Source organism: Aethalodelphis obliquidens, unplaced genomic scaffold, assembly GCF_003676395.1.
Source record: "Aethalodelphis obliquidens isolate GAN/ISIS:26980383/991018 unplaced genomic scaffold, ASM367639v1 scaffold58, whole genome shotgun sequence".
NCBI classification, from domain to species: Eukaryota; Metazoa; Chordata; class Mammalia; order Artiodactyla; family Delphinidae; genus Aethalodelphis; species Aethalodelphis obliquidens.
In genome coordinates, this window is record NW_020838002.1 from 5911926 (window position 1) to 5984014 (window position 72089).

At 42.1% G+C, this 72089-nt stretch overlaps 2 protein-coding genes across 5 annotated transcripts in view; one reads left to right on the plus strand and one right to left on the minus strand.

Annotated features, from left to right (window-relative positions):
* The window catches only part of CUNH17orf67 (chromosome unknown C17orf67 homolog), a 24451-nt gene extending 3599 nt beyond the window's left edge, over positions 1 to 20852 (minus strand). Inside the window, exons 1-2 of the mRNA XM_027087126.1 lie at positions 20752 to 20852; positions 19695 to 19795 (exon numbers count right to left, since the gene is read on the minus strand). Of these exons, the coding sequence (XP_026942927.1) occupies positions 19695 to 19795; positions 20752 to 20806 (156 nt within the window). The 5' untranslated portion in view covers positions 20807 to 20852. The remainder of the gene's footprint in view (positions 1 to 19694; positions 19796 to 20751) is intronic.
* A 9094-nt stretch (positions 20853 to 29946) lies between these two features.
* On the plus strand, positions 29947 to 56041 carry DGKE (diacylglycerol kinase epsilon). Of its 4 annotated transcripts, none has more exons than XM_027087122.1 (13): positions 30405 to 31548; positions 31813 to 32289; positions 39726 to 39885; positions 41681 to 41800; positions 43887 to 44030; positions 44275 to 44432; positions 44810 to 44861; positions 45942 to 46055; positions 47098 to 47169; positions 49838 to 49965; positions 50181 to 50292; positions 50673 to 50848; positions 51533 to 56041. In XM_027087122.1, the coding sequence occupies exons 2-13, from the start codon at positions 31835 to 31837 to the stop codon at positions 51558 to 51560; spliced, it is 1719 nt and encodes a 572-aa protein (XP_026942923.1). In that variant the 5' UTR covers positions 30405 to 31548; positions 31813 to 31834; the 3' UTR covers positions 51561 to 56041. The 4 variants fall into 4 exon arrangements, with proteins under 4 accessions (XP_026942926.1, XP_026942923.1, XP_026942924.1 ...); XM_027087123.1 differs by having other exon boundaries at positions 30405 to 31270; XM_027087124.1 differs by having other exon boundaries at positions 30409 to 32289; positions 50673 to 56041.
* Positions 56042 to 72089: the final 16048 nt, after the last annotated feature.

Consider the following 72089-nt stretch of genomic DNA (forward strand, 5'->3'; position numbering starts at 1 on the left):
CAAAATAAAGTTACTAGGGATAAGGGGCATTTTGTAAAAACAGCCTGGCAGCTCCTTAAGATGCTAAACAGAGTCAACGTTTGACCCCACAATTGTGTATACAAGAGAAGTGAAAGCATATGTTCACACAGAAACATGTACACAGCTGTTCACAGCAGCACTATTCATCATAGCCAAAAAAGTGGAAACAACCCAAACGTCCATCAGCAGATGAATGGATGAAGAATGTAATGTGTCCCCATACAAGGGGAATACTACATGGCCATTGCGAGGAACGATGCATGCTACAACCCGGATGAACCTCGAAAACATTGCTACGTGAAAAAGGCCAGTCACAAAGGACCACGTGTTGTATGATTCCATGTCTATGAAATGTAACTGGCTCTAAGTGTTGGTGTGTCCACAACAGAGAGCAGCTGATTGTCCGGTGCTGCCCAGCTCCGTGACCAGCCTCTCCATCGACTCAGGAACCCGAGCCAGACGTGGACCATCGTGTCTCCCTCAACTCATCCTGAGACTGAGTGTGAGGACTCTGAGCCTGTCTCCAGAAGAGTTCTCAGATGACTCCCTCCATCTCTGCCACTTCTGCAGGTCGGGTCTCCACCATTGCCACCCAGGTTGTCCCAGCTTCCTCACCCCTCCATCCGTCACTCTACCTCCCGTTCCGCCCACACCACGTCCCACACCCCCCACCATTTCTGCTCCAACCCAACAGACTGATCTGCCCAAATGCAGCCCTAAAGGGCCACAGCTCTTCAGAGGCCTTCGCCAGCACTGCCTTCCTGCAAGGAGGGAAGAGGTGATGATCAACTACCCCTTGGGCTTGGTCTGTGGCTCTGGATAATGTCACTGTAACCAGCAAGTGAGGACACCTCCTCGTGGGATCTACCACCTCCTGCCACTCTTCACAACGGCAGAGAGGGCCCCCTCCTGCCCTGGTCCATGGTTGTCACTGACAACAAAGCGTTGTTGGTCTCTGAGCTTCTCTAGAACCACAATTTCTCCTTCAGATGGTTCCCCTAATGGAACTTTAATGAAGGAACCATTCACAGCCGTGTAAACAGGCTGTGTAAACCACCGAAGCGCATTCCAGTACCAGGGACTAGCGATAGAGAAAAACCCCATGGCCATGCCTAGACCTGCAGGGCCCAGGGCAAGGGCTCAGCCTCTGTAAAGCAGGGGAAGAGCAGGAGACAAATACCCCATCCTCTCTCTCCTCTTGCCCTCCATCTCCTGCCAAGCCCACGCAGAAGCCAGCCGGCCAGGGATCCAGGCGATGCAGTTTCTAGGGGTCCACTTCCGGAGCCGGACAGAGCCAGGTGGAGGATGGATGGGGGACAGGGTGGAGAAAACCAGCAGCTGTACCAGGATGATGGCGTATGAGGGGTGTGCTGTCGCCCTTAGAAGCAAGTAAAGAGCGTAAATGATAGCTGTTACTGATGTTTGCTGCAAAGGAGCCAGCTTCTTGGGCTGTGCATCCGTTGATCATCGACCACTGAACACACTGATCCGGCTGGAGGAGGGGCGATTGTTCCTTTGCATGCAGTTATCGTCTCTCCCCCTCCTCTTCCTCAGTTTGCTCTTGCTCTGCCCTCGATCAACAGGAGTGTCACTTCCAGGTTCAGGGTAAACCTTCTCTTCCCAAAGTGGCTTGATCTTCAACAAAGCCAGTTCAGGCTGTGAGTTTTCTGTGTGTTGTTTCTCATTGCATTATCCCATATAAATGATACACCAGAAAAATGATAAATCAATAGGATGCTTCTTAAATAAGAGTGAAGTGTTACTTCTCTTGTCTTAATCACTTACAAATTCTCTTCTTTCCCTCCATACCTTGCCTCTCCATCCCCTGCTGCAAACAGAGAAGTGGTCCATGGGCATCGCCCAGACCACCAGCAGTAGTTCTCCACGCGTCTGGCCGTGACCCCACATGGCTGGTAAAGCAGAGTTCCAGCCTGCTCCTGGGCTCCCACCTCTTCCCCACTCTCCACCCCCACCAGCCAAGCAACCCCTAAATCCCGTGGATGCTCTTGGATCCCATCTCCCCATCCCCACTGCCCCTGCCCAGTCTCAGTCCCCACCCTCCTGCTAGATCCCTGCCACTGCATCTGCAGGGTTCTCCCTGTCTCTCGTCTTACCTCCTTCCTCTACATTCCACCCCACAGCCAGGGTGGGTATTTTTTCCTTTTTTCTTTTTAATAGACTTTATTTTTCAGAGCACTTTTAGGTTCACAGCAAAATGGAGCAGAAAGTACAGCAATTTCCCGTATACCCCCTGTCCCCACAAACACACAATCTCCCCCATTATCAACATCTCGCCCCAGAGTGGTGCGTTTGTTACAAGAGATGAACCTATGTTGACACAGCGTCATCACCCAAAGTCTATAGTTTACATTGGGGTCGCTCTTGGTGTTGCATATTCTATGCGTTTGGACAAATGTATAACGTATCCATCATTATAGTATCATACAGAGTATTTTCACTGCCTTACAATCCTCTGTGCGCTGCGTATTCATCCCTTCCTCCCCTCTAACCCTCGCAATGACTGATCCTTTTACTGTCTCCAGAGGTTTGCCTTTTCCAGAATATCATATCATTGGAATTATACTGTATGTAGCCTTTTCAGATCAGTTTCTTTCACTTAGTAATATGCATTTAAGTTTCTTCCACGTCTTTTCATGGCTTGATAGCTCACTTCTTTTTAGTGCTAAATAATATTCCACTGTCTGGATGCACCACAGTTTATCCATCCATTTACCTACTGAAGGGCATCTTGGTTGCTTCCAAGTTTTGGTAATAATGAATAAAGCTGCTATAAACGTCTGTGTGCAGGTTGTTGTGTTGAACATAAGTTTTCAACTCATTTGGGTAAATACTAAGGAGCATGATTGCTGGGTCATATGGTAAGAGGACGCTTAGTTTTGTAAGAAATTGTCAGGCTCTCTTTGAAAGTGGCTGTACCATTTTGCATTCCCACCAGCAGTGAATGCGAGTTCCTGTTGCTCCACATCCTCGCCAGTATTTGATCATGTCAGTGTTCCGGATTTGGGCCATTCCAATAGGTGTGTAGTGGTATCTCATTGCTGATTTAAATTGCATTTCCCTGATGACATATGATATGGAGCAGCTTTTCATATGCTTGTTTGTGATCCGTGTTCTTCTTTGGTGAAGTATCTGTTCAGGTCTTTTGCCAGGGTAGGTTTTTTGTTTGTTTGTTTGTTTTGTTTGTTTGTTGCGGTACGCGGACCTCTCACTGTTGTGGCCTCTCCCGTTGCGGAGCACAGGCTCCGGACGCACAGGCTCAGCGGCCATGGCTCACGGGCCCAGCCGCTCCGCTGCATGTGGGATCTTCCTGGACCGGGGCATGAACCCGTGTCCCCTGCATGGGCAGGCGGACTCTCAACCACTGCGCCACCAGGGAAGCCCCAGGGTAGGTTTTTAAAACATGAAAAATGAAAATGGTTTTATTGGTTTTTTTATCACAACAGTGATACATATTACTGTTTTGAAACTATGTAACAATAAAAAGTTATAAAGAAGAGAGTGAAAAAGCCTTGTTGTTTGTTTTGTTTTGTTTATCTCTTTATCCTGTTGCAAAGTGACATTTTTTTAAATCTACCCATGTTGTTTCCTCACTTAAAATACCTGAATGGCTTCCACTGGGCTCAGGAGAAATTCCAGTGCCTCCAATGTTTTGTGGGGCTCCCGATGGCCCAGCCTCACCCATTTCCTCTTCTCCCACCATCAACCCTTTGCACTCCGTCTGTCCCTGGATTGGCTACACTCGCTCTGCTCTCTAATCTCATGCTATTTTCTCTGCCTGGCACACCCCTGTGCCTTCTCTTTTTCCTGTCTCACTCCTGACTTTTCAGCCCTCAGCTTAGATGCTTCTTCCTCCAGGCAGCCTTCTCAGGTTCCCGGTGACCCCATAGCTCTCTGGACTTCTCCTGGCATAGCCCTGGTTACTCTGTTTAGCAGTGACCACATTCTGACAGTAGGGACTTAATTGGGCCACATCAGATTTTTTAGTGGAGGTGTCATGTGTCTTGGCTCACATATTGGCATGTGAACTTTATGTTTCCCCCACAGAAGAGATAAAAAAAAAAAGACTTTTAATTTGTAGGATGTATGTTGTCGATATTGCCCTGAAATAAGCCTTGGTGCTGAGATTATGGGATGGGAATCATTGCAAAGTGTGCATGGAACAGTCCACATAAACACATACGGGTAACCCAAAGCTGCAGGCCATTAACCAGAGAAGTGGCATTTCACCTTGGGCGAGAGTAGTCATATGTGGTAATATAAGATTATTTTGGCATGTATAGATATAAAAATCCTAAATCATGAAAACCCTCCTATGGCATTAATGAAGCTTTAACAGACGGTCCAGTCTAGAACTTTGAGTTCTTAAGTTTCAAGAAAAACCCCTAGGAAGTCTACATCCTATTTTAAATATAACTTTTTTTTTCAATTTAATGACTGTGCAAAGGAATGAATTAGGAGGTGTCCAATTTTCCTGAAATGTTTTTTCTTTCCCCCAGGACTCATGCAGTTTAAAATTGTTTTGATTATCGTTGTTTTCATTTAACTCTTCAAAATGCACCCTGTGTCCTGGGCGTGGAGTCTCCGGGGCAGCTGGGGAAGGGCTGGATGCTGGGAGGGCTGCTCATGGGATCCAACAAGGATTCCCCAGCAGCTTGCTGGACACGTTTGTGAGTCTGGGGCTGAACCCTGCCCTGTCTTCCCTGTCTGAGGAATCTTTGGCCAGAAGAATAGTCATCGGGAGGAACAGGAAGGCAGTGTGCAGGCTTGTCAATAAGGAACAAGGACTTCTCAGCATACAGCTTTGCTTATTCAACTGTTCCGTGTAAGCAGCTCACTGAAGGAAACCCACGTTGCCATCTTCTTGCCTGCCTGTTTGCCAGAGCGGTGTGGTGGAGAGGCTAAGAGGTTTGGGTCTGGGTCCGGATCAGGGTCTGGTTCCAAACAAAACCCTGCCAGTACTATTGCTTTACCTCTCCAGCCTCAGTTTGTTCATCTGCAATGTGGGGATGGCCCTCGCACTTATCTCACTGGGTTGCCAGGATTAAATGAAATGGTACAAATAAAGCTCTGTGCCAAATATGTAGTCTCCATTTTCACTTCTAAACCCATTCTCTCCCCTCCTTCACCTGGCCTTTTGCACTAAGAGACTGACCTAGATGAACTGCAACCACAGAGTCTTTTGTCCTGGGGTTTCCGGTTGGGTTTGGCGTATAGGAGGCGCCAGCAGCGGACTAGAGGTAGGAGGGGAGAGGTGAGGGTGTGTACTCCCCTGCAACCTCCCCGAGGAGTCTCGGCAGGTTGGCTGCATCCCTCCCCTGAAGACCCAGCTCCTAGAGGGCTGCCATTCCGGGTCTGGGAACCACACTCTTCCCTTCCGCCCTCATGCCTCAGGAGTCTTAGCCCTGCATCCTTTATCATTTCTTGGTAGTTCACCTTCATCTTGCCACACCTTTGTAAAAAGTCTCTTTATTAAGCCCTCCTCAGTTAACTTTGGTTACTATTAGATGTGGAAGATGTGAGCATGCCTTGAGGTTGTAGATGGAGCATCTCTCCCAGGAACTGGTCCACAGGAAACTTTCAATAAATGTTTGTTGAATGAAAAAATAGCTGTGGTCCTCAAAGCATGGTCTGTGCTCCCCTCGGGGGGTCCATGATGTCAAAACTATTTTTCGAGTAATACTAAGACATTTGCCTTCTCACTGTGTGCATTGGTGGGTAAAACTGACGCCTCGGCAGGAGTCGAGGCAGTAGCACCCAACTGTCCTAGTGGTCGACATATCCTTCATCACACGGTCGCAGTTAAAGTAAATACAAATAAAACATTCTCAAAATGCCAGTTTCACTGAAGCATGCCCTGGTGAAGCCGTAGAAAATGACCGCATGCACGCAGCACTTCTGCTGCACGACAAAGTACAATGATTTTCTCAAGGAAAAGCACCTGGGGGACTGCTGGCATCAAGAGTTGAAGTAGGTGTGTTTTATGCGTGTGTTTGGCAGACATATTCCCAAAAGTGAATGAAGTGAGCTTATCATTTCCAGGGAAACTGGAAATATCATTTTGTTACAAAATGATAAAATTTGAGCTTTCAAGGGGAAATTAGAACTCTGGAAAACTTATATTTGTGATCATGAACCTGACAGCTTCCCAATAGTTAAAGACTTTTCCAATGAGATTGGTGGTGATAAGAAAGAATGTCACCACTGTTATACAGCATTTATACACCACTTATAATTATATGCTCATTGGCATCCTTATTCATTTAATCCCTGTCCGTCTCAGCCAAATACCCAACTGGCTTTTTGACAAGAGTGTCCAAGGAATACCTAGTATACGGTTTAGTGCTTGGCACATAGTAGGGCCTCAATAAAACTCACAGGAGAAATGTACAAACAAGTGATGAATAAATGAAATGACTCTTCTTTCTCCATAATCTTACTAAATCCTCCTTGGGAGGCTCCTGGGCATCTGCGTCAATCTGCTCATTATAATGGCCCAGGCCAAATGTACATAAAAAGCATCAAAGAGTAACATGTATTTCACACCCCTCAATAGAGGCTGAAATCACTGTTGAAGAGAAACAACCAAAACAGATGCACACATAGAGAGAGAAAGAAACAAGCCCTGGTTTCCATGACATTTCACTATTTATTTAAAATGTTAGGGAAATGAATAAGCCACAAAGGCCTAAAAGCAATCATTAGTCAAAGATGAAAAGCCAAACTGCAAATCTGCTGAAAACCACAAATTCAACAATTGTGTTGGCTAAGTTAGAAATGACCCAGCATTAATGGTAATCTCAAATGTTCCTGGATCAAGAAAGAAGGGGTAGATGAAAAATAAGTTTTCATTTTTTTTTAGATTCCTTTTTTCAAGGGGAAAAAAATTAAAGCAAAACAAAAACTAATATCTGCATTTCGTGTCCAATGCCAACTGGAATGATTTAAGTAAATAATTTCTCAAGATTTAGAGCAGAAATTGGAGGGGGTCCTTTATGACGGCACAGGAGAGGTGTGATAATGAAATTAAATACCCACTGGAACCTGATCCAAGCTGAGAATCATAACGTAGACAGTTAATCGATGAAGGTGGGATCTTTTTCCAAGAAGGCAAAATCCTTCCCGTGACATTTGCATGAAATTAAAGGTCCATCGACATCTGGATGAATTATTTTGCTCATTAGTAAAAGCAAGATAGTCATATAGGCAGAAGGGTGGCTCAGAACTTAACTGCTCTGGGCCACTTAGAAGGCTTAGCCCTAAAAGAAGGCAAATCAGTGATGTGCACAATTTGTATCTCAGTCGCTCTGAACTGGTCTCGGAGATCACAGGGAACAAAAGGGTAACGGAGTTACTACATACATTTGTCAAGGGGCTAAAAATGAAAGCATATTTCACAAAGACTATTTACAATAAAGCTAATATGATTTATACTTGCCCCACAAGAACATTCCTTAAAGGAACACAGGCCAAAATGGAAAGCATATTCCCAGGGCACACAAGTGCTTACGAATACAATCACAAAGGACATAATTTTAGCTCGGATGTCATCTTTTTTAGAGAATTTCCATGGTTCACCCCAGCAGTTGGCAATAATTTTTTCCCTAAAATTTGGGACGACTAAGAGAAATTTAATGAATTTAAGCGAGGCAATAGAAGGTTTCTTTGAAATAACCTCCAGGTTCTATGGTAGAGTAATGTCCTACAAAATTTCTCCCCTGGAGAGAAGCAAAGAAAGGAATGGAAACAAGTATAATGAGCATTTAGTAAATGTCAAATTCTGTGCTTGGTGCTGGGGACCCAGAAGTGAAACAAACAGTCCATCTGCTCAAGCAGTTTAGAGCAGTCTAGTAGGAGAGAGAGATTTTTTTTTTAAGTCAGAAATAGCAATTTTGTGCTGTGAGTGCTAGGCCAGAGGGATGCTCTAATTCATGGTGGGAGGGTAGGGGCATCAGGAGGGCCTCTCAAAACAGGCATCATTTCAGGTGAATCTCTACAAATGAGTAAGAGTTAACCAGGTAGACAAGAGCAGAAGAAACAAGTACAAAGGCAGGTGCTGTCAGAGAAGAACTTCAAACACACCATCATTCCAGACAACCTGCTTCTTCTCCTAGGTTTCTAATGCCAATGAGTGGCACCAAGGTGTCCACACAGACACCCACACGTCCCTAATCCTCCCTTACTGCATCCACTCTGCCCCAGAAATGGCCAACTCTAATCCAATTTAAGATATTATATCATGCTCCCATTATCTTTACCTTAAAACCTCTACTGAAACATTCTCTTGGATGCCAAGACATAAATTATTTTTTAAAACTTTTAGAAAGCAATGTGGTAATATATACTAAAAGGTTCAAAAATACTGTATTCATATCCTTGGATCCAATAATTTATTTTCTGGGAACATATCCTTAGCAAATAATTCAAAATATTAAAAGCACTTTAAGAACAAAATTTTAGAGTGCTGTTTATAACAGAAAAAATAGTGGGAAAGGGAACCTTCCTACATCGTAAGTTGGAATGTAAATTGGTACCACCACTATGGAGAACAGTATGGAGGTTCCTTAAAAAACTAAAAATAGAGCTACCATATGACCCAGCAATCCCACTCCTGGGCATATTTCTGGTGAAAACCATAATTCGAAAAGATACATGCACCCCAATGTTCACTGCAGCTCTATTTACAATAGCCAAGACATGGACACAGCCTAAATGTCCATCGACAGAGGAGTGGATAAAGATGTGGTTCATATATAGAATGGAATATTACTCAGCCATAAAAACAGAATGAAATAATGTCATTTGCAGCAACATGGATGGACCTAGAGATTATCATACTAAGTGAAGTAAGTCAAAGACAAATATTATATGATATCACTTATATGTGGAAATCTCATAAGATGATACAAATGAATTTATTTACGAAACAGAAACAGACTCCCAGACTTTGAAAACAAACTTATGGCTACCAAAGGGGAAAGGTGGGGGGAAGGATAAATTAGGAGTTTGGAATTAACATATACACACTACTATATATAAAATAGATAACCGGGCTTCCATGGTGGCACAGTGGTTGAGGGTCCGCCTGCCGATGCAGGGGACACGGGTTCGTGCCCCGGTCCGGGAAGATCCCAGATGCCGCGGAGCGGCTGGGCCCGTGAGCCATGGCTGCTGGGCCTGTGTGTCCAGAGCCTGTGCTCCTCAATGGGAGAGGCCACGGCAGTGAGAGGCCCGCGTACCACAAAAAAAAAAAAAAAAGATAACCAACAAGGACCTACTGTATAGCACAGGGAACTCTACTCTTCTGTAATAACCTATATGGGAAAAGAATCTGAAAAAGAATGGATATATGTATAACTGAATCACTTTGCTATACACCTGAAACTAACACAACACTGTAAATCAAATATACCCCAACATAAAATAAAAATTAAATTTAAAAAAATAGTGGAAATGATCTAACTAACAAAAGAGGGTAATTCACTATTATGATGGTTATAAAGAGTTTCTAATAATATGAGGAAATGTGTATGTTATAATATTAAGAGAAAAACCAAGATACAAAATTGTAGAGTGTGATTATACTTTTTAAAAATACACAAAAAAAGACTAAAAAGAAATACATCAAAAATGGCAATGCTGTCTTTGGGGAGAGGGAGTAAGACTACAACAGATTCTTTTTTTCTTCTTTTGACCCTTTCTTGGTTTCCAACTTTTGTATAATAAATATGAATGGCTTAAATTTTTATTTGTAATTACACAAGTAACACATGAACATATTGTTACTGTTTAAAGTTTAAACATCAAACATAAAGTTCCCTAGATCGGTACCTGCAATCTTAACCTCCTGAATGAGATGACACAATTAAGAGTCAACTGATCATATTTCTAGACCCTTTTCTAGAAATTTACATACATATAGATGTACCTATATATAGTATTGTTTTGTGAGTGAGTACTAGGAGGGCAGGACCAACTCAGGGGAGATAGAAAAAGTGACATTGAGAATGAAGAAGAGGGTACCAGGCATAAATAATGGAGAATAGCTCTGCAGGCAAAGGGAATCATTTGTGAAAGGATGCTGAGACCAGGGAGAGGATGGTTTATTTTTAAAAACAATGAGAAGTTCCAGGTGGTTGGAGCATAAATGGCCTTGGACGAGTGGCAGGAAATGGGACACAATGGTGGCTTAGGGCTGGTCTGTCTCCCAGGCCAAGATACTTGGCCCTTATCTTATAAGCAGTGAGGAGCCAAAGAGGTTTTTGTTTTGTTATATTTTAAAAAGTATTTATTCAGCTGCTGCTTTGTAAAAAACAAGAAGAATGAGAGCCAATGTCATCACTCAGGCACTGTGCTTTGCATGCTTTCTCTCACAATAAGTCTCTGAGGTAGGTTTGATTATCATATCCCATTTTATAGATTAAAAAACTGAGACTTACAGAGTTTAAGCAACCTGGCCAGGATGTGATAGCCAGTAAGTGGTGAGCTGGGATTTAAACTCAACACTCTGCTGCCCCACTCTTAAACCCTCTCCTGTGTTGTTTTTGGTGAAAACTACACATACACTTATTAAAAATAAAAAACTGAATGTCCTGAATTGAATAATGTCCCCCAAAATTTCATGTCCACCTGAATCCTGTGAATGTGGTCTTATTGAAACAAGGTCATACTGGAGTAGGGTAGGCCCTAAATCCAAAGACGAGCATCCTTAGAAGAAGGAAATTTGGACACAGGGACACACAGGGAAGAAGGCCATGTAAAGACAGATGCAGAGATTGGAGTAATGTAGCTACAAGTGAAGAAATGCCAAAGATTGCCAGCAACCACCAGAAGCTAGGAGAGAAGCATGGGACAGATTCTCCCTCCAAGCTCCCAGAAGGAATCAACCTTGCCAGCTCCTTGATTTCAAACTTCTCGCCTCCCAAACTGAGAGAGAATAAATTTCTATTGTTGGACCTCCTTGGTGGTCCAGTAGTTAAGACTCTGCACTTCCACTGAAGCGGGTGCAGGTTCGATCCCTGGTGGGGAAACTAAGATCCCACACACTGCCCGGCACGACCATTAAAAATAAATTAATTAATAGACAGATAGACAGATCAATAAATAAATAGATTTCTATTGTTTCAAGCAATCCAGTTTGTGGTACTTTGCCATGGCAGCCTTAAGAAACTAATATACTAAGTAATAGCAAAAAGCATGAAAATAAAAAGTATAAATTTGTCCCAAATTTTATCATGGAGAAAACAATGTCATTATTGTTTGGCAACATGTCTCCATATACCTGTGCAGATAGAAGAGTAGATAGGATTTCTTTCCATTTTGAAAGTTGTACACACAAAACTTTCATGATATCAAGTGCTGACAAGAGTACAGGGATCCAGGTACTCTTATACACACTACTGGTGGGAGCTGGTAAGTCAGTTTGGCAAGCTGGCAGTACCCATTGCACCTGGAAGGACATAAACCCTCTGACTCAGAAATTTCATTTCTTATCGCTGAACTCAGCAAAACACACATGTGTACAAGGATCTTCATCATTGGAAATAAGTAAAATGGCCATTGTTCCAGGAAGGGCTAAATAAATAAGTTGTAATATGTCTCAGTCCATTCGGGCTGCTATAACCTGAAATACCACAAACTGGGCAGCTTATAAACAGCAGAAGTTTATTTCTCACAGCTCAGGAGGTGGAAGTCCAAGATCAGGGTACCAGTACGGGTGGGTGAGGGCTCTCCTTCAGGTCACAGACTTCTCATTATATCTTCACGTGGCTGGTGGGACTAGGGAGCTTTGGGGGGGTCTCTTCTATAAGGGTGCTAATCCCATTTACAATCCACGAGAGCAGAGCCCTCATGACCTAAGTACGTCCCAAAGGCCCCATTCCTTAATACCACCACTTGCGAGTTAAGATTTCAACATATGAATTTGGGGTCTGGGGGGACACAAACATTCAGATCATAGCATCATACATTTACCCTATGCTTCAATTTAAAATGAGCTAGAACAAGATGTATTATTGAGTGAATAAAAGCAAGTTACAGAATAAACGCAACACTGCTTTCCACATAGCCTGAACTACATCAATGAAGGGACAAGCAAGCCTGACACATTCAAGGCGCAATGAGGAGGCCAGCATGGCTGGAACGGCGGCAGGGGTGGGGGGCAGGGATGAGATGCAGGTAGAGGCCAAGGAGGGAGCAGAGGGAGTAGACAGACCTCTAGGGCCTAGTAGGCCACTATAGGACCATGGATTTGTTTGGAGTAAGGCAGGAGGTCATTGGAAGATTTTGAGCAGGAGAAAGATGGGATCCGGTTTACGTTTTTAAGAACTGACTATTGCTGCTCTGCTGAGAACAGATGCAGAGGGATCTAGAGAGGAAGAGGGAGGCAGGGTAAGAGAGTATTGCTCAGTCCACTCTAGGGACTCGGGTGGTGGCAGGGGAGGGTGAGAAGTGGGCAGATTCTGGATTTGGGGCCCATGCAACTAGGAGGAGGTGGCCCACCTTACCCCACCGTGGAAGGCAAGGGCAGGGCTGGTGTAAGGCAAAAATCTGGAATTCCTCTTGAGGCTGTTAAGTCCGAGATGCTGGTTAGATGTTCCAGTGCAAACAGCCAAGTGGACAGTTGCGTGAGGGAGCTCACAGACAGAGTCCAGGCTAGAGATAGGAGTGTGTGGTCATCAGCATAGAGGTGATATTTAAGCTCGGGGACTAGAAAAGGCAGAGAGCAGAGCCCTGGGATGCTCTGACATTTAAAGGACCGTCAAGGGCTAAGAACCCAGCAAAGGAAACTGAGCAGCAAAAACCACAAAGCAGGAGGAGAAACCAGGAGCCAGGGGTCCTGGAAAACAGGAATCCACAGAGCAGAGCGCCCAGAGGAAGGAAGAGGGATCCTTGTGTCAAAACAAAACAAGCGCAGGCTGGTTCCCAGTCCGCAGGATGCCGGGAGCAGAGGCTAAGAGCCATTTCTCTAGGACAGCACTTCTTAAACTTAAATGTGCACCTCGGTCACCCAGCCTTGTGGCCCAGATCCGCCTTCAGGTGTGGGGAGGAGCCTGAGGCTCTGGGCTCGCAAGTGAAGCCCAGCGGCCTGGCTGGGGACCACTTTTTGAGTTGCAAGAGTTCAGCCCTAATCCCTGAAAATCAACAGAAGCACAGTCATGACTGAGGACACATTCCAGGGAAAGCTCAGGATTCTTTTTTCTAGCTTCTTCCCTCTAACCACAAGTCCAGCCCTTCTTTTCACACAGCCCTGTCCTCATCAGATTCTCAGATTGTTTTTCCTCCATTAGGATCTTGAGGCTTTGTTACAAGCTCTTCTAACATGATGTCTTCACAAACTGAAGTCCTAAGTCCTAGAGTAGCAAATGAATTCAGCTGAAACCCAGATGTCTCCAGATGGGGTGTCCCCACGTGAATCCCAGGCTTCCTGGAGTGCCCATCCCACTCCTGTGACATCTAGAACCCAATTCCCCAAAATCTCTGAAGATCTGGGACTCGTGTTTCTCCACCACTGCAGCGTCCAGATCTGAGCGATTACCTCCCTCTTTCGTCAGCCCCCCTTCAGCACACACCTGCCATCTGTCATTCCCCCAAAGAACCACTAACACAAGGTTGCTGTGCACAGCAGACTTTTCCTACGGTTTGGAGGCTTCAGAGGGTAATCACCGCACAGAGCTGAGAACAAGTTCTAACCCAATGTCAAGGAGTTGCCATAAAATAGATGTGTTAGCTATTTCCTGCCACAGGGAATCTGTCAGGTCTGGGCCCTCTCAACCTCCCCACCTGCCCCCTCTCTCTGACCCGTGTTCACATCCCCCAGCTCGGGGCCTTTCATCCTCTTCCTCCCCAGCTGCCTCCATGCACTCAGAACCCCTCCTGCTTTCTTCCCCGGATCCGGGTCTCCTCTTCCTCTCTCCCCCCATCCTCACTGAGGCCCTACCTTTCTCCATCAAGGATGCCAGCAAGGTGTTCCCAATCCTCTGGGGTGGAAGCCAGCCCTCCCCACAATGCAGGGCACACCAGTGATCTTTTCAATGCATTATCCACCACACAGGCAAAAAAGAACGGTTGTTGCCATGAGGATACAAGCTGTCAAAAGGGTCCAGTCGTTTGCATGTGTGGGCATAGCTTGTCTGAACCTGTTTCCAAAACACCTATCATCCCACAGAAGCCAACATCTGCCAATATTAAAGCCAAGTGTCAAGAATATCACATTGTTTTATAGATACTCCCAAGGAGAGACTACTGCAAATCTTCGTATGTGCTTTCATTTTGAATTCTTAATACCTTCCCAAAGCATCATCCATTTACTCTCGTCAATGGCCTCTCCCCTCTCTGAAAGGCTTTTCTTCCGCTCAGTCCCTCAGAGGGGAGAAGCGAAATGAAATAACGCACCCGGTCATCTCTCGGTAATTCTGAGTTAGTGGTGAGCACACGAGTCTCAGAGTTCAGCTCCCGAGGGCACACACATTCCCAGAGATCACTACCTCTGCTCATCCGTCCCAGTCCACCTGTCTGTCTCCAGGCTGCCATGGGAAGGAGGTACAATAACACGTCCAACAATGTAATCTCCCATGTCCCACGTATAATGGTAACTGAAGGCCAGCGTCCAAGAGGCTGTGTCCTGAGCCTCTAAACGGCTCCAGCACGCCAGCCCTAATCCCATCATCCCCCACTTCAAATCCCTTGGTGGCTCCCACTGAGTACAGAATGAAAGTCCACTCCACTGTGACTCCAGGTCCTTCCAACCTGGCCCCGAGAGGACCTTCTGTGCCCATCACCCATCATGCCATAAATCCCAGACACTCAAGTGAAGGTCAAAAGACAGGAAACTGGAATCCAGAGCTTCTGAAAAAATTATCCTGCAAGGCCTGTTCCAAAACACACATGCACACACAGAATCATACACACACCCATACACAAACGCTCACATACACATGCACACACCCCCTCACACATGTACAGTCATACACACATACATATCCTCACACACACCCCCTCACATACATATATATCCTATACATGCACAGTCATACACAAACGTTCACACACACTCACACACAATCCACACATACACGCAGTATGTACCATCCTGCACACACAGGACGGTGTGTCCATCTCTAGCAAAGGGATATGCAAGCAGATGGTTTGCACAAAGAAAGAAGGAGAGTAGAAGGTGGTCTCGGCAAGAGGTAAAGCGCAGGGAAGGGTGGTTCCCTTGGCCAGAGGTCCGACCTCATGGCCTCCTGGTGACCTGCTGACAAACGTGGGGTCACTGCGTCCAACGCTTCATTCAGCAGTGATGCAGGCTGGGATGCCTGTGACATCTGTCAGCCGCTCAGATAAAAGGGGTGAATCGAAACAGGGTCCTACTGTACAGCACAGGGAACTACATTCAATATCTCATGATAAACTATAATGGAAAAGAATATGAAAGAGAATATATATATATATAAATGAGTTATATATATATAAATGCGTCACTTCGCTGTACAGCAGCAATTAACACAACATTGTAAATCAACTGTACTTCAATACAAAATACTGTAATTTTTTTAAAAGGGGGTGAATTGCTTCTTTTTTTTTTTTTTTTTTTTTTTTTTTTTTAAGAGGGGGTTGTTTTTTTTTTTTTTTTTTTTTTTGCTTCTTTTTATATAACAGGTGATTCGTATTATTCATCTTGCTCTCAGTAAATCCCTTAAAAGGAAAAGTCAACAACAAGCCACAAGGGGGAACCAGGTCAGACAGCAAGTGCAGGAGGCCGGGAGGCCCTGGTGTTTGAGAAAAATGCCTACGTGAGCCCCTCCAGGGCCTCCAGATAAACCCCTCTGGCCCTCACCAAGTCCACAGCCGGCTGCCAGGGCTCTTCCTACCAGTTGCTGACTGGCACCAAGCACCTGGTCGTCCTGAAGCTCTATCCAGACCCTCATATTCTATATGAGACCTGGGATGAAACTTCTAGTCAGACTCTGGGCCAACCTCTGCATTTTACAGAGAAAACTGGGTTTTCTCTGTAAGGAAAAAAAAGGAAAGGACTCATCCTCATTCTAAAGCCCAAAGTCCACAACGAGTTTGTGCAGAACACCGCATGGAATCACACTGAGGGGGAACTCTCTTCCCACCTCGCCCACCGCTGCACTGCCTGTAAACTCCGCATCCTTCCAGCCTCAGCTCCGTGGCGCCTCCTCCAAGAAGCCTGACCAGCCTCTCTCCTCCTTCCGGTTGGAGCTTGAAGGCCCTGTCCTCAGACCCCGTGTGCCAGATGACCTTGTTAGAGAGCTGGAAACAGGCCGGATGCTCTGGCTCATCCGTCCCCATGCAGTGCACACAGCATCTCAAATGAACGGAGAATGTCTAGTCTATGGACTCAGTGCCTGGTGCTCGGCCCGGCACGGTCGAGGTGAAGTATAATTAAGTGCCCATCTTGGTCAGCAAGGAGTGCTCTCTGATTGACCACCTGACCCTCTCACTCTGTCTCTCTGACCTGCATCTGAACGAGTATCCCATCTACTCTCCAGACCCTCATTTCAACACTCAGCTAAATGCATTCCCAACCGGACCACGGGAGCTGCTGTTACCCATGGCGGGTCTCCCCCAGAAGGCTTGGCCCACTGGTTCTCAGCTTCGGTTGCATACTGATGCCACCTAGGGGGCTCTCACCCCCCTCCCCAATGCCTAGGACACACCGCAGGGCACCCCTCTGTGCGGGGAACCCAGGCATCAGATTCTTAACCTCCCCATTTGGTTCCGGCATGTGGCCAAGGTTAAGAAACACGCTCCTAAGAAAAATGGGATTCCAGAAACTATGTGTTGGTTCAGCCAGTACTGCGTGTGGGTGGATGTATGACAGTGCGAGAGACACACAGAGTGACACACGCAGTAAAAGAGAAAGAGACTGTCCATCATCATAGCCAGTGTTCCTCACCCCCGACACGATTACATTTCAGGCCACATCATTTTTGTTGTGGGAGCTGCCCTGTGCATGCTAAGATGTTTAGCAGCATCCCTGGCCCTAACCCATTAGATGCCAATAGCAAACCCTCCTCCCACCAGTTGTGACAACCAAAAATGTCTCCAGACATTGCCAGATGTCCCTGAGGCGGAGGAGCAAAATCACCCCTGGATGAGAACTACAGGTATAGGCTAGCCGCCAAACAACTTACTGCATATTTACGTTCACATTTCAACTGCAGGCACACAGGCATTTTTCCAAACTTAACTAAGTGGCTGAGGATTCTGGACACAGGTCAGTGTCTTTGTGACAGACATACGGGACTGTACCATACACGGGATGGGTGGGAAATGGTGGGTGAGTCTAGAGAGAATCACAGAAACTAGATCAGGCAGGTTCAAGGCAGCCAAGATGAGTCAGTGGTGGTCAAGCCTATAAAAGATGACCAAAACCAACAAAACCCAAAAAGCCAGATATTCAGTAAAGTAGCAATGCCAGAGGCAAGCAGAGGGTTGTCACAGGTGAAGGCAGGTGATGACCAGGAGCCAGGAAGAGGGAAATGAGAGAGAAGGAGCTCATGGAAGTTCTGGGCAGGGAAGGACCACCCCAAGCAGCGTTTGGGGATAAAGTGTAGCACGGTGTGTAGCTGGCATGGGGGGAGGAAGGACGCTGAGGGCGGAGGCGGAGCCGTAACACCCACACCCACGTGCTGCCTGATGCCTAAACCACCCCCAGTCCCTGCCCAGGCCGCCCTTCCACAACCAGAGCTCAGGACGGCCAGGGCCAGATGCCAGCAGAGAAAACACCCAGCCAACGCTGGGGCTGAGCAGAGCCTGTCTACTGAGCACCTGGAGGGGGCCTGCTGCCTCAGAGCCCCTTGAACCAGCCTCCCACAGCCTCCAGGGCCCCCAGGGAAGAGCCTCTGGAACGGCCCCTCCAGACATCACCCCAAAAGAGCAAAGAGCCAGTTGGAGTTCCCCAGGACCCTCGGGCCAGGCATCCTGCTCCCCACTGGCTCCCTCACCATCCACCCCGCCCCTTCCCAACCCTCATCCCCCATGCTGGAGGCTTGGTTTCCCCCAATGTCCCCTCACGTTCCTTCTCATCCCCTCGGGATCCTCTGTCTCTGCCCACCTCTGAGCCCTGGTGTGCTCAGACTTCAATGCTGGGCCTCTTCTAAATGCATCTCAAGCCATCTGTCTAAAACCCGACTGTGCACTCGCCCATTCGAGACATGCTTTGATTGTCCTCTACTGAACCCAAGGTAAAGTCCAACGTACCCGAAGCCCTGCTGCTCTTGCGCTGGCCCACCTCCCAGACCCCTTCCACCTGTGTGTGGAGATTCCAGCCACCTCTGACTTCTCCTACCAAAGAGAACAAAGCCACGTCCACCCCTAACAGCCTGAATCGCTTGCTCGTTTCTAAGCCGTTCTGTGAAACAGTGATTTGCTGACTCTTCTGTGTCTGCCACCAACTCTGAGCAGAAACCCAGGTGACTGTCTGCAGCCTCGGCCCCACCCCGTCCCCGGTACTTAATACTCAAAGGAGCTGTTACCGCTTGCTGAGTACTATTTTAAGTGCCTTACTATGAATTACTTTATTTTATTCTCATAAAGTAGTTGTTTCATGCTCTTATAATAATAATATTATAGAAATATGAGTAATAATATTGTTTACCCCCTTTTCATAGTCGAGAGTACTGAGGTACAGAAATGTGAGGAGACTTCTTCAAAGTTACATAGTTTGAAAATGGGGAGATTCAAACCGGGACAGTCTGCCCACAGCCAGTACTCTTCACCGCTGTGCGACCCGGCATCATACTGAGAGACTTTTAAGTGAACTAATCCAACTACCCACACGATTCCGCAGGGAGCAAAGGCCAGTGCTGCTGCAGATCCTCTGGGCCTCAACACAGAGATGCAATGAACAGAGGGTGAGCATGCGGCCCGGCTGATGTGGGCACAGGTGGGAGACCAGCCTTGACCACAGACACGGCTTCACAGACACGCTGACTCTGCCTGGGTCCCTGCTACTTACATTCACCTGAGTGGGGTAAAAATACCAGGAATGTCGGCACTTCCGTCGTGGGAGGGAGAGAGAAGCCAGGCCCGAACTGGCCTGAGGCCAGGGTGGCAGGGCCTAGTAGCACCCACCACAAGTCACAGAGTGAAGGCAGCAGAGGGTACTCTGGTTCAGAAAGACTAGGTGGATGCCACAAACCTACAGGGCAGAGCTGAGGCCAAAGACCAAAATCAGAGGCACAAGGCGAGGGTGGAACCTGGTGGCAGCAGGGGCAGAGATTCTGCCTACCCAGACAGAGCATCACTAGCCGGGGATGCTGGTCCAGCTTGCCCGGCACCCAAGGGAAGAGGGAGAAGATGGGGTTGGCACCAGCCTCAGGGCACAGCTCCCTAGCATCCCATTCAGGGGAGCCACCCAGCCGCCCACGCGGGATTCTGGACTCCCACCATCGGCCCCACTGTTTCCACTTTAAATACTGTTCGAACAGTAGGGGAGCAGAGCTGGCACCTCCGGAGAAGAAAAGGCGTGAATAAGAAGGTGAGATCACCTTACACCTGGGACTCCACAGAACCTCCATCTAGCACCCATGCTGGGCTGGGACCAGCACCTCATTTGGGTTCATAATGAACAAGCATTCAAATGATCTCCCTCTCCCTTCCAAGAGCCAGAGCCCAGAACTCACCCTCATGGGCTCATCAGGGAACCCGGGTTTGCTCGGCCTGTCCTGGCGCCGGGATCTCAGGACCTGTTTGGCCTCCTTTTCCGTCAGAATCGGGGAGGCCCCTGAAAAAGTCAGGAAGGGACCTTAGGGACTCTCAGACACACGCATCCATGCTCCATCTCACCTTCCAAGGCGAAGCATTTGCAAGTCCAATTTGGGTCAATGCACAAAAGTTCTTTCAAAGGGACCTGCCCCAAAGGACGAGGCGTTCCAGAGGGGTCAGAGGGGAATTTTTAATTGTTTCTAACATGGTTAACTCAGAGTAAAAGCATATTTACCTGCTGCCGCCACGGCTCATTCCTCTAAAAGTGGCTGTTAATTTAATGAACATGTTTCTTTAAACATATTTTCTTCAGTTCACTGGTCAGTGTGTTTATTGTCCCTCAGGGTTGCTTTGGTGGGATTCTTTTAAATCCTCAATACACTAAATCAAGTTTAAGTTGTTATTAGAAAATTCCCCCATGACAATAAGATTATATTAAACTTGATAAGCACCCACGATCCCTCAAAGAAAATATTATAACTAAAGCAAGTCAAGTTTTGATAATCACACACAAATTCCAAAAGATACTATTATAATAAAAGTATATCAAGGGAATTCTCTGGCGGTCCAGTGATTAGGACTCCTGCTTTCACTGCAGTGGGCCTGAGTTCAATCCCTGGTCAGGGAACTAAAATCCCACAAGCCACGCAGCGTAGCCAAAAAAAAAAAAAAAAGGAAAAACGAAAGTATATCAAATTCTGATGATCTCAGATAAACTCGAAAAGACCGTATCCTTGAAGATTTATCAGCATTTTTGAGAATTAGTGTTCAATATGTTTAAAGATTAAAAATATAATTTATCCCTAATTATACCAATTCCGGGAGCCTGCTCTTAGGAAGAAAAAAAAAGAAGCACTGAATTATTATACATTACATATTACTTGAAATTTTGAAAAAATATTTTAAAAATATAAGATAGACTTATTTCAGTTTATCTTGTCAGCACAGAAATAGGTTTCGGGAGTTAATGCTCACCTGAGAAGAAAATCAGTAAGGTGAGAGACAGCAGGAGCACAAATAACCTCTTCATCCTGCCTTGATCCCTCTCTCCGCCTGTTGCAGAATGAATCCCCCCGGTCAAAGAGCCAGCCTACTTGAAGAGAGCCACATCCGGCCCAAAGGCTGTTTATGCTCTGACTAACAGCACTCACAGCATGACGCTAAACGCATCTGACGCTAAATTTTCAGTATGATCACGAAAATATTTTCCCCTGAATTCCTATAAATTTTCATCCTGAGGAAGGAAATTATCCTTCTGTCATCAAACTTTTGGAGCTTGAATTTGACAAAGCAACACATGACAACCATTTCATTTAAATAGATATGTCTATATATACATCATGGCGTAGTTTGTGTTTATCTGTAGCTTCAGTTCATGCTCCTACTGTTTCATTGAGAATTAATCACCTCTCACATTTACATATTTTATGACATTTTTCCAAAACCCATTCACCAATCCATTTTGACCTCCCCAGTAATTTCAGAAATTAGCAGGGAAATTAGCAAGGAGCCTAATGAGGGGAAAAATTTTTTTTCAGCTGACCTTGAAGCCAGATAGACCAGGGTTCATGCCCAGGCTTCCCCTCTTTCTAGCAACATAAACTTCGGTCAATCACTTATCCTTTCTGAACTTCAGTTTCCTCTCCTGTACAAAGGAAATAACAGTACCTACCACGTGGGTGATTAAGGATGAGGGATAAGGGATGAGATGCATGGCTCATCTTCATTTTACAAGTAAGGAATTGGGGTTCAGACAGGTGAAATGATGTCCAAGTTCATACATTTTACTGAAGTCGAGCCAAATTCTTCTGTTTTTAAAGCCTGGAGCTCTTCCCATTATACCCCAAAAGGGCCTTGTGCAATAAGTCAGTAATACTGTAAGCAGCCTTACTCCACACTTAAGTTTATTTTTATAAAGATAATAAAATCTCAGTAAGCTGAAGTCTTTTTAAATTCAAATCACCAATATATATTACATAAATTATTAAATATATTATAAAAATATGTGTGGAAGGTATGTGGCATTTATTGGGATAAAATTCTCAGTTCAGAGAAATGATCTGATGTTTCTGTAGTTACTTTGCCAGTTCAAAAGAAAACAACCCCCTATCGGTGGTTGCCCAAGTTTATGCTAATGTTGTGTAACTGATATTAAACTTAAATGTTCTGCCCATTCTGCTGGTATAAAAACAGTCTGAACAGACTGTTATCAAGGAAAAGAAATCATGCATTGTTAGCAAAGTTGCCTCATATGTTAATTTGCTCAAAATTAGATGTTTGGTTTTATGTACTCTGTTGCTATTAACATCCTTCTGTTCTCATACAGTTTTCAATAACTGCGAAATTTTAGGAGCACTATTTTAGCAATATACATTTGTCACACGAAGCATCTTGGTTTTTTATGTGCATTGTCAAGTTTTTTCTTCCTCTTGTTCTTTGTGGTTGGAACAAACACTAACTGCATTGTTTTGTTATATCAAATAAACATCTTCTACGGACCAGAAAAAAAATTTATACCTAGCTAGAAATTTCTAATGTATCCAATGTAAATTCAGTACAAAAGTATTTTTTAATTTGGTAACTGCTGTCTATATCAGCACTGTCCAATAAAATCATAATGTAAGTTATGGATGCAAGCCACATAAGTTAAATTTTTCTAGTAGCCACATTTTTTAATAGTTAAAAAAACAGGTAAAATTTTTTAAATTATATTTTATTTAACGAAATACGCAAAATATTGTTTCAACATGTAATCAAGATAAAGTACTAATCAGATATTTTACATTCTTTTTTTTTGTACCAAGTCTTTAAAACCTGGTGTGTATTTTATACTTGCACATTTCAAGTGCTCAGTAACCACATGTGGCTAGTGGCTACCACACTGAACAGTGTAGGTCCAGATTCTTCCATCTCTCATGCCACTACCAGAGTCTAGGCTACTGCTACTTCTCACCCAGCCTCCTGCACCAGGCTCCCAACTGGTCTCCCAGCTTCCCTCCCTGTTTGCTTCAATCCATTCTCCATGCAGCAGTAATGATGGTCTTCTAAAAACAGAAATACAAAATATAAATTGGACCTCATCACTTCCCTGCTTACGAGTCTTTCTTTATCTTCCCACTGGGTTCAGAACAGAATCAGAAACCCTACCATGCACTACAGGACACTGTGTTACCTGGGACTGTGGTTTTTTCCAACCCCACTCCAATCGCACCCCTCCAGCTCATGCCAATCCAGCTACACTTCGTTACTTTCAATTTAACAAGCTCTTTCCCGCCCAGGATCTTTGCACATGCTCTTCCTCCCTCTTTTAATGACTGGATTCTTCTCAGTCTTCAGGTTTCAATTTGCACTTTCTCTTGCTCAAGCAAGCCTGTCTTTACCAGCATACTTAATGAAGGTTCCCTGCCACCCCACAACCACCATGACTCTCTACCTCACAGCACTCCCCGTAATGGGTAAATGTTGTCTTTGTTTACTTTTTAAAATCTGTCTCCTCCACTGGACCGTAAGCTCTAGGTAAGCTTATGTTACTTTTTTTTTAATATTGTTTCTAATATTCTCCATTTATTTATTTGTTTGTTTGTTTTCGGCTGTGTTGGGTGTTTGTTGCTGCGCGCAGGCTTTCTCTAGTTGTGGCGAGCTGGGGCTACTCTTAGTTGCGGTGCGCGGGCTTCTCATTGTGGTGGCTTCTCTTGTTGTGGAGCACAGGCTCTAGCCGTGGGGGCTTCAGTAGTTGTGGCTCGCGGGCCCTTAGAGCGCAGGCTCAGTAGCTGTGGCACACGGGCTTAGTTGCTCCATGGCATGTAGGATCTTCCCAGACCAGGGATTGAATCTGTGTCCCCTGCATTGGCAGGCGGATTCTTAACCACTGCACCACCAAGGAAGTCCCATGTTACTTTTCTAATTTAAAAAAAAAGAGAGAGAGAGAGAGAGAAAGAAAAGGGAAACTTGGGTGGACAGGAGAAGTGAGACTGGAGAAAGCCTGTATCCCACCCTGGGATGCTGGTTCAAGGTCTCAGGTGGAGAGGGCCCCTCAGGTGTGATAGTCGCAGGGTCATTCAAATGCCTTTCAGGTGGGCTCTGAAGATATCATCTCAAAAGGGGGAACTATAGAAAAACTGAAAGAGCAAGGTAACCTGATTGTGAGTGTCACTCTGGTGGGGAGAATTCTCTTCTACCTGCCTATGCTCCTTTCTAGGCAAAGTGTCAGCCAGATCAATTAGGTGAGTCAACAGGGCTCACAGTAGAAGACACAATTCCCAAAAAATCCACAAGGTGGCAGAGTAGAGAGAAGAACCTGGGACAACAAAGGTCAGGGGAAAGACACTTCAGGCCACCAACATTCACCATTCCAGAAGTTGCCAAGAATACCAGGGAATCCACTGGAGGTGGAGAGGGGTGGCACTGCAGTACCTCAGACTATTTTCCTAGGATTTTAATTGATCTGAAGGTCCCCATCAGATACTGAGACATGGGAAAGCTACATTACCAATTTGACAACATTTAAGAATATATAAAGGAAGAGTGCTACCACCATATCACAGCACCCTGACATAACTGATATTTTCATTCATGTGGGTTTCCCACCTCTTTTAAAAAGAAATCCTTAAATGTTTAAAGATCAGTGATAAAGCCGACACCATCAAGTTCTCAACACCATCACACTGCATACTCTTTCAATAGGATAAGACAGTGATTTCAAATTCTGTGAGCTAAAGAAACTTCAAAAACAAGGGAACATCTTTTTTTTTTTTTCCCCTATAGAAAGCTGCTGAATCTGTCTCAAGAAAATTATAACGTGTCCACATTCTTTAGGCCCAGAGCCAATAAAATAAATTCTAACATTCCTTTTTGCAGTTGTTTTCCTTTTTATTATTAGTTTTTTTGGCTCCCTTTCCCACTAGACTATAAACTCTACATTTTTACCATGTACATATAATTGTTGTATACTATTCATAACAGTACCTCCATAAATCTCACGTGTACCTACCCACACATTAATTTATAGGCACACTGTGTGGGCAGATGTTAGGTTTGGGTTAGGCAGATTGAATTATTAGCACCAGTTCTTCACCACCACCAGTGCACATCTATGCTCTTCACCATATGACTTTGCAGTCCTGCCCCTTAACTTTGGGCCCAACCACGTGACTTGCTCTGGACAATGGGATGGTAGCAGACATGACACAAACAGAGGCAGGAAATGTGTTTGCAGAGTTAGGGGTACCCTCTTGCATTTTGCAGCCATTGCTACAAAAAGAGCTTCCCCCAGACAGCTGCCATCCTTCAAGCTAGGTCTCAGAATTAACTCCCATGAAAAGTGTCTGCACAGATGTACAGCCTCCAGCAGACCCACCCAGCCCAGTCCAGCCTCACTCAGCTGACCTCCAGCTACCACCACCTGTAGCAGAGCCTCCCATTAACCTGCAGACCCTTAAGAGTAAATGATTATTTCAAGCCACTGAGCTAGGAGCACTTTGTTACACAGCACTACTCTGACAACAGATAACTGATACAGGGGGTATAATGGGATGGTCAGCGTGTCCAAATCTGGGTGCTTTGGGGTCTAAGTTAATAATAGGGTCCTGCCAGATACTTCATTCAAAAGTGAATGAATATCTGCTGTGTGGGCTGAGTTATATAATGGTCCAGACTGTGGGCTGCAGAGTTATCAATAGAGCTGGGCTTGAATCCTGGCTCTGAAACTTATTATCTGTGCCACACTGAAGCTGTGTGACATTGGGCACATTTCTTTACTATCCAAGTCACTGTTTACTCACTATTAAAAAATAATAATTATTATAATAAAACTTACATCTTAAGGTGTTTTGAGACGTAAAAGAGAAAGTGTATGTAAAGTACTTGACAGATATAGTAACTAATACCTGGAAACTATTACTGTTTTATTATTCCTCCTTCTCTGTGAAATCACTCTTCTTTATATTTGCACACCCTCCCCATTCTCAGAGACATGATAGAAAGCCTGTAAAAAAATTTTTAATGACCAAATGATATCGAGATTAACCAAACACATCTTAAGATAATTTTATATACTGTTGAAATAAAAATACATCTTTATTAGAAAATAAAATATGGCCCCTTTTAAGTGTGAGTTGCTTTCCCCTGCTCTGTCTCTACACCCCACGCCCTGAGTTTCCTTTCACGTGTCCTCAGTCCTGCTACACAAACACACACCTTCCTCTCTGGAGCAGCAATACAATGGTAAGACGGTTTAGCCTTGGACAGGGCCCTTTCTGGCCTGCTGCATACTTCCCCGAGCAGGCTATAATTTCTGCTCTGGGCCAGGACGTTGGCCTCAACTTACATCTGCCCAGCAGGTAAGGATGGCCAAGGTCTCACCAGGTCCCTGACAGCTATTGCCAGGCTTCTCTCCAGCCTAAACAGGAATGACCACGGCACTGGCAAAGGTGTAGGAATGTAAGATGGTACAAATAAACACAAGAAGGATGGAGTATGGACTGAATAACTCGTGAAACCACCTCTAAGGCTACTGTTATATTTCATTGAGGAAAATGGCTAAGGCTGTAACTGGAAGAGAAAAGCTCCAATTCTTCTGGAGAAAAAAATACTGAAATATGTGTTGTTTTTCTCTGTGGGATTTCAGTTGGGATGACAAGCTTGAGGGATTAAGAGATACTCTAGCAGCGGTTCTCAAATCTTAAGGTGCCTAAGAGTCACCGGGAGGATCATCAGACATCTGAGAAAGCCTCTGACATGGAAGATGAAGACAAAAGAAACTACAGGAAAAAGCAACTTGAGGCAATCACAGATCAGGCAAGGAGAGGAAGGAAAAAAATATCTAACAGTATCCTCCGAGAGATGAGAGAAAAATTTTGCTCCCATGAAGCACGAATAGGATGCTGTAAAAAAAGTAAGACTCAGAAAACAAATCAACAAAAAAGTTCTTAGAAATTAAAAACTCAATAAAAAGATGCAAAAATAAAGCTATGAAAATCTTTTAGAATATTAGAGCAAAAATGAGAGATTAAAAAAAACTGAGAAAAAAATGTTTACACAGAGGACATTTATCCAAAGGATTTGTAAACTTATGTCCACACAAAAACCTGTACACAGATGTGTCTAGGAGCTTTACTCATAATTGCCAAAACTTGGAAGCTACCAAGATGTCCTTCAGAGGTAAATGGATAAATAAACTGTGGTCCATCTAGACAATGGAATATTATTCAGCACTAAGAAGAAATGAGCTATCAAACCATGAAAAGACATGGAGGAAACTTAAATGCACGTTCCTAAGTGAAAGAAGCCAATCTGAAAAGGCTACACACAGTATGAGTCCAATGATATGACATTCTAGAAAAGGTAAACCTATGGAGACAGTAAAAGTCAGTGGTTACCAGGGGTGAGGGTCTGGGGAGAAAGGAATAAGCAGAACCCAGATGATCTGTGGGCACTGTAATAACCTGTGTGACACTATAATAGTGGATACATGTCATTATACATTTGTCCAAACCCACAGAATGTACACCACCAAGAGTGAACTCTAACGCAAACTATGGACTTTGGGTGATGATGCTGTGTCAATGTAGGCTTATGGATTGTAGCAAACACGCCACTCTGGTTCAGGATGTGGATAATTTTTCTGTACTTTCTGCTCCATTTTGCTGTGAATCTAAAACTGCTCTAAAAAATAAAGTCTATTTTAAAAGGAGAGAGAAGAGGGAGGGGGTATGGGGATATATGTATGCATATAGCTGATTCACTTTGTTATACAGCAGAAACTAACACAATATTGTAAAGCAATTATACTCCAATAAAAATGTTAAACAAATAAATTAATTAAATAAAAATAAAAAGAGAGAGAACGGTCTAGGAGGTCCAACATCCAGATAACAGAAGTTTCAAAAAGAACACAGAAAATAGAGAGGAGGAAATCAACAAAGTAATTCCAGAACTGAAGGACATGAGCTTCTAGACTGAAAAGGTCCAGAAAACCTGGCAAAATACATGAAAACAGACTCACACCAAGGCACATCTTTGTGAAATTTCAGAACACTGGAGAAAAAGCGAAGATTCTACAAGTTTCAGGAAAGCAAAAACAACTTGCATTCTTGGGATCAGGAATAAGAGTAACGTCAGACATCTCTACAGCAACACTAAAAGCAAGCAGAAATGGAGAACTGTCTTTAATGGTGTGAAGGAAAATTATCTCCAACTTGGAATTCTACATGCAGATAAATAATCAGGTATGGAGGGTGGAACAGAGACATTTGTAGACACCATGCAAGGACTCAAAAATAAGCTCAAAATGGATTAAAGACCTAAATGTAAGGCCAGAAACTATCAAACTCTTAGAGGAAAACATAGGCAGAACACTACATGACATAAATCACAGCAAGATCCTTTCTGACCCACCTCCTAGAGAAATGGAAGTAAAAACAAAAATAAACAAATGGGACCTAATGAAAATTCAAAGCTTTTGCACAGCAAAGGAAACCATAAACAAGACCAAAAGACAACCCTCAGAACGGGAGAAAATATTTGCAAATGAAGCAACTGACAAAGGATTATTTTCCAAAATTTATAAGCAGCTCATGCAGCTCAATAACAAAAAAACAAACAACCCAATCCAAAAATGGGCAGAAGACCTTAATCGACATTTCTCCAAAGAAGATATACAGACTGCCAACAAACACATGAAAGAATGCTCAACATCATTAATCATTAGAGAAATGCAAATCAAAACTACAATGAGATATCATCTCACACCAGTCAGAATGGCCATCATCAAAAAATCTAGAAACAATAAATGCTGGAGAGGGTGTGGAGAAAAGGGAACACTCTTGCACTGCTGGTGGGAATGTGAATTGGTACAGCCACTATGGAGAACAGTATGGAGGTTCCTTAAAAAACTACAAATAGAACTACCAAATGACCCAGCAATCCCACTACTGGGCATATACCCTAAGAAAACCATAATTCAAAAAGAGTCATGTACCAAAATGTTCATTGCAGCTCTATTTACAATAGCCCGGAGATGGAAACAACCTAAGTGTCCATCATCGGATGAATGGATAAAGAAGATGTGGCACATATATACAATGGAATATTACTCAGCCATAAAAAGAAACGAAATTGAGCTATTTGTAATGAGGTGGATAGACCTAGAGTCTGTCATACAGAGTGAAGTAAGTCAGAAAGAGAAAGACAAATACCATATGCTAACACATATATATGGAATTTAAGGAAAAAACGTCATGAAGAACCTAGGGGTAAGACAGGAATATAGACACAGACCCACTAGAGAATGGACTTGATGATATGTGGAGGGGGAAGGGTGAGCTGTGACAAAGTGAGAGAGAGTCATGGACATATATACACTACCAAATGTAAGGTAGATAGCTAGTGGGAAGCAGCCGCATAGCACAGGGAGATCAGCTCGGTGCTTTGTGACCGCCTGGAGGGGTGGGATAGGGAGGGTGGGAGGGAGGGAGATGCAAGAGGGAAGAGATATGGGAACATATGTATAACTGATTCACTTTGTTATAAAGCAGAAACTAACACACCATTGTAAAGCAATTATACTCTAATAAAGATGTAAAAATATATATATATATGCTTCCCCTGTACCCTTGCTCTAAAAGCTACTGAAGAATGTGCTCCACAAAAACTAGAGAATTCACCAAGAAAGGGGAAATCACAGGACCTAGGAAACAGAAGGTGCAAACAGGAGCGCGGTGAAGGGGATCCCGGATGACCTCTGTGTTCTGACATCGGGGGCAGGCGGTCCAGTTGCTTCTAATATTTTAGAAACAACTTAAATAGCCAACAACGGAGTTAAGGTTACATAAACTGTGAACTGTATTCATAGAATGGAATATTATGCAACCATTAAATATAAATTTATAAAAACATGTAAAGGATATTTTGTCATGTTAAATGAAAAATGAGCTAGATAGAGAATATATCTACCATATGATCAAAATTATGTGTACAAAAAAGTTATCCATTTTTTCCATAGAAAATAATGGAAGAAAATAGGCCAAAATGTTCAAACATAGAGTGTCTTTGAGGTGAGAGATGGATGATTCTTTTTCTTCCTTTATATTTTTCTGTATTTCCCAAATGTTCTATAATGGGAATGGGGAGGGGGAATCCTCACTTTTTAAAAGTATATTCTTTTGTTACGTTTCCAAATCTAAACTAATTTAAGGGCTCTGCCTCAACTAGGAGTCATAAAAGACAACGATATTTCCATACACATGAAGGCTATCAGAGCGGAAGGGAAGCTTTAGAGATCTCATCCAACTGTCCCATGTGGCAGATGAGGAACGTGAGGCCCAGAGAGATGAACAGACAAGCACAGGAAGATACAATTAGATGTGTGAGGGCAGGAATCTGATCCCAGGCCTCATAATGCCATCTAACTGCTCTTCCCATTTCACCATATGCCCTCCCTCAATCTTCACAATCCAGGTTATTAAATGTTTCAGCATTGCCACTCCAAGTGTGGCCTGGGAACCATCAACATTAGACCAGTTATTAGAAATGAAGACTCTCAGTCCTCATCCCTGAAAAAGGAAATAAGAATCTGCTTTTTAACAAGACAGTCCAGGGCACAGTTTCTCAGAGAAGTAACAAAATAAGAGAAATTCTCTCTTTGATGGTTTAGATGGAAGCAACTTCGGTGACGAAGTTAAAACAAAGTGATCTCAGCCCCAACACTGGGTTTGTGACAACAATCATGTACCTCTGTTTTCCTCATCTGTAAAATGGGGATGATAAATTTAGCATGGCGCGTGGTAAGTGCAGAGATTGAAGCTGGGGTGCAGTAAGCCATTACAAACAGGGCTAATAAATCCTTCTTGTTAGGCATGTTTCAACAGTCCTGGCACTCTGGGAGAGCTGGGGCTCTTCGCACAGTGCTTGGCACATAGTAAGCCCTCAGCTTTCTGTTTAATAAGTAACTAGCGGGAGCGCACGTGACAGCTACCAATTTTTTACTTGGATTGTCCTGTTCTATCAGAACATAACACTCTCAAAACTGCCAGTTTTCTCCCTTACAACTTTCAAAACTGCGCCAGCTCCCACCTCCACCAGTGAGGCTGGAAGTCACAGAAAAGGTTAATTTATACTGTGTAAATCATTCATGCTAGAACTCTCGCTGATTACAGACTCAGAAGACTCAACCATCCATCCTCTCTAACGCCCCCACCTAATTGTTACTCCGCCCACTGTTCTCCCTAAGCCACGCCCACGGGGGCCGCCCTTCCCATCCTGCTCCTCCTCCCCCTCCCCAAGGCCCTGCCGCCGCAGGCCTCTCGGCCTTCCGGTCGCATATTACACTCAGTCCAGCCGCCGAGCTCTAGCCGCAGGCCCCGCCCTCGCCCGCGGCTCCAGTGGACCCGGGCAGCTCCAGTGGCGTCCGCACGACCCCGCAGGCCTCCTGGTGGCGCGAGGGTGCGAGGAAGGCCCGAAACCTGGCCCCGGGAGCCGCGCCACCGCCCCAGACTAGGTAGGGCCGGAGGGGCGGGTGGGGCCGGGGCCGTGGCCCCCGAGGCCTCGCGAGAGGGGCGGGGCCGCGCGGTGGGCGGGGGCGGGCCTGAGGGAGGCCGCGCGGGCCCAGGAGCTGCAGTACGCGTATGTTTGCTGGGTGTGGGCTAATGGTTACGCGAGCCAGCAGGCTCCGTGCGGCCCACGCGCGCTGTCGCGCCCAAAGAGTGGGCGCCGCACCGGCCTTCCCGTGGGGGCAGCCTGTACATTGTGATTGCGCCTTTCCCCGTGCCGGACGAGGTGAGGAGGCGGTGGCCGGGCCCAAGGAGGAGGGAGGGGACGGAGCGTGACAGCCCTGGGCGCCGCCCCCTCGGCGCCGCAGGTCCGCGGCGCGGCCACCCGGAGGCACTGGGGTCGCGCCGCGGGGAAGACGGCGCGCGTGCCCCTCCTTGGAGAGAGCGGAGCCACCTGGGCCGACGGCGCTTTTGGGATCCCCTGAAAGGCAGGAAGGAGGGCGGGACGGGGACAGCGAGCCCGAGGTGGACCCGCCCGTGTCTCTCCTAGTTAGAAATAGACCTTGGGGAAGATGGAAGGGGAGAAGCGGCCGGCGCCTTACGAGGGCCTGTTTGCGGACGGGCACCTGGTCCTGTGGACGCTGTGCTCGGTGCTGCTGCCCGTGTTCATCACCTTCTGGTGCAGCCTCCAGCGGTCGCGCCGGCAGCTGCACCGCAGGGACATCTTCCGCAAGAGCAAGCATGGGTGGCGCGACACGGACCTGTTCAGCCATCCCACCTACTGCTGCGTGTGCGCGCAGCACATCCTGCAGGGCGCCTTCTGCGACTGCTGCGGGCTGCGCGTGGACGAGGGCTGCCTCAAGAAGGCCGACAAGCGCTTTCACTGCAAGGAGATCATGCTCAAGAATGACAGCAAGGCCTTGGACGCCATGCACCACCACTGGATCCGGGGCAACGTGCCCCTGTGCAGTTACTGTGTGGTTTGCAAGCAGCAATGCGGCAGTCAACCCAAGCTCTGCGATTACAGGTACGGCCTTTGTGGGTACTGATTGTCCCACAATGCTTGGAGGGAGTCAGGATTTCAAAGAGTGGGCGTAGCAGCCTGCTTTGATCTCCACAAATGGCCTCAACTGCCCACTTAGAGGACACAAGCTAATAAATAGCGCTGGTATTATATACAGTGAGGCAGCTTTGCAATAGTCATTTGCCTCGTTGATTCATCTAGCCTACACTCCTTAGCCAACTTGCCCTTTTGGGTAATAAAACTTGGCTCTTAACTTTCATCCAGAGGTCTCTAAGTGCCACATACTTTATGGCCACTGTATGTTATATTTTAGCTTTTGTTTCTATTGTTTAGCTCCATTTTGCATGAGAAAAAATGAAGTATGAACAAATTAACTTTTCCCTAGAGTCTCAAAACTGATTCATCCTGGGTGTTGTGTTATGAATGTACAATGAAAACAAGTGTCATTCCAGAGGAGCACTTTAAGTATCTTTTCTAATCTATATTCGGTGCTATAGTGAAATACACTCCAAAAGAACACTCCTTTTGCCAGATGGTGTTTCAGGACCTGTAGCATCTTAGACAAGTGACTTTGATTAATCCAAGAATATTTTAATCGCTTTTATATACACACTGGACAACACATTTGTGTTCTTAAATGTTGTCTGAAAATAGGTGAAGATGTCCTTTCCTCATGTTAGAGGTTGGTAATAAAAGGGGATGCTGCTTTGCAGATTATCTGTTCTAACTCATTTGAGAGAATTTGATAGTTCAGAGAAATTTACTCAGTGGTAAAGTAGAACTGGCATTCTGGATTTCTAACCCCCAGTACAGGGTTAGGAATACTAACCCCTGGCCTCTTCTCTGCCTTAAGTCTGGACATCTTCATTGTGATGGGTTTTGTTTCTGACAAGTTGAAAAGTCCCTAAACATATTTAAGAACAGAAATAGAAAGCTGGCATGAGATAGCAAGTTACTTTTTTGATTATATTTTGTTTATTTTATTTAAAAATCCTTTTTTTAATTAGCATGAGCATTGTTATATCAACAATTATTTTTAAATCTTATTTTAAATAATTTTGTACTTAAGATTTAGACTTTAAAAGTTACCAAAATATATACTTTAAACAACTACAGAGATTTATAACCATTTTTACTTGATATCTTTCAAATTTAGATGTCTTTTTGGCATCAGTGAGAGCTAGGTTACCAGTGTCTTTTAAAAAATTTCATAATTGTCTCCCTAGTTAAGCTTCAGTCTTGGAGAATTGGGATTAGTTGGAAAGAAGGCATGAATTGAATATTGTTTTATTTCCTTCCCTTCTTTGTGTCTCTGCAGAATTAGATTAAAATGGCTTCTATAAATATCTTAACTGCATTTCATATACTCCTTAACAAATAATCATAATGCTCTGATTCTCCAACCAAAAGATCTTTCTAGAAATGCATATCTGATTGGGGTTTCTGCTCTGTTTAAAACGCTTCAATTACCCCCATCACTTAAAGTGATGGTCTTTCAGTGTTAACTCCAAGTGCTTAACGTGGTATACAAGGTCCTCGTGCTCTCTGGACCCTGCCTGCCTGTCTAGTCTTATCTACCACCATCTGCATTAAACTTTATGCACCAGCAACATCAGGCTGGTTGTGGTTTCCTTTAAATACCCTTTTCATACTACCCTTTTTTTTCTCAAGGCTTAAGTATCCTCCTCCTGGCTAGCTTCTAGGCATCCTTCAAAGATTTTTTTTTTTTAATTTATTTGGCTGCGCTGTGTCTTAGTTGCAGCATGCGGGAACTTTTAGTTGCGGCATGCAGGATCTAGTTCCCTGACCAGGGGTCGAACCCTGGCCCCCTGCATTGAGAGTGCAGAGTCTTAACCACTGGACCACCAGGGAAGTCCCTCTAGGCATCCTAATGACTCATCTTGTGCCCTTTACTCCAGGAACACTTCCCTAATCTACTCACCCCTGCCCCCAATTTTTCCTTCTTAATGATGACATCATATCCTATATCTCAGTAGTTCTCAAAGTAAGGTCCCCAGACCAGCAGCATCAGTATCACTTGGAAACTTGTTACAAATGCAAATTCTAACACAGATTTAGATTTACACACTAAATAAAATATTTGTATTTAATACAAAATAAAATGTTTACAATATTTGAGACATACTTAGACCAAAAATTGTTTGTTGTTTATCTGTAATTCACATTTAACTGAGCATCTTCTATTTTTCCTGGCAGTGTTAGCCCCAGTCCAGACACACTGAATCAGAAACTTGGGCTGTCAACCAACAATCTTTGCCTAACAGGCCCTGCAGATAATTCTAAAGTTTAAGAACCACTGCTATATTTATGTACTTCTTAAACATGAGCCTCTGTCCTTAATTTTGTGTTCCCTCCTTTGAGCACAGTGAACATGGCAGTGATAGGTCTCCTTTTCTGCCTTAGCTTGTTCTTACTGGTTACTGAGCAGTCTGTTCCCAGCATGCTGGAACTCCTCACCCATGGTAAAAATGGTTCCTGTATAATTTAGGAAGTGTTTATCATTCCCAGGAGAAGAGAGCACAGTGTCCTGAAGTAGTATGTATTTTATAATATTCTGATTTATTTTAGCAGATAATTTTATGCAGGATTACAGTCTGCTGTGACCTTCTGTAGGAATGAGATATTTTGGAAAAAGGAACAGAATAAATATTTACAACCTTTAAACACAGACCAGACTGTCCCTCTCTGGATTTTATCCAGCCCTGGGGAGGGCTCCTTCTGTGTCTGCGTCACATTCTTGAGAAGTCTAAGATTTCAAGTGAACTGTGAAGACTGTTCAACAAGGTCGCATTTTGAAGGGCCATATGACAGGTGGTAACTGATTTTAAAGGCTACAGAATAAGTGACAAAGGACTTTTAATTTATACTCACTGTCGTTATTTAGTTTTCACATATTAAGCATATATTTTGTGCCAGGCACTGTGCTGGATCCTATTTTCCCTGTAGGCTTCTTTCTTTTCTGTGTTTTCCTGCCTCTGCCCCAACCACGGCAGAGTATGTCTGCACCTAGTATCATCTTATCACTGCTCCCCACACTTCTTTTGTTTCTTCTAACCTCTATTCTGACTAAAATAGGAAATCAGGTTCTATTTTTAAGTATTCATTATGTTTATTGAGTAAACCTTTGTTCCTTATAGTGTTCTGTCTCTCATTAAGAAAAGTTTTTGGTTTATATTGTATTTTTATTTATAAAAACCTTTATAAAACGCTTTTTTATTTATTAAAAAACCTTTTATTTATAAGGCCTTTTCTTCATTACACCCCCCTCCACACACACACACACACACACACACACACACAGTGATTAATAAAACAGGCTTCTGACTCTTGGAAGGTAATTACATTGGCAGCTTTACTCTAGGCTTTGATCTTAAACTTTATGATTCTGGATTCTAATGTTTATTCATTTCATTAATTATCCGAAACAATGAAAGGGTACCAAATTATCTTCTGGAGCAGAGGTGAGCATACTTTTTCTATAAAGAGCCAAACTAAGTATTTCAGGCTTTGCAGACCATATGGTCTGTTATAATTACTTCACTCTACCGTCCATCATAGTACAAAACTAGCAACAGACAGCACATAAATGAATGGCGTAGCTATATTCCAATAAAACTTATTCACAGAATTAGGAGGCAGATGTATTTGTAGTTTGCCAACCCCATTCTAGTGTGAATTTCATAGATGACCATCTCAGCTTCACATATAATTCTGTTGCCTCTTCTAGCATACTAAAGAAGAGAGCTATTGTGAACAGGTAACTTTAGAGAAGACTTTTTTTTTTTTTAATAAAACAGTCATACCCCTGCACAAGAATGGCACATAGGGTAATGTTCTGTGTCTTCATAAGGATAAGTTACATAATTATGTTTACTTGTCAGAACTCAGCAGATGTACATATTTGTACATTTCATCATATATAAATTTTACATTGAAAGAAAAAAACCTGTAAACAAATACTGAACTCAAGGTAATGATATGCCTGCTTGCTGAGGTGTTTAAGAGATATTCTAATGTCTGCGATTTATGTTTAATGCACCAAAAATAAGATAGATTAATGGATAGATAGAAATGAAACAAAGCAGTTACAGTTAATATATTAATGTTGGAATATAGGTGGTGGGCTTACCTGTGTTCCTGTAAAAAAAATTTTTTTAATGCAAAAACACTTAAAAAAGCAAGGAACTAATAAGAACCTACTGTATAGCACAGGGAACTCCACTCAGTACTACTCTGTAATGGCCTATATGGGAAAAGAATCTAAAAAAGAGTGGATATATGTATAACTGATTCACTTTGCTGTACACCTGAAACTAACACAACATTGGAAATCAACTATACTCCAATAAAAATTAAATTGTGTGTGTGTGTGTGTGTGTGTGTGTGTGTGTGTGTGTGTGTATAAAAGCAAGGAGACTATCATTGTGTTTTGGAAATACTTGCTGAAGTATTGAAAGGTCAAATCTCATAATGTCCATAATTTACTTTCAAATGATTTAGCAAAATATGAGTTTATTTTGAAAGAGAGAAAGAAAATGTGGGAGAAAATGTTACTTAAGAATCAGAGTTAAGGGTTGGTTTAAGGGTATTCATTTTGCTATTCTTTTGACTTCTGTGTAGGTTTAAAATTTTTCAAAATAAAAAGTTGGGGAAAGAATAAAGATCATAAACAATCACTCAAAGACATGACTGCTAAAACTAACTAAGTATCAAGACATTATTAGTAATGTCTTATTTTCCCATCAGGTTTGAAATCTAGGTCAAATAAAATACCAATTACAAAATTTATATCGAGAACAGGTCTCGATTTTGATTGTGGTATTTCTCAGGAAAAATATAGAGCTGAATAAGGAGTAAGTATTTTGGCTTTACCTTTACAGAGCAAAGGCTGATAATAGCCATCACCTTGGTTAAGAGTCTCTTCTGAAATTTATGAGAACTTATTAAATGATAAAGGTGTCACAAATCAGTGGGATAGAAAAGATTACTTTATAAATCATGCTAGGACATGTGCTCTTTGAGGAAATAAAAGTTGACTCTTCATATCACACTCTATACCAAAATAAACTCCAGATGGATTGAAGCAGGAGTTCTTAGTTCATAGATAGATAAGGTTCCAGGAAGCCTGACACTTTCATGAGATTCTCAGTGGAATCTGTAGCCCCAGAAGGTTAAGAAGCACTGAATTAAAGGCATAAATATGAAAACAAGTGTGAGGGGGGAATAGCTATAGGCAAATATCTAATTTGGAAAGGTAAAGGACTTCAGAGCATGAAAGCATTTAAATAAACCACAAAGGGAAGTACAGATCTGTCTAGCAAAAAATAAACTAAAGTACATTAAAAGGTAAATTTAAGAGAAAACTGAAATGTTTGCAATAACTATGACAGAAAAGAAGTTGATATCCTATATAAATTAAAAGTACATGCAGTTATTAAAACCTAGTAAAAGATGAATATAGACCATGAATCAATTCACAAAAAATTATGATATATCCATGTGATATGATATTAATATTCTTAACAAACCATGTTTTTTAAAAAATACTTAATGGCATAGGACAGAACTCATGATACAATTTCCAAAGAAAAGTACGGTCCAGATATATATATAAAAATACATCATATCCCTAACCTGAAAAATAAACATATAGGGACTGTAAAACTGAGAATAAATACATCAAAAAGTTAAGAGTAACTATCTCTGGATGACTTTTATGTCTTTCTGTATTTTCTAAATTCTAAAGCATAAGCCAATATCATCTAAAATACAGTTTTAAAAATTTATACAAGTAGTTCATGAATACATACTGGTGTTTAGAAACTCAAGCAATACCAAAGAACATAGAGTAAAAAGAGAATGTTCTTCTCATCCCTCGGTCCCATTTTTCTTCCCAGAGGAAACCATTGTGAAATAATTCAGTGGGTTTCCTTTCAGGTTATTTTCAGTAATAATATACTAGTTTAAAGTTAACGGTAGAGCGGTAGGTGGAGGTGGTATACTTCGGCTGCATTAGCAGTCTGTCGTTGTTTCTCAAGCTTAGGTTGAAAACAAGTGTTAACAGGGTTATCATGCAAGTTAATTTACAGTTTTCCCTTTAACACATCCTGCAGATAATTGTAATTTGGGCAGTAAATAGGATTCTTGGGTTAATAGCAGTAATTACTTGATAAAACTGAACATCCAGCTGAAAAAAAACTTTAAAATAGAAGTCCAAGAGAGTTGACCTTGGGGTGAAAGAGTTTTTATCCTCTTTTTATTTTTAATTTATTTATTTAATTATAACCATTGTTTTCTGTTGACCTGTTTTTGTCTGTACAGTCACAGCCTTATCTGTGAGTGGATTAAATACTTAGTAGATTAATAATAGAAACCCAGGACCTTTGCCAGTACTATTCTCTGCTTGTTTCATGCACGCATTCAAATGTAGAGGCAAATTAGAACATAAATATCTGTCTGTACTTCAGATGCAAACATATAGATTAGTTTCATATTAACTGCCAATAAGAAGTTGACTATTTTACTATATTTGCTAAAGTGTTCACAGATGGTTATAAGTCAGGCGGTTTTCACACTGGACCCTGAGGAACTCTTTTAAGGACCCAGGCCAATGGGGCATTTAAGCTAAAGGCCTTTAGGCCTCACGAACCTACTCCAGCCAAAGCACAAATCGATAGTACACAAAACCATTGTTCTAGACCAGCTTTGTTTATGTGGGTTATATCTACTAATATTTACCACGTTGTAAATTAAAACTGAGAAATTGTTTAAATATTCATTTTAAAAATAACAATAATGGTAACAAAATATTTTTGTGAAAATTTAGTGAGAAGATTGGCATCGTTTTACTTTTTTGGTACATTTCTTTGGTGTGGAAGTCAGCTAGCGCCTCCTATCTACTTCTGCATTCAGTCTGTTGGTTTAGCACATATCATATAGCTTCCGGAAAACTCCACCGTATATTTTGGATAGAATGAAGGTGAAATAACATATTATTATTCAAATGATTTTAACCTCAGAGACACCCTGAAAGGATCTTCCCCAGACCGCACTTTAAGAACCACTGTTAGATTAAACTGTCAAGTATGCTCAAAGTTTATTGTTCTAGGGACTTCCCTGGTGGTCCAGTGGTTATGACTCTGCACTTCTACTGCAGGGGGCACGGTTTTGATCCCTGGTCAGGGAACTAAGATCCCACATGCCGCATGGCCTCCCCCAAAAAAAAAGGGCATTAAAAAAAAAGTTCATTGCTCTATTTTCACTGTGCAGATACAATTATAAGTTTTTTATTTGCCAGATTTTTTCATTGGTGATGAAATTACTATTTCAGTTTTTTTTTTGACAAAAATGATTGGTTTGCAGATGAGTAAGATTGTGGTTTAAAGTTAATTATTGTCTTTGTTTTTTCCTTCCCTCAGGTGCATTTGGTGTCAGAAAACAGTACATGATGAGTGTATGAAAAATAGCTTAAAGAATGAACAGTGTGATTTTGGAGAATTCAAAAACCTCATCATTCCACCAAGTTATTTAACCTCCATTAATCAGATGCGTAAAGACAAAAAAACAGATTATGCAATGGTAATCAGAGTTTACTTTTCCTTATGTAACTGATTTCCAAAAAGTTATTTAAGTCAGTGTATGAAACACAGCTGTGTGTGTGAGAAGACTCATTATGGTAAGCCATAATGCCCTACCCACTTGCTAAAGATGTGCCGCAAATTTTGGCGCTCGAGTTCTTTCAGGTCTGAAGGGAAATTGGAATATGTTATATTAGTGGATCCTAAATCACTGAGTCCAAATCACTTGAGGAGCTTTTTAAAAATACAGACTTCTGAGCCCACCTCCATCACCATGTTTGATTTAGTAGATCTAGGGTAAGTCCCAGGAATCTGTATTTTGTTTAAGTCCTCAGATGATTCTGATGAACAGTCGGATTTGGGATTCATGATTATTGTCAGTGAAAACAGATTTTCCTCACACGTTGTTCTAAAAGAATTTTTTTGTTTGGAACCTCACGTAGGGGCCTGGAGATAAGTTTATGTTGCGCGTTAGATGCTCCCACAGATAATGGTGAGCATTAAAGCTGTTGACAATACTTGGCAGTATGTATGTGTATGAAAATTGGTACAAACATCTTTCAGTCTTCATGTAGTTCTGAAGGAAAAACTGTAAAATCTGCAATTATTTCCTGCTTGAATGTCCCAAAGTAGTTAAACTATTTCATTCTAAAACTAAATTGTGTTTTTTCCAAGTTCGGATTTTATATCTTAAATGTCATCTTTGTCAATATTCCTGCAAAAGAAAGAGGGATGTTAAAATTTAAAACATGTTTAATGTTGTTGTGATACTTTTTTTTAAATGGACAACACTTACGTATCTGAATTCAGTCTGAGATCATAGGGGATGAGAATCACTCAGTAAAACCGTGGAACATCTTCATTAATGTTATATCCACAAGGAGAAGGGGAGAGGAAAGAAGTGGTTAGATTAGAGAAACATTAATTTCATTTGACTTTGGGCTTTGTACAGTTCTGGATTCTTGAATCTATTTCTGAATATCCCATTAAAAAAAAAAAAAAAGCCTGAAAATTAGAATTCATCCAGAAAAGGACAGTCAGGGTTAAGAGAGCAGAGAAGATCAATGTCCATTCTATGAAGGGTTGAAACGTGTTGCCTGGGAGACAAGACTAATAAACAATATAATGCTTAAGGTGTTTGAACACAAGAGTTATATGGAAGAACAAATGAAATTATTCCTTGCCTCAGGAATCAAAAGTAGAACAATGGGGCTTCCCTGGTGGCGCAGTGGTTGAGAGTCCCCCTGCTGGTATGGGGGGACACGGGTTCGTGCCCCGGTCCAGGAGGATCCCACATGCCGCGGAGCAGCTGGGCCCGTGAGCCATGGCCGCTGAGCCTGCGCGTCCGGAGCCTGTGCTCCGCAACGGGAGAGGCCACAACAGTGAGAGGCCCACGTACCGCAAAAAAAAACAAAACAAATAAAAAAAAAAAAGTAGAACAATTAAAGTTATTGAAAGACAGATTTTTAACTCAATTTAAGTCAGAACTTTCTAATAATTTGATTTAGTAGTGGAATGGGCCGCCTTGTTAGTGAATTCCTTCTTACATGAGTATCCAAGTATATACTGGATGACTTATCTAGAATAATGTAGAAGAGAATTATATATTAAGCAGAAATTAGTTCATTTCTAAGGAACTTTTCCATTCTTAGAATTCTTTGATTTTTATATTGTATCGATTGGGATAGTTGTTCTCTCAGCAAATTTACAGCACTTTTGTTATTAAGAAATGAAAAAACTTATTGCTCACCATCTTTGAGATATTAAGGTCTTTTCACTCACATTAATTTTTTTAGCTAGCATCTAAGCTTGGAAAGCAGTGGACTCCATTAATAATCCTGGCCAACTCTCGTAGTGGAACTAATATGGGAGAAGGACTGTTGGGAGAATTCAGGATCCTCCTCAATCCCGTACAGGTAACCAAAGAGAAAACCTTCCTTTCTGTATTAAACTTTTCATTTTTAGTTTTACATTTTCCGTAAATTGTAATGGCTGTTAATGCTTGAAACCAGTAATCATCTGATTGTAGGGAAGAATAATAATTATGAAAGTATTGAGCCATTCACATATGTGGAGAAAGAGGGGTTCTCATGGTGGGGATGTAAAATGCTGCAGCAACTTTAGAAAACACTTGGACAATTTCTTAAAAAGTCAAACAGGGACTTCCCTGGTGGTCCAGTGGCTAAGGCTCCATGCTCCCAGTGTAGGTGGCCCAGGTTCGATCCCTGGTCAGGGAACTAGATCCCACATGCCACAGCTGAAAGATCCCACACACCGCAACTAAAGATCCAACAACGCCGCAATGAAGATCCTGCATGTGGCAGCGAAGATCCCGCGTGCCACAGCTAAGACCCAGCGCAGCCAAATAAATAAATAGATATTTTTTTAAAACAAGAAAGTCAAACATAAATTTACCGTACCCCCTAGAACTTCTAGGAATCTACCCAAGGGAAACAAAAACATATATCCCACAAACACTTTTATGCAAATGTTCATAGCACCATAATTCATAATAGCCAGAAAGTGAAAATACCCCACTGTCCATCAGTCGGTGGCTGGATAAAACAAAATGTGATATACCCATATGAATGGAATATTCAGTGATAAAAAGGAACTACTGATACATACATACATACTACAATAAATGACCCTCAAAAACATGCTGAGTGAAAGAAGCCCAATGCAGGGGACCCATATCGTATGATTCCATTTATATGACATGTTCAGAAAGGGTAAATCTATAGAAACAGAGAGTAAAACAGTGATTGCTGGCAACTGGGAGTAATTGCACACCAACATTTTTAAATGTGAGAATAAAAGACTCAGACCATTAAGATTGAGCTGACATGCTAGCGGCTTCTATTTTGAAAAACTAAACAACTCATTGTGCAACAATCATAAATGCAGTAACTTTTCTTTCTAATTTGTAATTTTCCCTTTCAACATTACACAACTTAAGGAAATATAAAAATAATTTTAAAAGGAAAGAGAAAGGGGAGTTCCCTGGCTGTCCATTGGTTAGGACTCGGCACTTTCACTGCCGTGGCCTGGGGTTCAGTCCCTGTTCAGGGAACTAAGATCCTGCAAGTCACGTGGCGCAGCCAAAATAAATAAATGAATAAAATTTTAAAGTAAAAGGAAAGAAAATCACCTGCATTATCTCCACACAAATACATCAGTTGTTTTCAGTTGTCCATGTTCTTTCCATGAATTGTCTGTGCATTTACATATTAGCATTTTGTAACAATAATCTAGGTAGAAGTTTACATTCTGTTTTCTTTACCTAAAAGTATATTTTTCCGTGTTGCAACATAGTCCTCATAATTATGTATGAAGTGACTAAGAAATAATCAAATGGATATATCTATATCCAGTCTCCTGCTGTTGGAGGTCAAGTTTCTCTCTAAGGTTGTGCCATTATAAATAATGCCACACTAAATATCTTTACACACGGGGCATTTTTGTCTTTTGAAATATTTTCCTAGATCATTTACAGAATTATAGGTATCAAGGATCCTTTCACCTTTATGTCATTTTATGCATATTGCAGAATTGTTTTCCAGAAATTGGTACTAACTTGCACTAGTAATGGAGTTTTTGAATCCAGTATAAAATATGAAGCACTAGTTAAAGGTGAACTTAGCACAGCCTGGTTTTATGTGAACAGCAAAGAGGAAGTATTGTATAATGGATAAACTACAGGATTGAATTTGTATGTTAGCACCTAATTATCAGAGGAAGCGTAGGCAAGTTATTTAACCTTCCTGTGCCTCCATTTCCTGGACAGTAGAATGAGGCTTACTCGTGCTTTGTAGGGTCAGCATTGGGATGATCCACAGTGAATGTAGTCTGGCATAGTGCCTGGCATATTGTTAAAGATAAACGCGTTGTAGCCAGTATTGTTATTTATGCATATCTATGTACTCATCTAGAAGGAAATTATCCTCACAGATGGATGACAGTGTTGGATAAAATAATTTTTTCCTTTTCTTTCACGTCTAGGTTTTTGATGTTACTAAAACTCCCCCTGTCAAAGCCCTGCAACTTTGTACCCTTCTTCCCTATTACTCAGCTCGAGTCCTTGTTTGTGGAGGGGATGGGACTGTGGGCTGGGTCCTGGATGCAGTTGATGAAATGAAGATTAAGGTATCCATCTTTAAGACCTACTTGCCTTTCACAGAAGCACTTCTAAGATAACTATACAGTATTTGTGCTTATATTTTTTATTATGCAGATGAATATTAGAAGACATTGCCAATTTTAAATATTGTGATTGAGCAGTTATTATTATATTTGTATCTTTATTGCTTTGGCTTTAAATTTTACCAAATACTGTTACCCTACAAATAGTCTGAAGAGAAAAATCAAAAATATATCTTCTATATTATAGGGACAAGAGAAATACATTCCACAAGTTGCAGTCTTGCCTCTGGGAACAGGCAACGATCTATCTAATACCTTGGGTTGGGGTACAGGCTATGCGGGAGAAATCCCAGTTGCACAAGTCTTAAGAAACGTGATGGAAGCAGATGGAGTTAAACTAGATAGGTAAGTTATACTTCCCCCCAAAAGTAGATTTCTTGAGCTTTGGGAATATTGTTTGGATTATAAATGAAAACTTGTATAGTTATAAAGTTAAATGTAATTTAAAGGTAAAAAACTACGTTAGTTGTACTTATACATGGATACTGGTGTTTTATTTTGTTGCTGTATATTTTGTTGTTATGTAAGGACTGAAGTCATAAATTAGGCTGAGTACTCATTTCAAAACTTACATACTTGCTTAAATGTGCTTATTTCTCCAAATGCTATTTTAATAGAACAACCTCGTCTACCAGGTGTCCAGAGTTGATTGGTAATAATTATAGTTAATTGGCAGTTAATTTGGTAATAATTACTGGTTCTTTTTTTAACTTCTGTTTTAGATGGAAAGTTCAAGTAACAAATAAAGGATACTACAACTTAAGAAAACTCAAGGTACGTTTTTAGGGCTGCAGTTTCGAGTGGTCTCAACAACCATGATGGAGTGCTTCCATTGTGGTGCTGTGGTGGGACACAGCGACAGGTCCTTATCTTTAGGGAGCTGGTTATGAAATAGGCTGGGGGTGTGCCTGGTTCCACCCTGGTAGATCAGGCTGGAAATATTTCAGGGGAAGTGACCTGGGAGTTGGTCCTTAAAATTTAAATACAATTTAGATCAACAGAGAAAGGAACAAAAGGCTTCCCAGGTAGAAGAAATAGAGACGAGAGGGTGCACATCATGGTAAATAGCAATACAGAGATAGCGGATCTGTATTTTTAAAAAGATACTCTGGAGATAGTGTGAAAATAGCTTAGAAACCTGCACTATGACCCAAAACAAGGGAATCTTCAGATGAGGACAATTCAGAGACGCTTTAGAGGCGGAATTGATCAAGACTCGGCGGCTGATTGGTGTCAGGGGAAGCGAGAAAAAACGTTACTGCCAGATTTCTAGTTTTTATGACAGGATGTATAGAAGTGACATTAACCAAGATAAGAAAAATAGAGTTTCAGGTTTGAATAGGAAGAAAATGCGTTAAGATTTTGGGCATGTCACCCTTGAGTCTGTGGCCCACTGAACAAGAAGTCAGAAATGCAAGCTTATTGCTCAGGAAGAAGATTAAGTGCAGCTAGGTTGAGGGGATCCAGGCTGGACTAGGAAGTAAGATAAGTTAAGCGGGGACCAATAGCCTGATTGAGACTGAAAAAGCTGAGAGCCTGAGAGCTGCAATGGAAGTAAAAAGCAAATGTAATGGGAACACAGGAGTGGAAAGCCTGGGTGCAAAGTAGAGCCATTTAGATGTAGCATATTAACCAGAAATGGAAAGTGAAATTTATATCTTATAGGATCAGCCTTTGAACTGAAGCTTTATCTCTGGAAACTTCACTGGATAGCATAAAATAACTACGCAAAAAGTGAATGCAGAAAGTACTTAATTTTCATAAAGAACACAAAGACTAAGATTTACATATTTATTATATAACACAGGCTTGGATGAAGCATAATCTGTTGCTTATTTTTACCCTTTTCCACAGGAATTCACAATGAACAACTATTTTTCTGTTGGACCTGATGCTCTTATGGCCCTCAATTTTCACGCTCATCGTGAGAAGGCACCATCTCTGTTTTCTAGCAGAATTCTTAATAAGGTGTGTTGGATAAAATAACCTTTCCTGCTTATCACCTAAGGTACAGTAAAAATCAATAGTTCAATTATATCTAGCACTCTTTCAACTAGATTGAGATAGAACTAACTTATGGAAACATTTACCTGTTCTGTTTTATGTAAGACTGTCAAATTAGATCCTTAAATATATTGAAGTATTTCATAACCACGACCAAATTTTTTAACTCAGAGTTGGGATGTTTTACAGCATATTTCACTTAGATGGCAACTAAATGGAATATATGAGAGTTTATCTTACTTAAATGGCAAGTAGAATTGGAAATAAATTTAGGCAGGATAAATTTTTGGTGAAGTCATTAATGGAAAACTAGATTCCATTGGCCTGAAAAGACTCTAAAAGGCAGATGAGGTAAGAAAAGGAGCCGTTTGTTTACCGCACTTTTAACTGGGATCATCTCTGGTTTCTAGTACAGTTGATTCCTTTGGTGGAAGTTTTGTCTTGGAATCTTTTTAATGACTTTTGGTGATTGAGCAATAGGATGCAAAAAATAGATACAAAACAGTTTTGTTCCTGGTTCTGTTTTACAAATATTTCAAATTTACAAATAGCTCTCTTTTATTAATATAGTTACTAAGGCAATAAGAATTGCTGTTTATACAGTTGCTAATTAACATCTCAGTGCTTCCATCAACCTTTCTGTATTCAAAAGTGATTATAAAATGTTTGCTAGACTTACCTGTGTTACTTTCATTAAGTAATCTGAAATACTAGGAAAAGGTGGAATTTTCTAATTTTAACACAGTATTTCTTTATAAGGTGTACCTTTTTGGATAATCTGGGAGAAAACAGCATTTAAGCACAAATCACCCATCCTACTTTCCCCTGAAAAAATGGGCTAATCAAACTCAGAAGTAATGGTGCCCCTTCTTCCATCTGTATCTAGTCCACTCTCTGGATACATGACTCAACCATCACATCAGGGAGCTTTGATTCAGTGTCTTTTTCTTGCTTACAGGGCTTCTTAGATTGCTTTAATATCATATTTTCTGTCCATTTCTCATAGGCTGTTTACTTATTTTATGGAACCAAAGATTGTTTAGTGCAAGAATGTAAAGATTTGAATAAAAAAGTTGAGGTAAGCTTTTTTTTTTTACATCTTTATTGGAGTATAATTGCTTTACAATGGTGTGTTAGTTTCAGCTTTATAACAAAGTGAATCAGTTATACATGTACATGTGTTCCCATATCTCCTCCCTCTTGCATCTCCCTCCCTCCCACCCTCCCTACCCCACCCCTCCAGGCGGTCACAAAGCACCGAGCCAATATCCCCGTGCCATGCGGCTGCTTCCCACTAGCTATGTACCTTATGTTTGGTGTGTATATATGTAAGCTTTTAAACTTTTAGGTGGTCTCTGGATTATGAACTTTTTTTTAGCGAAAACGCTGAACTTTCTATTAACATATTTTGCTAACACACAGGGAGTATTTACTGTGTACCAGACACTTTACTAAGTGCTTTGTACACATTTTCCCACTGAATTCTCACTACAACCTGTAAGGCAGGTGCTATTATATTCCCATCTCGCAGAAAACTATTTGAAATTAAATAACTTGCCCACATTCACAAAGTGCCCAAGGATATAGGTAACCAGGATTTGAAGCCGGGATTATGTAACTCCAGAGTCTGTTACATAGACAGACTCTGAACAGCGTCCATGTGAGTTCTCTGACACAGTGCCTAACTCATCATGTACTCAGAGGAAGTTTAAGCCCAAAGTTTAACTCCTATTATGGTTGTGATGTGTCTCTCTTACATACTAAAGCAAAATAGAAATGTATGAGCAATAAAGATAGGATATTCATGATTGCTTATTGCTACAGCACCCCTGACATCACGATATGGCAAAGTTTAATATGTATTTCTTGCTTGCTTCAGAAAAGAATCTGTAATCGTTAATAGCAATGGCAAAGACATTAATACAGAGAAACCTAGAACTACTAAAATAAGTAAAAAGGGGGACTTCCTCCACAGTCCAGTGGTTAAGACTCCACACTTCCACTGCAGTGGGCGTGGGTTTGATCCCTGGATGGGGAACCAAGATCTCACATACCATAGCTCAGCCAAAAAAAAAAAAGTAAGAAGGGAAGAGCCAAACAATAAACAACTTAGGGAAAGAGTGAAAAAAGAGCCAAGAGGGACGAGCCTGACTGTATACTCGCCAAGGAAAGCTGCTGCGGTGAGGTAGGCGCTGAGCTCACGGCACAGGAGGAATGGCGAGGGTTGCCATAAAAAATGTTGCCTTCTGCTTTATCATATTTCCTTTTTCCTGGGCTTTGATAGCAGGGGTAGAGTGAAGCATACAAGGTAGCACTTTTTTTTTTTTTTTGGTCTAATAGTTTATTTATACAAAAATTATTTGTGAAACCACCTACAAAATGCCAGGCACTGTTCTGGGTACTAGCTGTACAGTGATAAATCCCTCGGTCTCACTAAGTTTACAGTCTGGAGAGAAGAAAGACATTTAAATCATATTGCAATATGGCATGAGAAGTGATCTGATAAGGAAAATATGCAGTCTTAGAGGAATAGATAAGAGCAGTACATAACCCAGGGACTGGAAACTGTCGAGGGAAAGTGACTGACAAGGAAGTCTTTCTGGAAGAAGTGACAAGCTGCCGTCTGCAAATTAAATAAAACTTAGCTAAGTGAAGAGAGGTGAAAATTATTCTAGGCTTAGAACAGCATGTGTGGAGGCCCAGAGACAAGAGAGAATGTGACATATTTGAGTGTGTTCAAGCTGGACCATAGCTTGCGGGAGAGAAAGGGATAAGAGAGCTGAGGCTGGAGAGATGGACAGAGGCCAAGATCACAGAGGAACTTGTGACTTGTTAAGGAACTTGGATTTCATCATGAGCACTGAGTCAAGCCATTGAAGGGATGTAATAAGGGGATAAGTGTCAATCTCACCAATCTTTGAGAGATGAATAAGAGGACAGTAAAGCTAGAGGAACGATGGGCTGCTGGACTAGGGTACTGTCAGGAATGATGGAGAAGGATGGTTACTTAGAAGAAGCAGCATCAGTTGTTTTTAGTGATTAATTGGTATGGAGGGTAAAGGCACAGAAGTCAAAGATAATTCCCAGGTTTCTGGTTAGGCTGCGGCATTGGGGGCGGGGGAGTGCTACTCTTTCTTGGGAAAGTAGATTAGGTGCCACAGTCAGTTGGCAGTGTTTTGTGGGCAGTTAGATTTATAGATCTAGCCCAGTTCACTTTCCTGGACAAGCAAAATAGAGCCATCAGCACAGAGGTGGCAATTAGCAAGATAGAAGTGGCTCAGATTTCAATCCAGAGTGTGTAGAGAAGAGAAAGGAGCCCAGTACATAGCCTATGTGGAATGCCTTCAACGTGAGGTTGGGAGTAGTGACTGAGGAGGAACATCTAGAGAAGTAGTCTGGTTCCCAGAAAGCAAAGGAGGAGAATAATTCAGGAAAAGAGGAAGGGGTCAACAGTGTGAGGTGCTATTAAAACAGCAAGTTAGATAAAACCTGAAAATATAAGGGGATTCAACAAAAAAGGATTTCTTTGATGACCTTGGTTTTAGAAATTTTCATTTGTTATAATTCATTTATTACAGTAAACATTGAACAGGTGAGAAAGGCCAGGTTACCTGGAGTGAGGAGTAGGAAGCAGTCTTCCTACCAGCTGTCACATCTTATGTGTATGAAAATGGATGGGAATTCTAAGTGAGTATGTCTGGCAGTAGCATACCCTGAAGTAACTTACTCCTTGTATTTCTTTAAAGCTAGAGCTGGATGGTGAGCGAGTAGAACTGCCGAATTTGGAAGGTATTATCGTTCTGAACATTGGCTACTGGGGCGGTGGCTGCAGACTGTGGGAAGGGATGGGAGATGAGACTTACCCTCTAGCCAGGTATGTACATTTGCAAGTGATTTTTTATGTCGCTGGTTTCTGTCGTTCTTTGTAGACTTTTAACATTTTCCCCACAGATTTTCTTTATTATATACCTTGTTAATATCAATACTTCATAAGTTGTTGGTCCACCTGTGTTAAAAAGTAATTGTCCTACTGGGGCTGATTTTATTTTATTGCATCACATAATCCATATTTCCTTTGTCCAATTTTAGGCATGATGATGGTTTACTGGAAGTTGTTGGAGTATATGGGTCTTTCCACTGTGCTCAGATTCAAGTGAAACTGGCAAATCCTTTTCGAATAGGACAAGCACATACAGTGCGGGTAGGTGAAATATTGCTACAATGGACCAATTTGTCCATTTCTAAGCCATTGATGTGTAGAAGTAAGTATACGTGCTATACCTTGCCTTAAACCAGTATGTGGTTTACAGCCCATGCTGTTAGTCACCCTCCACCAGGGGTGAGTAGGATGGGGAGAAACAGGAAATATGACCCTCGATCCAGCTGAAGAAATGAAGTGTTCAGTGAAAAAAAATCCCTTAAACAATTGAAGAATAAAGATATATTCAGATTAATTTTCTAAGAGTGAAATGCTAATAAATGTCCCTGAGAAGGGTTAAGGGACTTGGGGTGTTATTAAGGAAGATTTTTCTGAGCTTTTTGGGGGCTGACGGTTTTCTCGTTATTTGTCCCTAATTCTAGCTGATCTTGAAGTGCTCGATGATGCCGATGCAGGTAGATGGGGAGCCATGGGCCCAGGGGCCCTGCACTGTCACCATAACCCACAAGACACACGCGCTGATGTTATATTTCTCTGGAGAACAAACAGATGACGACATCTCTAGTACTTCAGATCCAGAGGACACAAAGGAAGCTGAGTAGGTGGAGGAGGAAAAGAGAGCTTAGTGTAGAATCCTCACAAGCGAGTAGTTACACATTCATCCAAAATAGAACTCTGTCAGCTGGTTTAGTCTTCATTTCATCAGTAGTCTAATGGGTATACATTTATGTAAATAGCATTCCAAAATCAGCCAGAGCTCCGGTTGCTTCCAAATGCCTGGTCTTTTTTCAGCAAACTCTTTGATCATGTAGCACTAACTACAAGTCCCAGGACATTCCCTGAAGGCTCTGTGTTTGAGAGTTGGCTCGCTGAAGTGTGCACTCGTTCCTTATTCTTGAGCCACACAGTTGATGGACACGTACATGCGACAAGATGTGGGTGGGAAAATCATTTCCATCTTAATTTTTACTGTGGTGACACCATAACGTTTTAAAAATTACTTGCGTTTTTGAAAGGAGATAGTTGGTGTCAAACTGGCAAGGTTCGTGCTGGACATCCTCCCTGCAGCATGCCTCTTAAGATTTCCTACAGCCCAGCACCGGGTGGATCCATAAAGATCTGTTTCCAGGAACCCCAAAAGGAGACATGGAAAAGGAAGACAACACTCAGATTTTTTACTTTAAATTTTATTTTAGGAACATTTTCAGACCCCCTAATGTTGTTTGGTTAACTCTGTTAATGACCAAGTTGAGCTGAAATTCAGCATCTTGTTTTATCCCAGTGTAGCCAAAAGAGAACCACCTAGGTGAATTGCAAAATTAACATTCAGAGCACTTTGGATTGGAAGTTACAGGTTTTGGAACTTCCCTCGTGGTCCAGTGGTTAAGACTCCACGCTTCCATTGCAGGGGGAGTGGCCAAAAAAAGAAAAGAAAAGAAAAAGAAAGTTACAGGTTTAAAGCTGGATGGTTCACCGACTTCTCTTTTGATTAAAAGACAGTGTCAACAATTCAAAAAAATGTACTAAAGAAAATTTACCAGTCAGATTAACTGCCCAAAAATGTTCAGTGTTAATTGATAAGTTTTAAAAATTTAGTGGTCTGGTAGTATTTTGAAATATAGTAGTCTTTTATATCCAAAGTACTTAACAGAATTTCCCCTTGGGGAAGTGGATATGGAATCCTCTGCTAAAATGTTTATATCATATTTATTTTAAAATGAGAGATATATATTTTTTTACTTATTTATTTTCTTCATTGTCGTATACCTGTGTTTAGTGTTTACAATATATTGCTTTATTTAATAAGTTAAATTGATCACATAAATTCTGCTACTCACAATCAGAAGTGTAGCCTAAGTAATAGTTGAAACCCATAATTTAATTCTCGTGACAGATATATTATGTAGATATTCTCATTCTTCAGAAATATGCCGAGGGTGCCCCTCTGCTGCTCCCCAACCTACTCCCTCAGGTCCGGCCGTGGGGCCACCCCACGGGGCCTCCAGCCTGGTGTTTTAGGACAAATGGCCCATTTGTGGGCTTGGTGGTCTTTTATGACATTAATCTCTGAAGGATTGGAATGTATCCCCCCAAACACTGTTAGCTCCCCTTAAGGGTCTATTAGGAATCTGTCATCTATTATGAATTGCCAGAAACTTAAATTTCAGTCACCTTCAGGCCCAGGCCATGTTTTGAAGGAACAACTAAGTAGTGTATACAGTAGTCAGTACATTACATTAGAATGCTTTTATTTTGCTTAAATTAACCTCTTCCAGGTCTCAGTGGGAGCAGCTAAATTCTAGTATTCTTAAGATTTTGTGAGCAGAGCTGTTTTCACCTTATTCATATACCATTCGTGGTAGGTTACCTATTGCGGTGGTGGGAGAGTTTGTAGATTTTCTTTCAAGGGGCTGATCATGTTTTGAGTATAATGAGCTTCATTGTTTAATTCATGGTCAAAATTGTTACAGATATCACATTTTACAAATATACTGTTAAATTCACTTTGCTTTAGGCTATATTTTATCTATAATTCGTAGTGCTAATTATAGAATCAAAGTAAATATTTAATATGGGATATCAGAATTAAAATAATCAAAATAACTTATCATTTTTTTAATTTTTAAAACTGTAACTATAATGTTACATTTGATTTTGAACAGATTTATATACAACACCCTCATTTATTTAAAAACTGTTTTTTCAGTTTTCATAATCCAGTGAAGTTTTTTCCCTGCTTTGACCCTTCACAAAGTTTACCTATTACTGTATTCACTCATTCAGACTTAATTTTTATTTAGGAAAGTTATTTCAGAATACCATATCATAAAACATAATATCTTACTTTTTAAAAATTCACTAACTTTTTGGGCACATTTACTCAGCATTTCAAATAAATGTGTAGGCATGTGCCTTGTTTTAAGTAAGTACAATTTATAAGACTCATGTTTGCAAGTTATATTTTAGAGTAGCAACTGTTGACATTACCAGGGATTCCACACTTTACAAAACATCATTTGCCACAGGATGTTTCTGTTCCATTTTAAACTGTCTTGATTAAAAAAAAAAAAAAAGTAACTTCTAAATTCTCAGGAAGAAGTGTAGTAAAGCATGTCTTCATGCCTGTTTTCAGATTTCTCTCATCTTTTACTGTTCTAATGCATTCCTAACTCCTCGCAAACTTAGCAACTTAAATACTGAATACCTGGCAGCTCTTAGGGATCCCATAAGTAGATGGAGATAATTTTCAGTGCTTTGTTATATTTAATAGAAATCAAACTGACTTGTGTTTTAAAATACAAGTTGTCTAATGGTAAGATTACATGATCTTAAATGTGTTTTAGGTTTTCTGCAACAATTAGCTGTGACCCCTTGATGTAGCTAATGTTTATAAAATTTTATAGTCAAAATTATTATTTTTTTTTTTTAGTGTGTGTCAAAAAACATGTAGTATATGTTTGCCTGCTTAGAGTTGGAAAATATACTGTGACTCAGAAATTGTAAACAGTTCTTTTTGTGCTGTAAAAATGAATACTACCAGTATGTCAAAAGAAAACTAGTGTGCATTTGTAATATAAAGTAAAATTGTATTTAATGTATATTATGGAATTTTAAATTTGCGCTCACTTAGGAAACTGTACAGGTGATGTTAATTTACAGATTCCTGTGGATCTGAATACGTAATTTGTAAGCTTTGTGTGGCTTTCCCCTCAAAACGATAACACTGAAACAAGAACCAGCACTTTATATTCAGACTTCTAAAAAATTCTACCTAATTTGGGACAATGGAACATAGGTAGATTTACTTTAAAAATCTAGAAATTTAAAAAGAAAACAGTGTTGTTACTCTATCCCAATCTGAATGAAAGTGTGTTCTCAGCAACAAGACAGAAGAGGTGGTTTTGGTTTTGCTTTTTAGAAGTATGCCCCTGCCTTTCTCAAATTTTCCCTTGAAGGCTTATCTCCTGTTTCTCCAAGTATACTCTGCAGTCTGTCCGCAGCATCAGAATCACCTCAGGAGCTGGTTGACGGTGTGGCTGCCTAAGCCCAGCAACCAGCCCTTGACCTGAGGAATTGGGGTCTCTGGAGGTGGGACCTCGGCATCTCTGGTTTCATTAACAGGCACCTCACGTGCTTCTGATGCGCACTGAAATGTTAAAGTTACTCGTCTGTACCTCGTGTGTTCACCCAGGGCTTTTGCCGGCTAGATACTATGCAGAAATTTTGAATTAATTGGATGTTCTTAAATGTGTTTTTCCTTCACTCCACTAACTGCTTTCTTCCCCCAAAATCTATCTTCTAAAGGAACTCTATGAACAATTGGTTCATATCCTATGCAAATTGATAAACTCTGTTACATAAACATTGGTAGCCTCAGATTTTTCTGTGGAACTATGGGTTCTGGGCTATGATCCATGGAGTCTTGGAGGACAAGCAGTGCTTCAGGGGCCAGTGGAGTGGAGCCCACTGGGGCTTCTGCTTTCTCCCCACGCCGGGGTGCTGCTTTCAGTAGATAAAACACTTCCTTTTTTTAAGAAAATAGTTTCCACTATTTTCTTTCAAAGAGTTCGGAAGCCACTATAATGACTCTGTCACCTGGTTAATTTTCTACTGATTTTTACATATCCAGAAACCTCGTGTTTTTTTGTAAAAAGAGTATTTTGGATGTCTCAGTTGCTGCCTGGAATAGGGCCACTTGGAATATGGCTATTTCACAAATTTTGAAGGCATTTTGTTGAATAGTAAAGCACTGACTTAGCCTCTGTTCCTTGTACTTCTAATTTTAGTAAAGTATAGAAATGGTCTGTGTATTTAATTTTAGTTACGTAAGTACACACACACACACACACACTTACCCCCATGGCCCTGACTGTGCAGTCAGTGCATGAGGCCCACAGGTCTCAAAAAGGTGCATTCTAAGGTTCTGGAGAAAGAATCACAAAATGTCACCCTCTAATACAGAAGTTCACAGAACTTAAATGATTGAGGTTAGTCACCTACAGAAATGTCTGCAGAAACTAAGTCACCTAGAAGCTATAAATTGACGTGTACTGCTGATAGTAGACCTAGGACACTTCAGTCTCTGCAAAGATGCCCTGAGCTACCTCACCGATAAAGGAAGTGTCAAAGCAGAATGCGCCTTGCAAGATAAACTACAGGAAATCACCATCACGTGGTACTTTTTGATGACTGACTCGGAATGTGGAAAAGAGAGCTGGAAAGTTAGATTGCTTTCCTTGTTCCTCTGACATTGTCCAGGCGAAGGGACAACCTGACTGGATGAGAAGGTTGGGCTATCTGAGCAGATTCCTAGAGTAAGGAAGGGTGCTTTGTGTACTTGGGTGACAGTGGCTCCTAAGAACTTTTGTTCTCATTACTCCAGTTCTGGGCTCTGCCAGCAGTCTTCTTCTCAAATTTGATCAGCTTGAATGAGCCCAGCACATAAGTCGGCGCTCTGGTTTTAGTTCTGTTTTGTGCAGGTTTAGAGCAGCCAGATCCTTGGCCCTGATCACCTGCAGGTGAACTGACTGGATCGGCTCTGTGAACCCACAGTGTCAAGGACGCTTGTGACGGGTCCGCTCGAGCAGCCAGCTGGCCTCATGTACTTTCTCCCCCCTTGGCCTCAGTACTATGTCCCTATCACTAATTACCCTGTGTTAAATGCTTTTGTTGTGTTGGGTCTGTATTGTGGTCAATGCCTACAGAGAGAGAAATGTGAATTAAAGCATTTGATACGTCGATGATGTTTGCTTGTTTTTTAATAAAATTAAAGTGCAGCACTTGAAAAGTATGATCCTGTGTTGCTTTTTTTGACACAACCATGAGAAGACGGCTTTGAGTTACTTTCACAGAAGATGGTCCTTGGCCTACAGCAGAACAGAAATTACAATGTGTGGCAAGTTCTGGGTCAGATAAGTTTGGACGGAAAGGAAAATATACATACTTAGCAACTGGCTTGTGGCAGAGTAGACCAGTAAAGGAAGTCAAATAAATGAGGTGCATTCATCTCATTTTCAGTTGTTACAGTGGAAAGAGAAGAGAATTTATTTGAAATATCTAGGTTGAAAACCCATCCTCTACCACTGTTTAACATTAGGCAAGTTATTTGTTCTGCTTGAGCACCCCAGTTCTTTATAAAAGTGGGAGCTATGCCAGTGGAGAGGTTGCAGACTCAGGTGCTTAGAGGAGAGAGGCAGGCGACGAAGGTGGGGGTGGTGGAACTGGGCAAACTAGAGCACCTGACCGCAGGGAAGCAGGTCCAGGAGCACAGAGCTCATCTTTCTAGGAAAGGTAGAACTGCGGGCTTTTTGTATGAAACCTAATTTTAAAGTACAGGTTGGCAGCTAATTGCCTGTAGCCTCCCACAGGCTTATATGATGATTGTAATGGGAGGGAAAAGTGAAGGCATCTTATACTTGGCAGAAACTTGCACTTCCTTCCATTTGAATTTTTAGAAAGCTTTATGGTTTAACAGCTGTGATCTGGATTTCATATGACGTTTTGTGGCAAATAACATTTTTATTCATTTCATTAGAGGAAAAAGTGCAGTCCAGCTTCATTCTGTCATGTTAGAATTGTGTTTTTACAATTTTTTTTGAAATAACTTAAGATTCACTGCTCATTTGCCTGTTTTTTTTTTTTTAAACAGTGCCAAGCGTAATGCACCCTTTCTTGATCATAATTTTAAACATGAGTTATCACGTTTGGCGGTGATATCTACAGAAGTTCCCAAGAAGGCTATTAACTAAATAGCCCCTGACAGTTCCATGTTTTGACTTCTTCTTTTTTTTTTTTTTTTTTTTTTTCCGTTTTGGCCGTGCCACACCCTTTGCTTAGTTCCCCAGCCAGGGATTGAAACCGGGCCATGGCAGTGAAAGTGGTGAGCCCTAACCACTGGACTACCAGGGAACACCCCATGTTTTTACTTCTTAAATTACAGCTTGGGCACTTGGGTGTTATGCTAGATGTTTTATTTACTTTTATCTCATTATAATCTACAATTTTGTGAGGTAGACATTATGAACTCCATTTCACAGATTGGTAACTCAGGGCTGGATGTTAATCCCGGGTCCTCATCCCTGCTGCTTTTTCATCATCAACACAACCACCGCCAACAGTATAAAAAAAAGTTGAATATAGGCAGATATATCATTGTGCTGGACACTAGGAATGCTAGGGCTTATGATACAGCCTTCAACAAGGAAACTGATCACATACATGGAAGGAATTCAGAGATTAATGAACTGAAAGTGTTAAACATTGCCTATAAATAGAAATTTAATTTTTCTGGTACCGTTGTGGAACTAGAAAATGAAAACTTTTTATCACGTGTGAGTAGACAGAAGGTAAATTCATCTATGACAAAGCTGTGTACGCTGTGAGCTTCTTGAGGACAGGTTGCTCACCTTGGTCATTCTGCATTCAAATTAATGAGCATTTGCATGTCTTTTTGAAAATTCTGTTCTATGTGTTATGGAACACTTACTCTTCAGGGAATTATACTCATCCTCCAATTTCCAGCATAGGCGGGCACCCAGGAGTTTTGAACAAATGAAGTTGCTGAGGCGCTGCACTCGGAGACCAACCCTGGCAAACAGCAGGGCTGTGTGCTGCCAGGGCCTGTGTGTGTGCTCCTACAGCATGTCTGCGTACATCTCAGGCCCCATTCTCCGGGAAGTGCTCCAGCCAAGGCTCTGCCAACGGCCATGAACGTGAGCAGAATTCTTACCCCAAAATAGCCACTTTGGTATGAGTTTTAGTTTGGGCTAAAGGTAGTCAAAAACACAGTAGATTCAGGGAAAGTTCTTTACTTCCCCCTCAATTGCTTAAATTTACATTGGAAAAGAGCCCGTACCAGAAGAGAGCTGTTATCAGATATACCTCATTACCTAAGAAACATCAGCATAACAGGACAACCTTTGTTTTTCAAACACCTCCTTTAGCTTCCTAGGAATGGCCTTCCTCCCCTTTGTACCCTCAGATCCCTACCCCTTTCTTTAGCTCAGAACGTTACAGAAGTTTCAATTACCTGGCTGTCCTTTGGGTCTTCATATCTTTACGGGGCTCTCACATGTACATAATTTTGTTTGTTTTCCTGTTAATCTGTCTTATATCAATTTAATTATTAGACCAACTGAAGAACCAAGAAGGAAAAATGTTCCCACCCCTACAGCCATGTTTAGACCATGTGACCATTCCTCCCTTGTAGTTGATTGGACCCAGGAAGCCCATCCACAGACCAGCAAGCAATCAGATTATCCGCTGGGCTTCGTTTTCACAAAATGCTTTTGTAACCTTTAAATCTGTCCTCCTCAGAGTATGGCCCACAGACTGTTTTCTTCCAATCCACCTGGAAATAAGTACAGAAACTGAGAGTAAGAGTTTAGAAATTTGCATAGCTATTTTGTCAGTTGACTATTGGATCTAATCCTAATAAAAATGTAGCTTGTATTGTGTATGTCTCTTTATGTCATTTTTCTCTTTATTTTATAAAAATATTGATACATGATACTGTTGACCTAAAACAATAGACTGCCAAATAGTACTCCAGCAAAGATAGGTTTATCCATGATCAGCAAAGAATTGTAATTCAAGGTCTATAACCATAGCAAGCCACATGCAAGGGAAGGAGCACTCTTATAGAGGGGAAAAGGAAGTTGGGAGGGCTGTAGTAAACAAAGATTCCATGGCTGTTCATTGGCTCAGTCCTCGCCAGGAAAGAAGAGGAATATTTCTTCTTCCTGTTGGGCCGTACTATCATCGCAGGGTTTGAGAGTTCCTCATTCTTGTCTCCTGACTCTTTTTAATTGAGGTTTCTGTTTATTAATTTTTTACAGTGTATTAGAATTTTTTTAAAGAAGAAAGAAACAAAAAAACAAAACACCTGATTTTGGACTTCCCTGGTGGCGCAGTGGTTACGAATCCACCTGCCAGTGCAGGGGACACGGGTTCAGTCTCTGGCCCTGGAAGATCCCACATGCTGTGGAGCAACTAAGCCTGTGTGCCACAACTACTGAGCCCACCTGTTGCAACTACTGAAGCCCTCATGCCTAGAGGCCGTGCTCCACAACAAGAGAAGCCACCGCAATGAGAAGCCCATACACCGCAACACAGAGTAGCGCCCGCTCGCCCCAACTAGAGAAAGCCTGCATGCAACAACAAAGACCCAATGCAGCCAAAAATAAATAAAATTAAAAAAACAAAAAAACCACCTGATTTTTCACTACAGATGGTTTAAGAAGCACTGCTTTAAATAACATGCTTTCTTCCACTGGGAAAGGAGGGGCCGAGCTGCAGTGAGTTTCTGTTCCTTAGAAAAAAATAAACTCTGAGTAACATGTTGCAAGAGGCTTGCTTTAATTTGGTAAAAGGAGCAGTGACCTTTAGTATCTGATACCAAAGCTTGTGACCATGATACAGGTAATAGCAATGGACTCCGGACCAATGAAGCACCCAGACAACAGGAGGAGGAAATAAGACTAGTAAGGAACTATTATTTCAAGAGAGGTAAGAAATTATGTAAACTGGAACATATAAGCTAAGAACCATATGGTCTGGAATTAAGTAGCATAATAACATATTTGTAGAGCATTTCATCATTTATAAAACAATTTTATATGAAATATTTTCTTTATTCCTCACAAAAACCCAATTGATTAGGCAGAGCAGATAATAATTTCAATTTTCCAAATGAGTACACTGTGATTCAGAAAGGTTAGTGACATACCAGTGTCACACAGAGCTGGGATAAGATACCAATCCAGTCTTGTGACTCTAAAATCTAGTGGGGTGGTTGCTTGTTTTTTTCACTAAGTTATGTCACCTTCTGTCTAGGTCAGGGGTTCTTAGCCTTTACTGGGCCACAAGCAGACCTTTGTAAGAAGCTGATTATAGTTATGGACACACATACACATGTTGCTATACACATTCAGCAGGATTTTGCAATGAACTTCAGGGGCCTCCTAGATTCCAATTAAGAACCTCTGTACCAAGAACCAGTCCTAGCTGGATTCCTCAGACACATTTAGTATTGACTGGCAATGAACTTGCTCTTTCTAGTTATCTTCTGCCATCGTCAGTCATTTTGTATTCTGACTCATCCACAAGCCCATTGAGTACTACAGAGAACTCAAGGGTATACAGGTTCAGAAGAGCTGGCAGTGGAGGGATGCTTCAGGAAGAAAGGAAGTGTCATTAGGCTAAGCCTCAAAGGAAATTCCATTCTGGCATATTCAAAGGACATAGTGTTGGCCAAGCTGGAGAGAAGCAAATATTTTTGTGTGTTTTCTGTTTTGTTTTTTTAATTAATTAATTTATTTTTGGCTGCGTTGGGTCTTTGTTGCCGTGTGCAAGCTTCCTCTAGGTGCGGCAAGCAGGGGCTACTCTTCTGTGCTGTGCCTGGGCTTCTCATTGCAGTGGCTTCTCATTGCAGAGCACGGGTTCTAGGCACGCTGGCTTCAGTAGCTGTGGTACGTGGGCTCAGGAGTTGCGGCGCACGGGCTTAGCTGCTCCGCAGCATGTGGTATCTTCCCAGACCAGGGATCGAACCCATGCATTGGCAGGCGGATTCTTAACCACTGCGCCACCAGGGAAGTCCCGAGAAGCAAATGTTGATGTAGAAGATTAGTAGAAGATGAATTTGGAGAAATAACAGAAGACCAAGTTGTAGAGCATTGAACAAGGAGCTAAAGATGTCAGCTTTAAGTCTGTGAACCATATGGTACCATCTATAAATGGCATTTTAAGAAGATTACTCTAGAAGTACTGCGGAAGATGGATCGGAAGGGGATGGATTGGAAACAGGAAGCCTAGTTTTACTATAATCCAGGAGCAAGCAGACTAGGGTTTGAATTTAGGTAGAGACAACAGACACGGAAATAGAGGCAGAAATGAGAATATTTATAGAGGAAGAATTGACAGATCTGGATGAAGGATACCTTGAAGAAAGGATTAACTCGTCTCTCAAGATTTTGAACCTTGGAAAAGTGAATTTGTTCAACAAATATTGATGTGACTGATACAAACGGGGAACTGCTGGGTATCAGGTTCACACGTATAAGGCCAAGGCCAGCACCTGACTGATTCAACCAGTAAAGTTATAAGCAGCCATCTTTACAAGTAGCAAAGTTACAATAAGCCAAAGGTGCCAACTCCCCATGGTTTCTGTACAGCACCCCAAGAGGCAGAGTGACTGCAATGTGAGTTAGGGGACACCCCATTGCTAAGGAGCTAATTCTAGATTGGAGGAAGTGGTTTTGAAATTCTGAAGCCCAGGTCTCACCAGAACCCCAGAGAAATGGGAAACTGGCTCATGACAGCTTCCCACGGGGTATAAGGACGTGAACAGAAGATGACCTTGTACCGGCTCCTTATAGGCTTCCCATGATCTCATGCCTGGGAATGGAGCTGTTCCTCTACACTGGGGGTGGCAGTGGCTGGGGGGTGGCGGCAGGAGCTAGTTTTCAGGAATAGAAGATACACTTGGTACTAGATACATAGACTATAAAGTTAGATCAGGACATTCATGTACTGGCCAGACTACAGGAATAGGTTTTTTTTGTTGTTTTGGGTTTTTTTGCGGTACGCGGGCCTCTCACTGCTGCGGCCTCTCCCGTTGCAGAGCACAGGCTCCGGACGCGCAGGCCCAGCGGCCGTGGCTCACGGGCCCAGCCGCTCCGCGGCATGTGGGGTCCTCCCGGACCGGGGCACGAACCCGTGTCCCCTGCATCAGCAGGCGGACTCTCAACCACTGAGCCACCAGGGAAGCCCAGGCATAGGTTTTTGTGTCATTCACAGAGAGGTGGGGCATATTGAGTGTTGGACTTTCAGCTCCAGGTCCTGGGTTCAGGTCCTGGCTCTGTCACTCACTAGGTATGTGTTCCAGTCACCATGGCTGTGTGACACATTACCTGAAAACGAAGTGGCTTAAAATAGCAACATTTATTTTGTTCCTGAATCTGCAACAAGGGCAGGCCTCTGTACATTTTCACATGAGTCAGATCCTCCTCCCAGCATATGCTGGAACAGCTCGAAGGCTGGGGACTGAATCGGTGGAAAACTCACCCATCTGGCAGGTGCTGTTGGCTGTCAGCTGGGGCTGCAGCTTGCTCACGCATGGTGTCTGAGTTCCCAGGAAAGCATCCTGAGAGGGAGGGCCAGGCGGAAGCCCTACTCCTTTGTGCCCCAGCCTCAGGAGTCACACAGTGTCACTTCTACCATATTCTATTCACCAAGGTAGTGACAAAGCCCTGCCCGGTTTCAACAAGAGGAGAAACAGACAGCCTCTATTGGGGGTGGGGAGGAAGGTTCTGGAAGAGCATGCTGTCCCGGAAAGACTGCTGTGGCCATTTTTGGAGGATACAATCTGCCAGAATGTTAACCTGATCTCTCTCTTTTTTTTTTTAATTGTGGTAAAATACACATAATATAAAACTTACCATTGTAACCATTTTTAAGTGTGCAATTTGGTGGCATTAAGTACACTCGCAGTGTTGTGCAATTATCACCACTATTCATTCCCAGAAACATTTCATCATCCCAAACAGAAACTCCAAACCCATGAGACAATAACTCCCTATCCTTCTTCCAGTCCCTGGTCACCTCTGTTCTGCTTTCTGTCTCTGTGAATGTGCCTATTCTAAGTACTTCATTGAAGTGGAATTCATACACTATTTGTCCTTTTGTGTCTGGTTTATTTCACTTAGCATAATGTTTTCAAGGTTCTAACATGAGTCTCTTTTCTCATCTACAAAAAAAATGAAGAATAGAACAGGGCTGCTTGGAGGATTTAATCCGATAGTACATGTTATGGTGTACAAATTTCTTGATACTCCTCCCATCAAAAAGTGAAACCTAATTCCACTTATATGGACTGGCCTTAGTGACCTGTTTCCAATGAAGGGAATGCAGCAGAAATCGGGGTCTTCTGAGGCTTCGTCATAAAAGGTGATACGACTTTTGCCTGGCTGTTGGGACACTTGCCCTTGGGACTCAGCCCTTTCTTCAGTATTGCATAGAGAAAATATATCTGCTGCCAGGAAAAGCCCCTAGCATTAACTGTTAGGTGTGTGAGTGAGTCAGCCTGAAGACGATTACAGCCCAGCCTTCAAGCCACCGCCACAGACGCCAAGTGGAGCAGAAATGAGCTGTTCCAAGCAAACCCTACACAAGTTACAAAGTCAAGAGCAAAACCAATGTTATTTTTGTGTTTTTACACAGCAGTAGATAACCAGAACATAAGTTTCTGTTCTTATGTTCAAAGCCAACCAACCAACCAATCATCATTTCCCTCTTCTTCCTTGTGCCCCCAAATGACAGCCAAGTACTCGGAGAAGGTGACCTCACCCCAACTCAGGGGTAACCAACATGGTAATCCCATTCTCTTGGCAGCTGGAGGTGGACATGTGACCCAGTTCTAGTCAATGAGACGTAATGGGGAGATCTGCTGGGGTACCTCCAGAAAAGACTGCCTGGCTCTTAAAAAGAGATACAGAGAGGGCTTCCCTGGTGGCGCAGTGGTTGAGAGTCCGCCTGCCAATGCAGGGGACACGGGTTCGTGCCCCGGTCCGGGAAGATCCCACATGCCGCGGAGTGGCTGGGCCCGTGAGCCATGGCTGCTGAGCCTGCGCGTCCGGAGCCTGTGCTCCGCAACGGGAGAGGCCACAACAGTGAGAGGCCTGTGTACCGCAAAAAAAAAAAAGAGATACAGAGAGAAAGAGATGGTGTCATGACTGTGTGGGATACCTGCAACCACTGAGGTCATTTTTTTAAACCAGGAGGTAAGCAGAAATGAGGGCAAAGCCAACAGGGCAAGAATGGCAGTGTGGGAAGTTGGAAAGACCCATTGATGACAATGTTGCGGCACTGAGTCAGCCAATCCTGGAACTGCCCTTCCTTGGGAGTATATGATGGTATGTGAGATGAAAACTTTCCTTATTTTTTAAAGTTGGGTATTTTGTTCATGGCCACCAAAAGCAACATCCTAACTGACATGTTTATGTCAAGTGTGGTATATTATAAGGAACATAGGAACACAGTCAGTGGAAATAAATGTCAGCTGTGATGATGATGATGACGATGATGAAGAAGAAGAGGGCGCATTCTTGGAGAGCAGAATACTCAGGTGATAATAGCAGAGCTCCTGGATTTTGAAGAAAACGCTCCCCTTTATGGGGGAGTGGACAAGTAGAATCAACAGAGGACAAGGTGACAAATAACCAGGAAATGAAAGAAGCCGTGAAGTATGATGCAAGCCAAAGAGATGAGATTACAGGTATCTCCCACTTTCTGAAAGTTCACATTACACTATTTTGCTTTTACAAAACACCTACCTTAGTCCCTGTTTTCAACAACCGAGAGACATCCACAGAGGATTTTCGCTTTTATGAAAAAAATCCATTGCCATATTAACGTACTATGAAAAAAATCCATTGCCATATTAATGTACTAATGTACATTTTTTGTAAAAGCAAAGTGATCTAGCTCAAATTATTTGAAAGCAGGAGGATACTCTTTGCTTTATGCCATATAGGAACACTCTACTTTCAGATAGTGGGGAAAACCTGTATCAATACCAAGGGGTGATTCCACCACATAGAATACTGCAGAGCAGATTCTCTTGCCATCACATCAGTGGTGACCTCAGAGGGGACAAACTTGACATGCAAAACCCAGGTGGTCGTATGTGCTGACACCCCATGAGGTGTTCTGCTAGATCAGTGATTCTCAGAGTGGAGCCCCCAGATCAGCAGCAGCAGCAACACCTGTGAACTTGCTAGAAATGTAAATTCTCAAATCTCACCCTACACCTATTAAATCAGAAACTCAGGGGTGGAGACCAGGAATCTGTTTCCACAAGTCCTTGAGGGGATTCAAATGCCTCTAAAGGCTGAGAATCACTCAGACTAAACACCTAGATGTTAGGAAATTTGCTCCTAAGGATGTTGTGTCTATGAATTGCCCTGTGGGGAGAAATGGAGAGAACTAAATCTGGGGACAAAAGCAATTCTTTGGGGGGAGGGGGTTGGTGAGAATTTCCTGTAGGGGTGTTACTGAGTCCAAGCTCTCTGCTTGCTGCACGACAGGCCAGTAAATCGGGAGACAAGGTGTTGAGGCAAGGAATAACGACTTTATCCAGAAAGCCCGCGAACCGAGAAGGTGGCAGACTAGGGTCTCCAAAAACCATGTTATTGGGGTCTGGATGCCAGTTTTTTTTATAGAACAGAGAGGGGGAGGAGGTGAGGCAGTATAGTAAAAAGGCCATTAGTTTTGCCTGGCTTGGCCAGCATCAGGGAGGGGATGTGTTAATTTCTTCTTTTCTGCAGCCATTCACAGGTGGGCAGGGTCAGATTGTCTCCCTGTGTGCTGAACAAAGACACTTTAGTTTAACATGCAGGCTGAGGGGCAGGGTTCCCTGAGACAGGCCATTAAGTATGATTATAATAACAAAGGCAACGAAAAGCAAAGGTTAAAGTCAAAGAAACAGATCCAACATGGAGTCAGAATTGGCTCTTCCCTGTTACAGAGGGATGGAGATTTCTCTATGTGCAAGATTGAAGAAAGGGCTCTCTCTTCACTGTAAAATCAGAGGATGGGCAAGGACAGAAAAGATAGGCTAGTATCTAGAGTGCTTCGAGGGGACCCTATGAAGGATTTAAACTTTACTTTTCCTTTTTTCCTAGGACTCTGGGAATAGTCATGTTTATGGTCTGGTTTTTAATTTTACCTTCCTCCTCTTTTATAGATTCCTCTGGCTGCCCCCAAATGTACAGCAGAGTCTTTCAGGCACTGGAGTTTGTATCCTTGAAATTCAGTCACACACTCAGCAAATGTTTTGTCTACTGTGTCCCAGGCATTTTTCTGTGTATTTAGGAAACAGCAGTGAACAAAGGCCCCCACCATGGTGGAGGATGGTAACTTCAGGATGATCACAAGATCCCTGGAGCACCACCCTGTTACCTCATCACCAACCAATCAGAAGAAAGTCACACACCATGCAGCCCTCAACCCAAATTTTGCCTATAAAAACTTCTCCCCCCAAACCATTGGGGAGTTCAAGGTTTGGGGTTTTTTTTTTTTTCAATATGTATTTATTTATTTGGTTGTGCTGGGTTTTAGTTGTGGCAGGTGGGTTCCTCAGTTGTGGCAGGCAGGCTCTTTAGTTGTGGCATGCAAACTCTTAGTTGCAGCATGCATGTGGGATCTAGTTCCCTGGCCAGTGATCAAACCTGCGCCCCCTGCATTGGGAGAGTGGAGTCTTAAACCACTGTGCCACCAGGTAAGTCTCAGTTCCAGGCTTTTGAGCCCAAGCCACCCATTCTCCTTGCTTGGCCCTGCAATAAACCTTTCTCTGCCCCAAACTCCGATATTTCAGTTTGTTTGGCCTCACTGTGCATGAGGCACATGAACAGAGGAGCAGCTCCATCCTACATGGAGCAGCAGAAGATGACCCATGACCTAGAGAGGCAGACACTTGGGCTACAACAGATTTAGCAAGTTGGTGGGGTTTTTCATTAAATATTGTTGCTTTGTTAAGAAATGTAGTGACATAATTGGCAGCACAGGGGAAAGGAACTACCTACTGGAAAGGGAAAGATTAAAAATACACAAGAGAAAAGATAACTGTGGAATAGAATTCCAGCCTCTACTTTTCAGCTTCTTTTAGTTTCCATCTTGCCATAAGATTGGGAATTATCACTTCTGTTACTCTTTCCTTTTCCCCATGTAAAGACAGCTATTTCCCAAAAGGGTGCAAGAGTGACCAGTACTGCTGTACTTAGTTCCTGGTAGTTGGTTACCTTCCAGAGAGGTGACAAAGGAAAGGTCACTGTGTGCCATTGTTAGAATGCGCTAAACAAATCTGACTTGAGGCGTATTAAACAGCTAGACGTAGAGTCATGACTCATTATGAGTCATTAAGGGATAGAAACGCAAAACAGAAACCACTCCACCTAACAGGTGGGGTCCTGTTAATAGAGCAAAGAGCTGTTCCCAGAATAGTACAAAATTGTGCAGCAACCCAGCGACGGCAAAATAAATGCAGAAGTTTTTTGTTTACATTTCACAGAAGTTTTCTTAAGGTGACATTACTGGCATCCATTTCTGCCTAAAGATAGTTGGCACTTCCTACATCATTAGAAAACTTAGATTTAAAAAAATAACTTTCCAAAAAGGGAACAGAGCACAGATTGCATTCAGCCTTTTCTTTAAGTGTTGTATAAAGAGGTGTCATTTCTTACAGATAAGCAATGAGTGCTTTATAAAGTGGGAATACATTTTTGAGCTTTTTTTAAAAAGAAGTAATTTCTGTTAAAAGAAGCATTTGTTTGATGTGGCATTTTGAGAAGTTAGTTTTTTTGCTCTTAAAAGGTGACACTACTCTTCGTGTCACTTCAAGGGTTATTGCATCTGATAGTCCCAGTAACATCAGAGGGTGATTAATACTCCAATATTATTCATGGGTACTGATATTGAAGGTCAAATGCTTTGTGTGTGTGTGTCTGTAAATCTTTTTTTTTTTTTAATATGAACATTCCCCTATCCTCAAGAGTAAAACAACAGTATTTTTACAGAACAACAGTAAACTAACATAGGTGTTGGCAAGCTGAAACTAAGTGCTCCAGGGGAAAGAAAAGACTCAGAGGATTATGGCAGATTTTTTTCCCCAGAGATGACCACAGCATTATTTCCCATTCTATATGCTCAATTACATTAAATGCAGACGGTCTAAACTCACTAATTAAAAGCAGATTGTCATTTCTGCAAGACCCAAATACATGCTGTCTATAAGAAATACACTTTAAATATAATGACACAGGTTAAAAGCAAAAGGATGGAAAAAAGATATGTCACGCTAACATTAATCAAAAGAAGGTTAGATTGTCTATATTAGTATCACTCAAAGTAGTTTTCAGAGCAAAGAATATTAGCAGGGATAAAAAGGGTCACTTCATAATAATAAAGGGGTCAAGTCACCAAGAGGACATAAAAATCCTAAATATTTATACACTTAGGAAAAAAAGCTTTAAATTACATAAAAAGAAGAGTGATGGAGGGCTTCCCTGGTGGCACAGTGCTTAAGAATCCACCTGCCAACACAGGGGACACAGGTTCAAGCCCTGGTCTGGGAAGATCCCACATGCCGCAGAGCAACTGAGCCCGTGTGCCACAACTACTGAGCCCACATGCTGCAACTACTGAAGCCCGTGTGCCTAGAGCCCATGCTCCCCAACAAGAGAAGCCACCGCAACAAGAAGCCTGCGCACCACAACGAAGAGTAGCCCCCACTCGCCACAACCAGAGGAAGCCCATGCGTAGCAAAAAAGACCCAACACAGCCAAAATAAATAAATAAATAAATGTATTAAAAAAGAAAGAAAAAGACTGATAGAACTTCAAGGAAAAGATAGATACATTCAAAGTTTTAGTTAGAGATTTTAACACCCTTTCCCAATAATTAATACAAGTAGACACAAATCAGTAATAATATAAAAGACCTAAACACTATCAACCAACTTGACAAATTGACACTTACAGAACACTCCACCCAACAATAGCAGCATACACATTAGTGTCCTTTTTTTATTGAAATATAGTTGATGTACAATGTTGTATCAATCTCTGCTGTACAGCAAAGTGACTCAGTTATAGAGACATTCTTTTTCTATGGTTTTCCATTATGGTTTATCCCAGGATAGTGAATATAGTTCCCTGTGCTGTACAGTAGGACCTTGTTGTCCATCCATTCTATATATAATAGTTTTCATCTACTAACCCCAAACTCCCAGTCCATCCCTCCCCCACCCTGCTCCCCCTTGGAAACCACAAGTCTGTTCTCTATGTCTGTGAGTCTGTTTCTATTTTGCAGATAGGTTCATTTGAGCCATATTTTAGATTCCACATGTAAGTGATATCATATGGTATTTGTCTTTCTCTTTCTGACTTACTTCATTCAGTATGGTAATCTCTAGTTGCATCCATGTTGCTGCAAATGGCATTATTTCATTCTTTTTTGTGGCTGAGTAGTGTTCCATTATATATATGTACCACATCTTCTTTATCCATTCACCTGTTGATGGACATTTAGGTTGTTTCCATGTTTTGGCTATTGTGAATAGTGCTGCTGTGAACATAAGGGTGCATGTATCTTTTTGAATTACAGTATTGTCCAGATAGATGCCCAGGAGTAGGATTGCTGGATCCTATGGTAATTCTATTTTTAGTTTTCTGAGGAAACTGTACACTGTTTTCCATAGTGGCTGCAACAACTTACATTCCCACCAACAGGGTAAGAGGGTTCTCTTTTCTCCACACCCTCTCCAGAATTTGTTATTTGTAGACTTTTTAATGATGGCCATTCTGACTGGAGTGAGGTGGTACCTCATTGTAGTTTTGATTTGCATTTGTCTAATAATTAGTGATGTTGAGCATCCTTTCACGTGCCTATTGGCCATTTGTATTTCTTTTTTAGAGAACTATCTATTTAGGTCTTCTGTCCATTTTTAGATGGGCTGGGTTTTTTTGTTGTTGAGTTGTATGAACTGTTTGTATATTTTGGAAATTAAGCCCTTGTTGGTTGCATCGTTTGCAGATATTTTCTCCCATTCCGTAGGTTGTCTTTTCATTTTGTTTATGGTTTCCTTTGCTGTGTACACATTATTTTCAAGTGCACACGTAACATTTTCCAAGATAGATCATATTCTCAGTCATAAAGCTTGATAAACTTAAAATAATTCAAACTGTTGTAGGAAAATGGGGCTCAAGAGGATGGTCATGTCCCGTGTCTCAGGTAAGTCCCTGGAATGGGCCACCAAGTGAGGGACCTGGGCTTCGTGCAGGAAAAAATTCAAGAGCCAGCCATAGTAAACTCAAAGCAGGTTTACTGAGAGAGAGACATTTTCCATAAGCAGAATGCAGTCTGTCTCAGAAGGCGAGAGCGGCCATGGGAGAAACACACTCCACAGACAGAGTGTGGGCCATCTTAGAAGATGACTGCAGCCCCAAAATATGGGGTGATCAGTTTTTATGGGCTGGGTAATTTCATAGGCTTAAGAGTAGGAGGATTATTCCAACTATTTTGGGGAAGAGGGTGGGGATTTCCAGGAATTGGGCCACCACCCAATTTTCGCCCTTTTTATGGTCACCCTTAGAACCGTCATGGTATCTGTGGGTGTGCATTTAGTATGCTAACGCATTACAGTGAGCATGTAACGAGGCTAATTGTCTACCAGAAGTTGAAGCTTATGCAATCTTGGGCCTAGTTGGTTTTAACCAGTTTATGTCGTATCCTCAATGGCGATGTCATTCTTTTAAAGGTTGGGCCCTACCCACTTCCCTTCTGTCTCAAAACTATGGAAAGATATTCTCAAACACAATGGAATTAAATTAAAAACCAGTAAAAAAAGACATCTGGAAAACCCCCAAATATGTGAAAACTAAACAGCACACTTCTAAATAATTGATGAGTCAAAGAAGAAAGGGACACTTAAAAGTATTTTGGGGTTTCCCTGGTGGCGCAGTGGTTGTGAGTCCGCCTGCCGATGCAGGGGACACGGGTTCGTGCCCCGGTCCGGGAAGATTCCACATGCCGCAGAGCGGCTGGGCCCGTGAGCCATGGCCGCTGAGCTTGCGCGTCCGGAGCCTGTGCTCTGCAACGGGAGAGGCCACAACAGTGAGAGGTCCGCGTACCGCAAAAAAAAAAAAAAAAAAAAGTATTTTGAACTGAATGATAATGAAATCATGAATATCCAGTTTCCAGTTCCACATGTAAGAAGCTTGGAGTTGCTGTTCCTTCCTGACAAGTAAAAAGCTGAACAGACTGAAAAATCAACAATGCTGCTTCTTTTTTTTTTTTTTTGCGGTACGCGGGCCTCTCACTGTTGTGGCCTCTCCTGTTGCGGAGCACAGGCTCTGAACGCGCAGGCTCAGCGGCCATGGCTCACGGGCCCAGCCGCTCCGCGGCATGTGGGATCCTCCCGGACCGGGGCACGAACCTGTGTTCCCTACATCGGCAGGTGGACTCGCAACCACTGCGCCACCAGGGAAGCCCATCAATGCTTCTTGAATCCATAAAAGAGGGGAGTACACAGGGCAAACCATTGCCCTCAAGGTTGGAGAGACAGGCAATAACAGGGAATCATGAATTACCAGAGCAGAGACTTGGGAGCTGAAACCACCTATCAGGGTTAAAAAATACAAGGAAACTCAGTCATAGGGCCCCCACCATATTGTAAAATGTATCTCCAAAAGCTCAACGTGTTTCCCACAGTAAATATCAGAGGAAAATCCCCTCAAGCTTCTGGCAGGCAAAGGAGAAAAGGAATCATTTTGAAATACACCAGAGCGCTCTGTTCTTCTTAACAAGGCCTGCCCTCAGGGTAAACCAATTAACCAGACCCTAAACTGCTGTGATTTTATCAGAGCCTAACTGACCTGGAGAAAGGAAAATACCCAATTCCAGCCCATTCTAGCATACTGTCCCACTTAGGGGGAGGAGGAAAAACCTGAGAAACACTGTGATGTTCACAGTTTAGAAGCATAGGCTCACTAAAATACCAAGACCTAAATGATAGTACTATAGAACACTTCTCCTTCTCCCACACCAAAGACCTATTTACAGCAGTACCATTTACCTAGTACAACAGGTTTGGCTAGCAAGAAAAAATTACAGGATATACCAAAAGGGAAAAACACAATTTGAAGAGACAAAGCAAGCATCAGAACCAGACATGGCAGAGATGTTGGAATTATCAGACTGGGAATTTAAAACAGCTGTGATTGATGAATGGATAAAGAAGATGTGGCACATATATACAATGGAGTATTACTCAGCCATAAAATGGA

Bases quoted from the DNA above. Each gene is read 5' to 3' on its own strand.
- DGKE (XM_027087122.1), top strand. From the start codon at position 31,835: ATGGAAGGGGAGAAGCGGCCGGCGCCTTACGAGGGCCTGTTTGCGGAC. The intron at 44,862-45,941 runs GTACGTTTTTAG...CCTTTTCCACAG, and splicing joins ACAACTTAAGAAAACTCAAG to GAATTCACAATGAACAACTA. The intron at 47,170-49,837 runs GTAAGCTTTTTT...ATTTCTTTAAAG, and splicing joins ATTTGAATAAAAAAGTTGAG to CTAGAGCTGGATGGTGAGCG.